The sequence below is a fragment of the Heterocephalus glaber genome, unplaced genomic scaffold (assembly GCF_053883595.1).
Source record: "Heterocephalus glaber isolate CG9 unplaced genomic scaffold, H.glaber_assembly_v1.0 deba00001532, whole genome shotgun sequence".
Taxonomy (NCBI): domain Eukaryota; kingdom Metazoa; phylum Chordata; class Mammalia; order Rodentia; family Bathyergidae; genus Heterocephalus; species Heterocephalus glaber.
The window spans coordinates 21,678,359-21,743,325 of NW_028258330.1; the positions used below are offsets into that span (position 1 = coordinate 21,678,359).

Consider the following 64,967-nt stretch of genomic DNA (forward strand, 5'->3'; position numbering starts at 1 on the left):
GACTAGAAGGCAGCTCAGAACCGAAGGACCAGGGCTCATGAACAGGAAGGGTGGAGAGAGTCCTTCATAGAGGAACAGTGTGTGCAAAGGCCTGGAGGGGAAGCTCCATGTCGGGGTACACGGCCCAGAATTTCCAAGGCTCCTAAGCTGCCAGATCCTGGACCACAGACTCAGCCCTACTCTCCCTACTGTCTCCCCTACTCCCCCTACAACCTCAAGCCTCACTCATAGCCCTGTCTGCCCATCCAACCTGCCACAAACAAGATGGGGAGACACGCACCTAACCTTTCAAGGAAGAAGGCATCTGGGCAGGGAACTCCTGTCTTGCTGCTTCTCAGCTCCAGCTATGAGTCTCCCAGTGCTGGCCCAGCGGAGTCACATCTCCCCTCCTTCTCTGGTCAGGATCCTGATCCTCAGAACACAGGAGCATGATTAAATAGGGAGGGCCAGCTAGATCAGGTCAGTCCTGACATCTCTCTCCTAGGGTGGAGGCCCCCAAGTGAGGTGTGTCAGAGCAGACAGAAGGGCCACAAGTCCCATCTTCACACCTAGCCAGCTATAAACTGTAGGGAAATCCTATACTTCTCTCAGTGTCACAGTTTTCAGTCTGTAAAAGGAAGAGTAAGAGTACCCTCAGGGTTTAGATATATAAATGCTCAATAGAAGTTTCTTTAATTACACATAGTTCATTTATTCATTCCACACACATTTTCTAAGCACAAAGACTGAGAAAGAAACTGTGTCAAGCATTTAACACCAAAAACTTAAATTCCTCCTTCTGTTGACCCCAGATGTAAGACAACATTTTCTTTTATCCTAGGACCTGAGTTTCCCCAGCTGATGTTTTTCTTTTTGACAGACAAGTATCTGCTAGATTTCTTGTCTGCATTTTCACTGTGTGGCTTCCCCCTCATGCGGCACAGCATGCAGGAACCTGGAGCCTGGGCCCACTGTCCTCTTCTGGGTCAGCCCATTTCAATCTGAGGTCCACACTGCCTGTGGGAGGTGTGGGGGCACTGGCCAGAAGTGGACTGTGCAGCACACCTGTACTGGGAAAGGAGAGACAGCTGCTAAAGGCAGCACAGGCCTAGTGGTGGCTGGCCAGGTGATAGTGGGGACATTTTCTGACCATGGAGCCTTGGTTGGCCTCATCCAGAGCACCTGTGGCCAGGATGGCCACCAAGAGGGCAAGCATGCCCAGTTGCCAGTACATCCTGTCCCCTCCTACAGCCCACACAGCATAGCTTGGCTTCCTCAGGACAGAACCTGGGGATCCCAGCTGCATGCTGCTGGCAGGTCCCCACCTCAGTCTCCAGCCACCTCCCCGTCTTCACCCTTTCCCCGCCTCCCTCCCTACAGCCCCCACTGAATGAAAAATATCTTAAAGTATCCGATATTCAAAAAAGATTTAATAGTTAAGTTTGAAGCCATGCAACTGATCTGGGTGTTCAACAACCAAGTTTGATATAGTACTCTGCAGCCATAGGTGTAACTGACAACCATAAGAAGATTTTTATTCCTAGTCCTACTAGCCCTTCTGAAAATGTGTCCTTCTGCCCCTCTTAGTATATTCCCATTCTGCTATTTGAGCGTACTTTCAAGTACCTCTTAGATAAATTGTACTGACTTCTGCTATTTTTGAAGCCATTATTCATCAATATTCTGTTAATTTCTGGCTCTGGCTTGTTTAACAAGTTCAGAAAATAAAGCATAAGCATCAGTGACTTGCTAATGCCTTTGTCCTCTTGTCCAGACTATAAAAAGATTATGGTTCATCAAACAACAAAACCCAGCTTCCTTTGTCTCCTTTTAGATCAGTCAGGGTGAGGCCTTTGATCCCTGGCTAGGAAAATCAGTGCCCCTCCTTGGTCTGAAACAAGTCACAAGAAGACAGGTCATCAGGCCTGCTGCACCTGCTTAAGAATAAGGCCTCAAATACTGGGTGCAGGGTGAGGCAGAATAGAAGAAATAAGACAGGTAGAAAGGAGACAAGGAAATCATAACTAAATTGTACTTTTAATAAGACTGCAAATTTTCACCTTCAGTCGAAGTTGCCCGAGGTGATTCATTTCAGCTTTCCCTTGATTAAATTTCCTTACAGATCCATCATATTCCCTTATTGGTGGGTGATTGATCCCAGCTTTTTGTGATTATAGTGGAAGGTCCTATAAAGGTTTGCATATAGGTTTTTTCTGAGTGCAATTTTTATTTCTTTTGGAAAGATATCTAAGAGTAGGAGAGCTGGATCATATGATAAATGTATGTTTAACATCATAAAAAATTGCTGGTCTTCTCAAATTCCTCACCAACACTGGGTTTATAGGTTATTTTAAACTTTAACATTTTAGTGTCTGAGTAATGGTCTCCCATGGTGGTTTTAATTTGCATTTCTCTGAAAACTAAGTGTAGAGAGTCTTTTCATGTGCTTACTCACTGTCGATATCTATTTTGGGTCTATTGTCTTTTTATATTCTTTGCCTTATTTTTAAAAATTGAATTATTTTTTCCTATTACTGACCTTTGAAAGCTCTATGTATACACTCTGGATACAAATCTTTCATTAGATATGGATTTTGCAAATATCTTCCCCCAATATGTAGCTTGTCTTTTCATTTGCCTAACAGTACCATTAGAAGAACAGAACTTCTAAACTTTGAGCCAAATTTTTAAATTTTTTTAAAAAATGGTTCATGCTTTTTGTCTTATTTATGAGTACACATTTGTAATACAGTGTTTAATTTCCCTATGGGAGGTGCTCCATGTACATAATACATCCTTTTTTCATTCTCTTTTTCTTCCTCGCCCCATCTCTTGATCTCTTTCCTCTTTGAGAAAAACCTATCTTTCTACTTACTATTATCTATCATAATTTGCTCTTTATTTACACTTTGGGTTTCTCATGAGAGAAACCATGAGATATTAAAAGTCATGTGTCTGATTTACAGTTCTCTTAACATTATGGTCTCAAGGTATATCCATTTGCCTATAAGAAACTCAAGTTTATCTTTCTTTCTTTATAGTTTTATTGTTGAATTGTTCTTTCTTTATTTATTTTTTTTGGTATCAGGGATTGAATTCAGGACCTTGCGCTTGCAAGGCAGGCACCAGAACCACTGCACCAAATCCCTGGCCCCTCAGTTTCTTTTTTATTTTCATTAAGTTTATTGGTATATTTTAGGTATAAAATACAGTTAAATTCATCTTGGGATCTCATCAACTGGAGACTGGATAAAGAAGATGTGGTTTTTTAATAAAATGGAGTACTACTCAGCCATAAAAAACAAGAAACTAGAGACATTTATACCTAAATGGATGCACACTGAGGCTATACTCCTAAGTGAAATAAATAGGACACACATGTGTAAATACCAAATAGTTTCTCTGGTGTGAAAAACTAAAAGTGTATATAAGGTTCACATGGTATAATTGATAATGTGAAATAGGAAGAAAAGGTCTAAAGGAGTTAGGGAAGTGGGAAGGGTAGGGGAAAGGAAAGAAAGGAAAAGAAAAAATATAAGAAATGGAAAAAATGGAAACAAAGTCTCTGTAAATAGGGAAGGGTGGAGGGGGTGAAGGGAGGGCAGGTAAATAGGAAAAAAATAAGAATCAAGTTTATCTTTCTTTATGGCAGAATAGTACTCCATGGTGTGTACATATCACCTTTTAATCCTTTCATCTGTTGATGGACATATAGGACATTTCCAAGATGTAGTTATGAATTATGCTGCTATAAACATGGGTATGCATATATCACTATCATGTGATGCCTTTAACTTACTTGGGAAGATACCCAGAAGAAGAATAGCTGGGTCAAATGGAATTTATCATTTTAGTTTGTTGAAGAATCTTCATACTAATTTCCATGGTGGTTGTACTAGTTTATATTCCCATCAAAATGTAGAAGGGTTCCTCTTTCTCTGCAGTTCTCAAACATTTATTCTTTGATTTCTTCATGCTGGCTATTCTTTCTGTGGTAAGATGGGGCCTCAGTGTTGTTATAATTTGCATTTCACTAATGGCTAGTGATGTTGAGCATTCTTCATGTATTTATTGGCCATTTATATTTTTTCTTCTATGTTGTTTCTATTCATTTAACTTGTCTACTTTTTAAACTAGGCATTTTATCTTGGGATCTAATTTGTTTGAATTCTTTACATATTCTAGACATGAGTCCTCTGTGGAATGCTTGTCAAAATTTTTTTCTCATTCTGCAGTTTGTGTTTTCTTTCTGTTGGCTGCTTCTTTTGATGTCCAAATGCTTTTGAATTTGATATGATTGCATTTGTTGATTCTCAGAATTATTTCCTGTGGAGCTATGGTTCTGTTCAGAAAGTTCTTGCCTATGCTTATGACTTCAAGAGTTTTGCCTATTTTGTCTTCCACCAGTTAAGTGTTTTTGTTCTAACATTTAGTTTTTTGAACCATTTTGATTTTAGTTTTGTACTGAACTAAAATCAAAATGGTTAGAGGTGTGGGTCTAGATTCAATCTTGTGCATGTGAACAGCCATTTTTCCCTACACCATTTATTAAAGAGGCTATCTTTTTCCCCAGTGTAAATTTTTGGCCCCTTTGTCAAAGATCAAGTGGTTGACTGTGCTGGGGCTTGTTTCTGCATCCTCTATTCTGTGCCATTGGTCCTCATGTCTGTTTGTGCCCGTACCATATTGTTTTTATCACAGTACTATAATTTCAGGTCCAGGATTGTGATGCCTCTTGCTTTGCTCTTTTTACCCAGTATTGCTTATGCTATTCTGGGTCTCTTATGGTTCTATATAAATTCTAGTTTATGAAGAATGCTGTTGAAAGTTTGATTGAGATTCTGTTAACTCTTTATATCAATTTTGGAAGTATGGCCATTTTGACTATGTTGGTTCTGCCTATCTAGGAACAGGGGATATATTTTCATTTTCTGATGTCCTCCTTGATTCCCTTTGTCAGAATACCGTAGTTTTCATTATAGAGGTCTTTCAGTTCCTTGGTTAATTCCAAAGCATTTAATTTTTCTTGCTATTATTGTGAATGTTATTTTTTCCTAATTTCTTTCTCAGAGGGTTTATTATCAGTGTATAGAAATGCTACTGATATTTGTGTGTTGATTTTGTATCCTGGTACATTACTGAATTGGGTTATTAATTCTGAGTCTTTTTGTAGATTTTTTGCATTTTGTGTATAGAGGATTATGTCATTTGTAAACAATCATAATTTGACCTCTTCTTTTCATATATATATATATATATATATATATATATATATATATATACCTTTTATTTCTTTTTCTTGCCTAATTGCCCTTGCTAATGTTTTGAGTACAGTGTTGAACAGGAGTGGTGATAGTTGATATCCTTGTCTTGCTCCTAATTTTAGAGGAAAAGCTTTCTATTTTCTCCCATTTAATATGATTTTGGCAGTAAGTTTGTCATAAATTGCTTTTATCATATTGAGATAAAGTCCTTCTGTACCTATGTTCTTCACTGCTTTTACCATGAAAGGTTGTAGGATTTTGTCAAAGGCTTTTTTTTTGCATCTATTGAGATGTTCCTATATTTTTTGTCCTTGCTTCTGTTTATAGGATGTATTACATTTATTAATTTGTGTATGTTGAACCATCCTTGCATCCCTGAGGTGAAGCCCCTTGGTCATACTGTTTGATCTTTTTGATGATTCTATGCATTGTTTACCAGTGTCTTATTGAGGACTTTTGCATCCATATTCATTAAAGAAATTGGTCTGTAATTTCCTTTTTTGGTTGGATCTTTGTTGTGTTTTGGAATCAGGGTAATGATAGCTTCCAGGAGTGACTTTTTGGGGTTTTTTTTTTTTGGTACCGGGGATCGAACTTGGGTCCTTGCACTTGCGAGGCAGGTGGCGGAACCACTGAGCTAAATCCCCGGCCCAACCAGGAGTGACTTTTTGAGTACTCCTTCCCTCTCAATTTCATTAAAAAACTTGAAGAGTGTTGGTATTACAACTTCTCTGAAGCTTTTGTAGAATTCAGTAGTAAACCATCCAGACTTGGGTTTTTCTTAGTTGGTAGGTTTTTTCATCACTGCTTTAATTTTGTTGCCTGTTATTGGATTGTTCAGGGTGTTTAAATCTTGGTTGTTTTGGTAATTCATATGTATATAGGAATCTATCCATTTCTTCTGAATTTTCCACTTTGCCATACAAGTTTGCAAAGTAGTTTTTAATAATCTTTTTTTTTTTCAGCAGGGTCCATTGTGATTTTCCATTTTCCATTTCTACTAGCAGGGATTTGGGGTTTTTCTCTACTTTTATTGGTAGATTGGTTAAAAGTTTGTCCATTTAATTTGTTCTTTTGAAGAACCAACTCTTCAATCCATTAGTTCATTGTATTTTTTTATCCCAATTTCATTGATTTCTGCTCCAAGTTTTACAATTTCCTGCATGTACTAGATTTGGATTTGGATTGTTCTTATTTTTCTAGAATCTTGAGGTGCATTGTTAGATTGTATAATTGGGCTCACTCTATTTTTGTCATGTGGGCATTCACAGCTACAAATATCTCTTAGGACAATATTTTATTGTGTCCCATAAGTTTCTTCCTTGATTTTTTCTGTAATCCATTGTTCATTGTTTAGGTTTAGGTAAGAGTATATTGTTTATTTTCTGTGAATTTACATAATTTCTATGTTTTCTTTCATTGTTGGTTTCTAACTTCATTGTGCTATGATCTGATAATATTCATGGTATAATTTCAATTCTTTTACCTTTACCTTTTTACCTTTTTTACATATTTTTTTACCTTGCTTTATTGGCAAGTATGTGTTTTATTTTTGATAAAGTTCTATGTGCTGCCGTGAAGAATGTTTATCTATTGTTAGTTGAAACACTCTGTAGATATCTATTTAGTCTGAAGGTTTTGTTAAGTCTGATTTTTTAATTGCTTTTTTTGTTTGTTGATGTATTTGTAACAGTGGATATTGAGGTCCCTACTATAATTGTGTTTATGTTTATTTCCTCCATTATGTGCAGTAATACTTGTTTTATGAAGGTGAGTCTGTCATTGTTCAGTGCATATATGTTAATCATTGTTATCTCTTCCTGTCGGATTGTTCCCTTATCCAATATGTAGTGATGATCTTTGTGTCTTTTTGATCAGTTTTTCTTGAGGTCCACTTTTTCTGAAGGTAGAACAACTACATCTAGTTTTGTGGTTCTTATGGCATGGAATATTGTTTGCCATCCTTTGATTTTTAGTTTATGAGTTTCATTTTGGCTGGGATGTGTTTCTCAAATACAGTATACTGTTGGATTTTGTTCCTTGACCCATTCTGCCAGTCTGTGTCTTTTGATTGGGGAATTCAGACTATTCAGATTGAGAGTTATTACTGACAGATATTGATTTACCCCTGTCATTGTCTTATTTTCCTGCTGATTCCCAATCTTTTACTTGTACTTTGTTGCTCACTCTACATATTTTGTGTGTTATCTAAAATAATTTTGCTTGACCCAGGGTCACAGATTTTCTCCTATGTTTTTGTTAGAAATTTTATAGTTTTAAAAAGAGTTTACATTGAGATCTATGTTCCATTTCATGTTAATTGATGTATATGGTGTGACATTGTTATTGTATGGGGTTTGACATTGCAATTTCACTTCTAGAAAATTATCTTCCATGTATCTTTCCACAAATGTCCAACGAGATATTCATTGCAACCTTACTAGTAAAAGAAAACATTGGAAACAATCCCTGCTCCTCACTTCAATACTATTTGAGTAAAAGTTGATACATTCTTACCACAAAAAAACTACATAAACAGATTTGGCACCTAGCCATCAGCCATGCACAAGTGCTGGGGTTGAGCACTGCTGGAAACCATTTGGTCAGTGTCCATACTGAACTGTAATGAGATGATTTGAAACCATCTTGTGAGACATAAAAGAGAATCCAACATCTCTGTGAGCAGTGCAGGACAGTCTCTCAAGGATGCTGTCATGTAGCAAGTGGAGTGCAATATGGGCTAGCCATCCTCGGGTAAACCTTTCCATGCAAATTTCCTTGCATATGTGTGAAGTTTGTCTGGTCAGGTTCACAGACACACACACACACACACACACACACACCCTGACACACGCACACACACACAATGATTATAGGTTTGTCTCAAGGAAGAAGGTTCAGGAGAGGATGAGTGAAGGGCAACTCGCTTTTCACTGTGCCCCCTTTTATAGCTTTGAGATTTTGTTCTATGGGTCCATGTTATGCATTCAGGAAATAAACACAAATAGAAAATTAGAACCAAAAATACTCAGTTTTCCCAGGAACAGTTGGTCTAGGAGATTCTATCCCCTGTGGATGGCACTCCACAGTTTGTGAAATTCTCTCATGTTCCTTCTTGGGTTTCCCAAGACATAACTTCTCTAGAGGCCCACTTGATAGAGTGTTTCTTTCTTGGATGGGTAAACTGAGGCTCTGGGAAAGGCTGTCATTCCCAGGGGTACCCAGCCTGAATCAAGGTACCATGATGTGTATCTACTAGACTAGAGAATCTGAGGCTATGAAAGAGGCCTCCAGGGACCCAGACTGTGTCATGTAAGGTACCCATCAGAATAATGGAAGACACTGCCTCCTCTACCTAAAGCAACCAAGGGGTCAGCCTGCTTGTCTTCCTCTTTAGGCCTAGGCTGTGGCCTGGGTGCCAGCCCTGGAAACCTCGTTTCCCAGCTAAGCCAGGACAGCCTCACCCCAGTCCCCCTCCACACTGCTCTGGGACATCAGCAGCCCATAGTCCATGTGGAGAGGCTGCCTGGGGAGCAGAGGCAGCCAAGCAACCAGACTTTTAACTCTCAGGGCTTTGTGTTCCCTCCTTCCAAGACTTAGATAAGGCCATCACACCAAACAATCAACAGCAATAGCTGTTATTATCTCCAGACACCATTCCTGGCCTCATTAGTATACTGCACGTACTCAAACAACAACCCCACCAGCTAATGTGCCTGGGGCCATTTTGAACACTAAGAATGCACTAACTCATGCACACTCCATAACAGCCATCCAAACTGGCTGATCCCACTAGCTGGGCTTTTCTGATGACCCAACTGAGGCTCAGAGACACTGAGTAGTTTGCACAAAGTTACACAGCTATAGGAACCTATCTCCAGAATTTCTACTTCAAAGCACTCCCTGCACTGCCTTTGTGCATCAGGTCTCCTCCCCATTGACCCTCAAGTCCTGTGGGTGCTGTGACAGTGTCCATTGAGAGGGAGATGAACACAGATCCCAACTTTTGTTGGTTGGCTAAGACCATGGGAGGCACCTCCACTTCTAGACACTTGGAACTGAGCAAGAAAGTAAGTGTCTGGGACCATGGGGATGGCCAGGGTGGAGGAGGAGAGGTGAGGGTGGAGAAGGGGAACCATAGGCACCTCAGACAGACACTGTACCACAGAATAGCCTGCTGGAAACAGGGGATTAAAACTCATATCCTAGCGGCTGCCCATGAGCAACAAGAAGCATGATCAGGGACTGTCCTCAAGACCACATTCCCAGAACACAGAACACCGCCAGGGTGCATGCACCTTGCATGCCCAGAGAGGCCACCTGGGCAGGGAGCTAACAACTTTGGGAAGCTGCCCAGGTGTGGGTGGATGGATGGTTATAACACTTTGCCACTTGCTTCATGGAGTCAGTAACTGTTATATCACAATAAGACAGAGACCAGGCCCACGGCAGGAGCCCAGGAAAATCTGAAGGTGATTCAAGTGCTTGTGGACCATGATGACACCCTAAGTGCCCAATCAACAGCTACTTTGAAGACAGTGGCAAGAGAGACCCGGAAAGCAGCGTGGCTGGGTACAGTATGAGATTTCCTGTGCTGCCTTACTGTGTGGATGATGAGGCCAAAACCCAGAGGGCTCACTCACTCACACCTAGACAGCAGTGTCAGCAGCAGAGCACGGCATCAACCATCAGCTCCCATTCTGCCACCAGGTGCTCAGGCCAGTCCTGATGTGGAGTGACTACTGGGCCATGACTCCCTCTACATGCAGACCTTCCTGCCCAGTCGGATCTGGGCCCAGAGTCTGAAGCCTGGCCTGAGGCCCACTGTGTCCACTGCTCCCTCATCCCTGAGGTCAGCCAGCAGCTGGTGGCCACTCAGTGAAGAAGGCTTGGAATGGTTAGGAACAAGGGAAGGGCTTTGGAGAGAGGTGCTTCTGCATTTTATTCAAGAGGGGCCCAAAGAGCCCAGATCAAAGCACTGCTGTCCAGTGGGGCAGGAGGCCTGCAGGGGAGAGCAGAGGGAGGCAGGTGATATGGGACAGGGAGCAGGAAGAGAGGGGACCCAGTCCTCCTGGTGGTAGCAGACAGGTTTGGGGCTGTTTCTCATTGCTGCTCATATCTTCCTCCTTCCAGGCTTTTGAAAAGTCTCTGCCCTCCTTGTCCTCCAGGCCCCGGGGACAGTTTCTGACCCTGGTGTCTCTTCCTGGTGGAATCCTTCTTTCTAGGGAGCTGAGCTTGGGTCCCTGCAGAGGAGTCCAGAGAAACTGGCAGGCAGAGCCAGAGGGGACAGGGTACATCTAGAGGAGGGAAAGTCCAGGCCTGTACCCACCTCCACTCCAGGCCAAGCCTCTGAGAGGTAGATGGATGCTGTCCCCCACACTGACCACTGAGCCAGGGAAGCCTGAACACCAGAAGGGACCTCGGAAGGGATCTGCAGGGCCAGTACTAATGGCACCCTCAGGAGGAGCGGTGTGATGATAGAGCAAGAGTTATGACCACTTGCTTCTCCTCACAGTTCCTCCTCACAGGACGGAACCAGAACCAGGCATCTGCAGCTCCCAGTTGAGGTACAGGGAGGTAAAGCAGTGTGCTTGATGACAGACAGCTGGAACACACTGTGCTAGCCCACTGCCTCCTCAGACAGAGGAGAAAGGGAGGCGCAGAGAGGGGCAGAGACCTCTCGCAGGTCCCACAGTGCATTAGATGCAGGGAGGACGCTGACTCTCAGGACTGTCCCTTTCTTGTGCTCAGAGCTCGTTGCATGCCCAGATCTGTGAGAGGGTGAGAGTGGTGCCCTGTGTTTCCAAGGGCCTGAACTCAAGCCTGAGCCTCATTCCCCAAAGGGATTCAGTCTCTACCTGCTGGGGAGGAGTGAAAGACTGAGACAGAGGACGAGAGAAAGGGAGGCAGAGGGGACCTGCTGAAGTCGGGTGGAGAGGGGAAGGTGAATTCAGGCTGACAGCCCTGTTCCTCTTCCTCCTTAGGTGGCCTCTGCCCACACCTCTGGACCCAGCACCCACATGAGGCCTTCCATGCAAGTCCTTCCACCACTGCGCACCGAGCCCCACTGCCTGTGTCCTTAGGTATGTGGCCCTGGATGTGGCACCAACTCCCCTTGTCATGGTCATCGCTATTGTTACCAAGCTTCTTCCTGGATTCCATTACTGATGCCCCTCATAGGCTGCCACAGAAAAGCCGGGGAGGAAGGCACAAGGCCGTCTGGTCTCAGCTACCCAGGGGCCACCACACCTCTCCCAGCTCTTCACATTCTTCCTTCCCCTGGGCTGTGCTCAAATGTGTGGCCTAACTCAGTGACATTTCCAGGGTGTGCAGCAGTGGCCATGGGGTAACACATGTGAAATGGAAGGCATAGGGCAGCCAGCATTCATGGTCCTCTTGTTTATCCACCCAGAGGCCAGTGTGGTATGCTGGAGGGCAGGCGGTGCTCAGCCAGTGACTTAGGGACTAAGATTATCCCCACACATGCCCTGACATGTACCCAAAGTCTCCTGAGGGCTGAGGCCTCAGGATTTAGAGCCAGTGAACGGGAAGTGACAAAAGGGCAAGAAAGAGCATTAGACACAGTTGCTCCTGACTGCAGGAGGCTGGGAACATCCAGGCATGTTCTCATGTCCATGCCCAGGGAACTGGTTAATTTCCGTCAGGTGGAAGAAAGTCCTACCTGGGATTGTCAGGGAGAGTGGCAAGGAAAGTGCTCTTGCCACAGTTGCTGGCCACATGCCACCAGGGCAAGTCCTTTGTCTGCCTTTCCCCTGCCAACATCCTCCCATGCTGCCATAGTGAGTCCCCTGTCCCTGTGGGAGAGTGCCAAGTGCAGAGGGTGCAGACATAAACCTCAAAGGCTGCCCACCTGCTACACCATGGAAGCCAGTGTGAACTTGGCTCTGAACTCTGTAGAACACTTCTAGGGGAGCAGAGATGGTTGTATGTGTGTCTGTGAGGGTGGTTTCTTGTCTGGTTTCAGGACAGCAAGCACTGAGATGCCTTGGGATGAATCTGAGGCCAGGCAGGGCCATGACTAGGCCTTCAGCACAGCAAGGACACTGTGCCTACTAGGGCCTGGTGCACTGTTTATGGCTCATTCTTGATTCCCAGGGAGGTCCCTGGCTGGACGGTTCCATGCAATTATCCTTCCTCTCATCCCAGCCCACATGAAAATGAGCATTACAATATCTCCATGTGCTAGGAAAATATGAAAGAATCATCAGGCAGAGTACAAATTATTTATGGTCCCCAGTAATCCAGGGCCATGGGGAGTGTGGCCACAATTCCCCTGCTCTGGTATGAGAGCCTCTACTTTGTGCTGGAGAGCATACATCCTCGATCACAGTGGTCAGTGGGCACTCTACATGTCTGAGGGATCCGGTAGCAAAGAAGAAATAAACCATAGGTATGCAGGAGACAAGGAAATCTTAACTAAAAGTTGCACTTTTTAAAAGACTGCAACTTTTGGGCCTCAGGTGAAGTTACTCAAGGCTATCCATATCAGAATTTTCTTGGTTAACATTTAGGCTCTTTTCCTTCCATTCCCATCATACCCAAAATTATCAGGAACACTGAAAGTCCACAAATTTGCCTAACTGAAAAAGTGATGAGCAAGGACTTGATCCTAATGTATAGGAGAGGACTGAGAGAATCCAAAGAATGTTTAAGTTTTCTAGTTAAATCAAAGAAACAAACAAAAAAGTCAAAACTAGGCCTATACCTGTAGAATGGGCCAGTACCCCTTGGTGCCACCTTTTCAGGGTGCCCACCCTTCAAGAGCAGCAGAAATGTTCCCTGCTACAGGAACTCAGTGCCTCTCTCTCTTGAGAGCCATCACTGTATTTTTTTGAGTGTGTTACTTTCACATTCTGCCTAATAAAACCCTCTGCACTTTCCTGACTAGCCTTGATAATTCTTTTCCCACTATGAGAGTCAGCCAACCTGAAAGCTTATTTTTAAAAAAGTTGGTGTTAGGTTGCTTGGCTCAGCTTCAGGAACCTCTTTGGATCCTGTCCAGTGACATTTTCTCTGGTGAGCCAGCCAGGAGGTTAAAAGAGATGTTGGGATGGCAACTTTGGTTCGTCAAAGCAGAGGCCTTAATTTCTTTTTGTTCCCCACTTCCCTAAACCCCTTGCTCTCTGAAGTGTACTTTCCTCCATCCTCTTTTCCTCTGAAGTGTACTCATCTCTTTTTCTCTCTCCTTTTCTTCCAACTTCTGCAGCTAGGGACTCAAACTGAGAGGGAGCTTACTGGTTTTCATTTTTTTCCTCCACTCTCCCCCAAGAAAGCACCAGTCTCCTTCTTGTCCATTTTCTCCCACTCTAGGGCTTTCCTCTGTCAGAAGACTCAAATCCTTTAACTTTTTCTGATATTGATTATCAGGAGGAGGCAGAGAGCTGGAGGACAGAGGAGGAGCAGTGAGAGCATGGAACTCAGGACAATTTCTGATAGCTCTGGGACAGTCCCCAGTGTGTCCCACCACAGGGAATGGGGAAGGAGAAGCACTTGGCCTCTGTATTTTCCTGCTGGTAGGAGAAGCTCACAGACCATGGGAAGGGCTCCATTTCAGCTCTTCACAGCTGTCCATCATGACCTTATGGTTACCTGGGTGGCCCTGCCTACAGGCATTTTTTCCTTGTTTCTGGAACCTTTAGGGCTTGCTTATCTAATGATAGATTGCCTCCTCCCTCCATGTTATTTGGTTCCAGCATTCTGATGATAATTTTGGCCTCAAGTTTATCTCCTATCTAAAATGGAATGAGACTTGTAGCAAGTGACATCTCCAGACTTTTTAAACCCTCTATGAGTTCCTTGTGTGTATTACATGTCACTAAATATAGAGATCTTTGGGGTAAGTCTTTGAGTAAAGCCCAGATCACCAATTTATTTTTCCTGGTCTCCTGATCTGTTGATGAAAGTTGCAGTAGCAGCTATGTGCTGGATCAAGGATGGTTGTTCTGGACAGGAGCAACAAGTTTCTTCATGACCAGCAGGGATGCCTGGACTAGTCAAGGTGAGCTGGTCCCCTGGGGAATTCTAACTGTGGGATAAGAGTAGAGATGCCCCTGGGCGATTCTGACTCTTGCTCACAGAGCAGAGCTGCTTTGTTGGGTGGTTCTGGCTCTGGGAACCAGGCAGGCTGCACACATATCATGACACTGGCATCAGGTGAGCTGTAGCCTGACCTTTGTTTTGGGGGGCTGCACATTGAGTGTGAGCTCAGGGTGAGGTGAGTGGCTCACACAGCCTCTCCTCAGGAACCTTAGGATCTCATTTTTGGTCTTTTTTTTTTTCTTCTTTTTCTCCATCTCTTTCCAGAAGTACACAAGGCAAATCTTAAGGCATATAGTACATCTTAAATTCTAATGTGTAGCTCAGTGTCTGTCCTCAAAATATTACCATTTGTTCATATTTTATAAATTTTTGACCAATTTAAGATAAAAGATTTTTAGAAGGTTAATTTTTCTCCAAATGTAAGTTAAAGAGTAAAGAGACAATGCCTCAAACTTGTTTTTTTTCCCAAAGATTGGGTATTACTTATCTATAAAGTACATCTATGAACAAGTACATTCCACTTAACCACTTTATTAAAAAATTAGCAAATCTAGATGAAAATATGGAATGTGCTATAATTGGATAAAGGTAAGCTATTGCTATTATATACTAACATGGGAATTTAATTGTATTTTTACAGATTAAATCCCTACTCTTTCTAGTATAATGCCATCATAATTTTTATGCTACAATGCAACATTTGCTGTTGATTTAGAATTCTTATAAAACTTTATAACTGTTATCTGAGAACATGCTTCAGAAACAGGCCTTTTAAAAGACAATTTAAGCAACATGATAAGTTTGTAGGGCATAATCCACAGTACAAATAAAATATGACACTGATTCACAATTAGGGAACCTTAATTAATAAAGAGGTAGCTGTTCTTTAGTCATTCTTTTTATTTTCAAAGTACCCAACATTCAAAGAAGATTATAATAGCTAAGATTAAAGCCTAGTGTTCTTACCTCAAGACTGTTACACTGATCTGGATGTTCAACAACCAAGGCATAAACATCAAAACTACAAATGGTAATGGGGCTAAGAGGAAAGCCAATACTTTGGCCCTTACTTGTCAAGGTCAGCCAAGACCCAGGACATGATGGGACTCCTCTAAAAAGGTTGTACCACTCCGGTGAGTCACCCAGCCTCCTGACCAGGGAGACTGTTGGACCCCAAGGGACAGGAGTCAGCCGACGTGCATTATGCTAAAAGGAGATTCATTACAATTGCCTTCTTCAGAGTGCTGTAATTTTTGTTGTAGAGGTTGTTATGGCTTTTATCTAGATGTCACCCAAAATCTCATGTCCTCATAGGTGGAGCTTTGCAGAGGTGGCTGATTCTAGTATGTGTGATACTGGGATTAAGAGTGTATGATAAATAAAGGGGTCTAGCACAATTATTCCTGTGCAAAATGAAAGCTCCCACCCTGGGTGTGGCTGGCACCAATCAAGGGGCTTATAGTTTAGATAAAATATAAAAAGAGAGAGGGAAGGCAGACTTGCTGCTGCCCCTTGCTCCTTCTGCCTCAGCCCTGCTCTGCCACGAACTGTTTCTCCTCTGGAATGTCCCCCTGCCACGCCATCCTGACTTGGAGGCAGCCAATTATGGACCGTAACCTCTACAAACTGTGAGCTAAAATAAACCTTTCATACTTTAAGTTGTAGGTATCAGGTATTTGGTCTCAGCAATGAGAAAGTAACTAAGGTAAGGTCATTCATTTCCTTAGGTTAATTCTTAAGTATCAGAAAAGGGATAGATGTCCCCTGTTCCTGTATAAGCAGTTCCAATATTGTCACAATGGTCATACTTCCAAAACTGATATATACCTTTAATGCAATCCTAATCAAAATTGCAAGAGCATCCTTCACAGAACTGGAGAAAAAAATCCTAAAATTCATATGGAGCCAGAAGAGACTCAGAATAGCAAAAGCAATCCGGGTAAAACAACAACAACAACAAAAAACAAAGAGCCATGGCAATCCCAGACTTGAAGTTATATTACAAAGGTACAGTGATTAAAACACCATGGTACTGGCACCTAAACAGACATGAGCATCAATGAAACAGAATAGAGGATGCAGAAACAACTTTGAGCTCACTGACCTCTTTGATCTTTGACAAAGGGACCAAAAGCACACACTGGAGGAACAACAGCCTCTTTAATAAATGGTGCTGGGAAAATTGGTTGTCTACATGCAGAAGATTGAATCTAGACTCATATCTTTCACCATGTCATAAACTAAAACCAAAGTGGATCAAAGAGCTAAATATTATAGCAGAATCACTAAACCCACGGAAAGGCAAAACAGGTAAACTCTTGAAGTCATAGGTTCGGAAAGACCTTTCTGAACAGAGCCCTGGTAACACAGAAAATAGTTTTTAGGACCAACAAATGGGAACATTTCGAATTACAAAGATTCTGCACATGTGAAGAAACAACCATTAGAGTGAAAAGACAATTTGTTAAATGAGAAAAACTTTTTCATCTATTCCTCAGATGGAGGACTAAAATGTAGAATATGTAAAGAACTCAAACAAATTAGATCCCCTACAATAAAAGACCAATAAAGAAATCAAAAAGGGAAATAAGCAGAAGCTTCACAGAAGAAATACAAAGGCCAATAAATAAAGGAAGAAATGTCCAACATCACTGGCCAGGGAGAACAACACTGAGATTCCAGCTTACCCCAGAAAAAATGATCATTCTCAGAAAATCAGACGCTGGTGAGACTGCAGGTAAAACAAGGAACACTTCTACATTGCTGGTGTGATCTAAACTAGTATAACCAATTTGGAAATCAGCATGGAGAATCATCAAAAAATTGAGAGATTCTATTTGACCCAGCTCTTCCCCTTCTAGGTATCCTCCCAAAAGTGTTAAGGACATCATATCATAGCTACACATGCATATCCATGTTTATATTTATAATAGCTAAATCTTGGAAACAGCCTACATGTCTGTCCACAGATGAATGGATAAAAAAGTGGTAATTTTTTATTCATTAAGTTTATTGGTACATTTTAGGTATATATTATGGTCACATTCATCATAGGGAATTTGTACCTGTACATGATGTATCTTTGTTGTTGCTTTTTCCCATCCCCCTTCCCTCTCTTCTACGCTTTTATCCCTTGGTATTTACAAAAGCTTTGATTTCATTTTTCCTTCTTTTCTCATTTTTTCTTTCCCTTCTTTCCTTTCCCCCAGTTCCCCTTCCCCTTTGAACATTTTCTTCCGATTTCACAATATCTATTATACATTTTGGTCCTCATTTATACTTTCAGTGTCTCACACCAGAGAAACAATTCGATATTTACATGTGTATGACCTATTTATTTCACTTAAGATTGTATTCTTAAGGTTCATCCATTTAGACATTATAAATATCTCTAGTTTATCTTTCTTTATGGCTGAGTGGTACTCCATTGTATAAAGAAACCATATGTTCTTTAACCAGTCACCAGTTGATGGGCATCAGGGCTGTTTCCAAGATTTAGCTATTACAAACTGTGCTGCTATAAACAAGCGTGTACATATATCACTGTGGTATGATGTTTTTAACTCTCTTGGGAACATACCCAGAAGGGAAATAGTTGGGTCAAGTGGAACCTCTAATCCTAGTAAAAATATGTGGTATTTGCACTCAATGGAGTACTGCTCTGCCATAAAAAAGATAAACTTGAGTCATTTGTAGGAAAATGGATACACCATACTATTAAGTGAGACCATAATATTAAATGAAATAAATCAGAAACACAAGCTTTAGTATGCTGTGGTTTCTCTTATATGAGAAATTTAAACTAAAAGAGCAGAAAGAAAAGTTAGATGATAGTGAGTGGGGAGACAGATCTTCATAAAAGGGAACAGAGATCAACAGAGGAAGAGGGAGGCAGGGCTGGGAATGGGGATGAAAAAAGGGGTTAAGATGTATTATGTGTATGTGCCAACTCTACACAAGAAATGTAAATATTGTGTACCATAGACACATAAAAAACAGAAAGGAGATTCAGTGATGGATGGAGGGGGAATGAGGGAAGGAAGGAAGAGAAAGGGAATGAAAGAAAGGAATTAAGATGTATTATATACATGTTCCAATTCCACATGAGGAATGTAAACATTAAATACCACAAGCATGCACTAATAAAATAAATAAATGGAGGTTCATTAAAGAGGGTGACATCCTCGTGCTTCTAAGGGAAACCACATGGGTGAGTAAAGGCTGTGGCCCATTCTGGCAAATGACAGAACTGGAGAGTGAAAGACTACAGAAGTGCTAAGAGCTTCCTCACATGGCCCTAAAATTAACCTCTTACAAGCCTTCTTTGACATTGACAAATATATGCACATGTGAAGAGATTAATTTTGATTAACACAGGTCTTAATTTGGTCTAAACACCCAATGGGAAGGTATAACCCCAAAAAGCTCTACATTGACCATCATAGTAATACTAAACAAAAAGCTCAGCTACATGCAACAAGGGGGCTCCAAACACTACTCTGGCCCTAATGGCCATCTCCACCTACACCTAAACCTTAGAGCCATAAGAAAACTTTGATTCCCGGTACCACTAGACCATTTAAAAAAGTGCCCTTCTGCCTCTCTTAGAATATTCCCATTATGTTATTTGAGTATACTTTCAAGTACCTCTCAGGTAGATTTAGCTTCATGTATAGGTGTACCTATATAATAAAAATAGCAATATATATATTCTTGCTATGGAGTTTTACTATCTTAATGGTATAAACTAAATTCCTATTATGTATTTGAGACTTTATAAATTTTTATTATCTAAAGGTAATGTTACAAAAGATCTTCAGGACTACAAAACAGAGCCCTATAACAAAAATTTCAATGCCCAATTTTAATGAAAAGGATAGTATATTTATTTAGTGTATTTATTCACTGAGTTATTATTAAAAATTAGGAGACATTCAAATTCTTATAGACAAAATAGGGAGGAATCTGTGTGTTTAAACCCTACCTATTATATTTGTGTAAGCCCCTCAAAACAGGTATAGTAGAGGTTAATATTAAAGATGAAAGGCTCATGCCAAATGTTACTGACTTCTGCCATTTTTTTCCTTTAAATTCTTTTATTGGTGCATTTTAGGCATACAACACAATTACATTTCTCATTGGGAACTTGTACCTGTAGGAGACTGGATAAAAAAAACGTAGGTTTTTTTATAAAATGGAGTACTACTCAGCCATAAAAAATGAGAAATTAGAGACATTTATAGCTAAGTGGATGCATATTGAAGTGATACTCTTAAGTGAAATAAATAGGACACACGTGTAAATACCGATTAGTTTCTCTGGTGTGAGAAACTGAAAGTGTAAATAAGGACTAAAATGTATAATAGGTAATGTGAAATAGGAAGAAAAGGGGCAAAGGGGAAGGAAGTGGGAGGAGTAGGGGAAAGGAAAGAAGGGAATGGAATTAATATGAGAAAATGGAAAAACAGGAACAAAATCTTTGTAAACAGGCTAAGACTTTTAATCCCTATCTAGGCAAGGTCAATGCCACTTCTCAGCCTTAAGGAGTTACAAGGTGAAGGTCCATCAGGACTTCTGCCTCCCCTTAAGAATAGGAGATCAAAGTCTCACAGGAGTTAATGGGGTGGAATAGAAGACAAAAGGATAGGAAAAAAGGAGATAAGAAAATTGTAACTAAAAATCTTATTTTTAAGAAGACTGGGTATTTGGGGACTCAAATTTGCCCAAGGAGATGCATGTCAGCATTCCCCAAGTTAAATTTAGGCTCCTTCCCTTCCATACACATCACACTGAAGAATATGAGGAGTAGCCAATCCTGGTGGTCCATACCTATAATCCCAGCACTTGGGAGGCTGAGGCAGGAGGATCACTCCAAATTCAAGGTGAGCCTAAAAACTACATACTGTAACCCTGTCACAAAAGATCAAAGCAAAAACCAAAATTATCATGAGTATTGAAAGTCCATTAAATTGGCTTAACTGAAAAAGTAAAGAGCAGGAATCCAATCCTAAAATGAAGGAACAGGTTGAGAGAATCCAAAGAATGTTTACCTATTCAAAAATAAAATTGTATGCTATTCTTTAATTAATTTATTATGAAATTTTGCTTTATTTTTTCATAGAAGTAAGAAGACTTTTTAAAATATATTTTTTAGTTCTTTTATTGGTACATTTTAGGTATACAATTCATTTACATTTATCATTGGGTGTTTGTACCTGTACATGACATATCTTGGTTCTTATTTTTTTCCCATTACTTGTGCGCCCTTAACCCCCTCCACCCTTCTCTATTTACATAGATTTCATTTCCATTTATTTTCTTTTCTCATAGTTTTTCCTTTCCCCCTTTTCCTTTCCCCTTCCCCTCCCTTCACTCCTTCATCTTTGGACCATTTTTCCTATATCAAATTATCAATTATTCATTTTAATTATTTTAACCCTTGTTTGCACTATCAGTTTCTCACACTAGACAAACTATTCAGTATTTACACGTGTGTCCTATTTATTTCATTTAAGAGTATGGCCTTGATATGCATCCATTTAGCTATAAATGACTCTAGTTTTGCATTCTTTATGGCTGAGTAGTACTCCATTTTATTTTTTAAAAACCCCACATTTTCTTTATCCCATTTCCAGTTGATGGGCACTTGGGCCGCTTCCAAGCTTTAGCTATTACAAACTGTGCCACTATGAACATGGGTGCACATATATCGCTGTGATATGATTCTTTTGGGGGGAAGATCCCCAGCAGGGGAATAGCTTGGTCAAATGGGACCTCTAGTCCTAGTTCTTTGAGGTATCTCCATACTGACTTCTACAGTGGTTGCACCAGTCTGCACTCCCACCAACAATGCAGAAGGGTTCCTTTCTCTCCACAACCCCGGCCGGAATTTGTTATTTGTTGATTTCTTGATAGCAGCCATTCTTTCTGGGGTGAGGTGGAATCTCAGTGTTGTTTTCATCTGCATCTCTCGAATGACGAATGATGTTGAACATTTTTTCATATATTTGTTTGCTGCTTTTACTTCTTTGTCTGAGAAATATCTGTTCATTTCAGATGCCCATTTTTGAATTGGGTCTTTCAATTTGGGGGGTCTGATTTTTAAAAATTCTTTATATATTCTAGATAGTAGACCTTTGTCTGAGGTACAGCTGGTAAAATTTTTTTCCCATACTGTAGGTTGCCTGTTAGCTCTGTTGGTGGTTTCTTTTGCAGTGCAGAAACTTTTTAATAAGATGAAATCCCAGTTGTTGGTTCTTTCTGCTAGTTCCCATGCTACTGAGGTTTTGTTCATACCGCATTTCCTATGCCAATGTCTTCAAGAGTTCTACCTAACTTATCTTCCAGCAAGTTAAGTGTTTCTATCTTAATATTTAGATCTTTAATCCACTTCAATCTTAGTTTAGTGTATGGTGATAGGTATGGGTCTAATTTTAATCTTTGCCAGGGTTGAACTCCAGTTTTTCCAACATCATTTATTTATTTTTGTATTAAATTCTTTTATTGGTACATTGTAGGTATGCAACACAATTACATTTCTCATTTGAAATTGTACCTTTATGTAATGCATCTTGGTTCTTATTTTTTCCCTATTCCTAGCTCTCCCTTCATGCCCTCCACTCTTCCCTATTTACAAAGACTTTATTTCCATTTTTTCCATTTCTCATCATTTTTCCTTTCCCTTCTTTCCTTTCCCCTGCCCCTCCCACTACCCCTACCCCTTTGGACCTTTTCTTCCTATTTTACATTATCGATTATTCATTCTAATCATTGGTACATTTTAGGTATACAATATAATGACATTCATCATTGGAAATTTGCACCTTTACATAGTCTCTCTTGGTTCTTATTTTTCACCCTTGCCCAGCTCTCCCTTCAACCCCTCCAGTTCTCCCTATTTACCAAGATTTTGTTCCTATTTTTCCATTTTCTCATATTAATCCTATTCTCTTCTATCCTTTCCCCTAGCCCTCCCACTTCCTTCCCATTTGCCCCTTTTCTTCCTATTTCACATTACCTATTATACATTTAGTCCTTATTTACACTTTCAGTTTCTCAGACTAGAGAAACTATTCAGTATTTACATGTGTGTCCTATTTATTTCACTTAAGAGTATCGCCTCAATGTGCATCCACTTAGCTATAAATGTCTCTAATTTCTCATTTTTTATGGCTGAGTAGTACTCCATTTTATTAAAAAAACTGCATTTTCTTTATCCAGTCTCCAGTTGATGGGCACTTGGGCTGTTTCCAAGTTTTAGTTTTAGTTTCCAATCTCTCTTTTCAGAGTGCCATAGTTTTCAGAGAAGAGGTCTTTGATTTCTTTCGTTAGGTTGATTCCTAGGTATTTCAGTTTTTTGGATGCTATTGTGAAAGGAATTATTCGCCCTATTTCTCTCTCAGTGAGTCAGTCATTGGTGTAGAGGAAAGCTATTGATTTTTGTGTGCTGACCTTGTAACCAGCTACTCTACTGAATGTGGTTATTAAGCCTAGAAGACTTTTGGTGGAGTTCTTGGGGTCTTCTATATAGAGTATCATGTCATCTGCAAATAATGACAATTTGACTTCTTCATTTCCTATCTTTATTCCTTTTATTTCTTTCTCTTGTCTAATTGCCATGGCTAATGTTTCCAGAACTATATTGAACAAGAGTGGTGATAGTGGACATTCTTGTCTTGCTCCTGATTTTAGTGTAAAGGATTTCAGTTTTTGACCATTTAGTATGATATCGGCTGTTGGTTTTTCATAGATGGCTTCTATCAGTTTGAGGTAGAGACCATCTATTCCAATTTTTTGTAGGGTTTTTATCATAAATGCATGTTGGGTTTTGTCAAATGCTTTTTCTGCATCTACAGAGATAATCATATGGTTTTTGTCCTTGGCTCTATTGATATAGTGTATTACATTGATTGATTTGCATATATTGAACCATCCCTGCATCCCTGGGATGAATCCCACTTGATCAGGGTGTATGATCTTCTTGATGATCTTCTTCATTCTGTTTGCCATTATCTTATTAAGGATTTTTGCATCTATGTTCATTAGTGAGATTGGCCTATAGTTCTCCTTTTTGGTTGGGTCCTTCTCTGCTTTGGGGATGAAGGTGATGCTTGCTTCCAGGAATGAATTTGGGAGTATTGCTTCCCTTTCAATTTCATTGAAGAGTTTAAACAGTAGTGGCAGCAGTTCCTCTCTAAATGTCTTGTAGAATTCAGCAGTGAAGCCATCAGGGCCCTGGCTTTTCTTAGTTGATAAGTTTTTAATTACATTTTCAATTTCAGTTGTTGATATTGGGTTGTTCAGAATTTTTAGGTCTTCTTCGTTCAACCTTGGTAATTCATATGTATCTAGGAATCTGTCCATTTCTTCTGTGTTTTCCATCTTACTGGTGTGTAGGTTCTGGAAGTAGGTATTGATGATCCTCTGGATTTCTGCTGGGTATGTTGTAATTTCACCCTTTTCATTCCTAATTGCATGGATTTGGGCCTTTTCTGTCCTTTTTCTGACAAGGTTGGCTAAGGGTTTGTCAATTTTGTTGATTCTTTTGAAGAACCAACTCTTGGCTTCATTGATTTTTTTGTATCATTCTCTTCATCTCCATTGCATTGATTTCTCCTCTGATCTTTATAATTTCCTCCCTTGAATGAGCTCTGGTGTTGTCCTGTTCTTCTTTTTCTAGAAGCTTGAAGTTCAGCATCAGGTTGTTTAATTGGGCTCATTCTGTTTTCCTAATATGCATATTCACTGCTATGAATTTCCCTCATAAGACTGCTTTCACTGTGTCCCATAGATTCCGATATGTTGTATTGTCATTGTCATTAATTGAAGGAACTGTCTGATTTCTTCTTTAATTTCCTCTGTGACCCATTGGTTATTCAGAAGTGTGTTGTTCCATTTCCACATGTTTATGAAATTTTTCCAGTTTCTTTTGCTATGGATCTCCAATTTCATTGCACTATGGCCTGATAACATACAAGGGATAACTTCAATTCCTTTACAATTACTTAAACATGTTCTATGTGTGAGTATGTGGTCTATTTTGGATAATGAACCATGTGCTATTGAGAAGAATGTGTATTCTGATTTGGTATTGTGGAAGACTCTGTAAACATCTGTTAAGTTCATTTGTTCAAGAGTTCGATTGAGTTCTAGTATTTCATTACTTATTTTTCGTCTAGTTGATCTATTTGTGACAGTGGGGTGTTGAGGTCCCCCACAAAATTGTATTATTGCATATATCACTTTTCATGTCCATTAATATTTGTTTCATATAGTTGCATGCACTAGTGTTTGGTGCATAGATATTTATGATTGTCATCTCTTCCTCTTGGATTGTTCCTTTTACAAGGATGTAGCATCCTTCTTCATCTCTCTTCATCAGTGTTGGTTTGAAATCTACTTGATCTGCAAAGAGGATAGCTACTCCTGCTTTTTTTGGGGTTCCTGTCACATGAAGTATTGTTTTCCACCCTTTAACTTTCAGTCTATGAGTTTCCTTTTGAATTAAGTGTGTTGCTTGTATGCAGCATATTGTTGGATTTTGCTTCTTGACCCATTCTGCCATTCTATTTCTTTTGATTGGTGAATTGAGACCATTAATGTTGACGGTTATAACTGAAAATTATTGACTTGTCATTGCCATGACTTTTTCTTTTTGCTGGATTCTCCCTGTTTACATTTAATTTCTAGTCATGTCAGATGGGTTCATCCTGCTTTGCTTCCTGGGATTGTGATCCTCAATGTCTATTCCTGGGATATTGTGTAAAATTCTTTGGAGTGCTGGTTTGGTATTCACGAAGTTCCTAAGGTGCTCTTTGTCATGAAAGTATCTTATTTCTCCATCAATTTTGAAAGATAGTTTTGCAGGGTACACCAATCTGGGTTGGAGACTGTTTTCTTTTAGGGCTTGGAATATGTTACTCCAAGCTCTTCTTGCCTTGAGGGTTTGTGTTGAGAAGTCTGCTGTGATTCTGATGAGCTTTCCTTTGTATGTGATTTGTTGCTTTTCTCTAAGTGCTTATAGAACTTTGTTCTTCTGTTGAGTTTCTGCAATCTTAACAATTATATGCCTATGTGTAGATTTTTTTTGATCAAGGCTATTTGGAGTGCTATATGCCTCACTTGTCCGTATGTCAAGCTCTGTTCCCCTGCTTGGGAAGTTTTCTGCCATTGTTTCTGTGAAGAGGTCTTTTATGTCATCTGCACTCTCTCCTGTTTCTTCATTGACTCTAATCAGTCTTATGTTATTCTTCTTTGGATCATCTAGCAGCTGCTGGATTGATTTCTCATGTTCCCTTATAATTTTGAAGCAATTTTTCTTTTCCTGGTCACTAATTGCAATCTTATCTTCTATGTCTGAAATTCTTTCCTCACACTGGCTCATTCTGCTGTGTAGACTTTCAGTGGAGTTTTTCATCTCCTGGAAATCTATTTGCATCTGTTTTATGGATTCCATTTGTTTCCTATGTTGGGATTCCATCATGTTCCTTAGCTCCTCTCTAGATTTATTAATCATGTCTTGCACTAGGGGCACAATTTCTCCTGTTCTCTGAGAAATTATTTCTGATTTCATTTTTTCCAGATCCCCTTTTGTTTCCAGTTCAGTGGGTCCAGGTGGTTGAGCATCAGAGTGTTCCATCTCATTTCCCTTTGGGGTTTCTGTAGGTGATCTGGGAGTCTGGTTTTGAGACTTATTTACGTGTTTTCTCATTTTGACTGGGGGAGGTGGGGGCTGTTGGTGCCTGCATGGATTACCTCCTCTGACCTGGGAGAGGTGGGACAGGAGCTGGGAGCAGCAGTAGGGATGGTGGCCCAAAAGTCCTTTCCTGTGGCTTGGGAGCAGTGGGAGGGATGGTGGCCGAGAAGCCCCTTCTTCTGGTCCAGGAGCAGTGGGATGGCAGCTCAGAAGCCCCTACCTCTGGGCCGGGAGTGGTGGGAGGGATGGTGGCCGGGAAGTCCCTTCCTCTGGGCCAGGAATGGCGGGACAGAAGGTGGCCCAAAAGCCCTTTCCTCTGGGCTGGGATCAGCGGGAGGGATTATGGCCAGGAAGCCCCTTCCTCTGGACCAGGAGCAGTGGGACGGCAGCTCAGAAGCCCCTACCTGTGGGCCGGGAGCACTGGGACTCAGTACTGTGGTCTGGTGGTTCGGTGTCCACTGCGTCTTTGTAGTGTGGAACCAGGTGGCTGTACAGAGGAGTGGGGGGTGCAGAGTCCAGTGGATTGTTGCCGGGGTGTGGGCTGATTTGGAGTCTTCTGTGTGACTTGGGACCTCGGCAGGGCATGTGCATATCTGCCTGTCTGCAGCGGGCTTGATCCTGTCTTCTATATCTGATATTCTATCTTCAGATTCCCTTAATCTGCTGTGGATACTTTCAATGGAGTTTTTGATCTCCTGAATATCGGTTTGAATCTATTTCATGGATTCCATTTCTTTCTTATGTTGGGTGATCATGGTTTCCATTTCTTTCTCATGCTGGGTATTCATGGCTTTCAGCATGTTTCTGAGCTCATCTATTTTTTTTTATCTGTTTCTGTTCTAGATCCTCTAATCATGTCTTTCACTCTGCTCACCATCTCTGTATATATCTAGGAGATTATTTCTGCTTTGAATTTTTCTAGAGCCTCATTCATCTGTTTTGTTACTTCCTGTGCTATCAGTTCAGGATATGCAGGTGTTTGGTTATGGGACTTTTCCACCTCATTTCCCCTAGGATTTACCCTTGGTGGGTGGAAGTCTGAGTTTGTGTCTTGCTTAAATGTTTTCTCATTTTTGTTTTTGGTACTGTCCTTGGTTTAACTCCTGGGTTGATAGTTTGAAATTGCTTATTGTAGGTATCTTTGTTTCTTGTAATTAGAACCCTTATGGAATGATTGCTTCTCAGAGGTGTCTTCCAGATATAGCTGGTCTTTAAGTTTTGAGTCTCTAATGGCTCTAAGGCTATCTCATTTTCCTTATATTAGGAAGGTTCATTGACTAGATCAATAACAACATCTTAGTCCAAGTGATACAATCAGCAACACCATTGCATCAAGTACATCTTCGAAAATGACATTTTGTATAGTTATTAATCTATCACCTTTAGCTGTGTGAATTAAATCAAGATAGAGGACCAACCCAACATATAATGAATAAACTCTTCAATATAACAACTTTACCCTTTGGGATGGGGAGTTAGAAGGGGTTGGGGAGCGAGGGACAGATGGGAAGAAGGATAGGGGAAGGTCAGTGGTGTGGCCAGAGGACACATGTGAGAAGGAAAAAGAGAATAATAGAAAAATAAAGAAGAACTCCTAATGAGGACCAAAACGAGAACAAAAAGGGAAGATGAACAATGTGGGAGAACAAGAGAGTGAGTGTGAGAGAGAGAGAAAGGAAAGAGAGAAAGGAAAGAGAGAAAAGAAAAGAAAAGAGAGAGAGAAAACAAATATTTGCAAAGAGTAGAAAAAAAATTAAAGAGGAGCAAAAGAAAAGAAAAGAGAAAAAAAAACCCAAACTAATAATACTAATTTTGGGAATAAAAAATAACCATGAAGATGAAGGGCCTCTTTCAGGGTATGTCTCTGCTGTCACAATAGACAACATGGGTAGCAGTGTGCAGATATAAGTCAATGAGTCTCAGCAAGCTAGTCACAGACCTGTGAGATTCAGGCAGATTTCTGGCTGCAAGTCCCAAGTTGAGCTCCCTGTCCTCCTGTAGGGTTGAACTCGGCAGAGTTGTATTGCTGGTTCCAGCTGCCCTTCCCCTGAAGATAGACCTGGTCCTGTTGGGAGGTGAAGATGGCTCCAACTTACCCAGTACAGTGGTCTGGTGGTCCGGTGCCCTCTGTGTCTTTGTAGTGTGGAACCAGGTGGCTGTACAGAGAAGAGGCCAGAGGAGCGGGGCAGGGCGGCAGGGAGTGTCCAGTGGATTGCTGATTCGGCGTGTTCCGCTGGACTCGCGACCTTGGTGCAGCGTCCGCAGACCTGCCTGTCTGCAGTGGGCTGAAAAATATTTTCTTTATTAATATCTACTTGGATTATATTGAAATAAAAGAATAAAATTGTTTCTATACCTGTAGAATGGGATACTACACTTCTGGAGAATGGGCTGGCTACCTTTTCCCAGGATTTCTACCCCCTCAAGAGAAGCAGAAATGTTCCCTGTTCCAGGAACTAAGTGTTTCCCTGTCTTGAGAGCCCACACTACTTCTTCCAGTGAGTACATTTTAATAGTTGCCTGCTAAAACCCTTCCTATGCTTCTAAGTGACTAGTCCTGAAAATTATTTTTCCATGACAGAAGTAAGTGAAAACACTGACTTTGTATTTATTCCCTGAAAAAGGTGGGCTGGTTTCCTTATATCAGCTTTAGGAACCTCTTCAGACCCTGTCCAGTGACTATGGCCTCCACAGTCCATTCCAGAGCAGGACCATGTCCAAAAGAGGGGACAGAGGGACAGTAATAGCAAGGGGAGGTTAGCATGAGAAAGATTGGCCACTGCAGCTGATAAGGTGCCTTCCTAGGACCTGTGGGACTGGGGACAGAGGCGCAGTACACAGGAGTGTGATCAGCTACAAGGATAGGGAACTGAATGCATAGCCTGAACAGAGGAGTTTATTTTTCTCTTAGGAAAGAGTCTGAAATCAGAGGTCCAGCAACTTAGCATTGTCAGGGCTAATGTCCTGATGGATTTTTTTTTTTTTTTGCCTTTTCCCTCTTGGTTACAAGACAGTGCCTGGACCCAATGTTGAGCTTGGCTGCTAGGCAGCACTGGGCACATCTGCCTGCACGGTCAGAACAGCACAAACTCCCCTGCCCCTGACTTCACCTTATGTCTCATTGACCAGAGCTCCTCCTGTGACCACCAGGCTGTAGGAAACTCTGGAAGAGAAACACTTGGTTGCACAGCCTTAGTATTTGGAGGAGACTAATGGAAATGAGCTCTGAATTAGGCAACTGCAAGGTCTATTGTGAGACATTCTTTTCCCCTCAGGTCTTGGTTCATTTGGAGGAGGAGAGAAATAGGAGGACTGGCATTGCAGACACCCCTAGGACTCCAGTGTCCATCTGAGAATGGGTCCATTGCTGCTGAGGTTTAGAGAGACAATAAATCCAGCCAGACCTGGGGGCTGCACTTTTGGCTATCCACTAGACCCTCGAGTTACGATCAACCTGACATACAAACAACTTGGGTTATGACCAGAATTTTAGTATTAATTTATGAGTTGTGACCTGAGTGCCACTTGTGCTTCCAGATGGTCTTAGATACAGATTTAATCTGTAAAGAGTTGTGGAAAGAAAATTACAACATCCTTTCCTGTGTGAGGTTAATTGAGAAATTCTGGGCCAGTGTCTCTCCAAGAACAATAAGATCTGCCTGGAAGAAAGTATGGTGAGGAAGGAGACTTCAAAGGCTGTGTAGTGGAGCATGAACCTTCAATCAGCCAACTTGAGTTACAAACCAGCCCTTGCAAATTAATTGAGTTCATAAGTCACGGTTCCACTGTATCTGTTATAAGAGCACCACAATAATAATAATAATAACAATAACATACATGGGTTTTCTTTTCTTGAGCCCATTAAGCTGGATTTGATCTCTGCTTTGCAAGAGAGGCCTTATGGAAAAGAAGACTGCACTCAAAATTGCGAAGCATGGCACCCAGGTTCCAACCCTGGTTCTGCAGTGAGTTTGCTTTTGACCAAGTTATTTCACATCTCTGAGTTCCCAATGCTTCATCCATAACATGCACTGTAGTTGGAGAGAGCCAGGGTAGCTTGTGAAATGTCCTGCCCCAGATCAGCCCACAGTCATGGCCTTTCTCTTCGCTCACGTCCCCTCATGTGAACATTGATAGACATTGGAGATAATTTATTTCACTTTTTCCTTTAGAACAAGTGTTCTCAAGGCCAAAGACCCTGTCTGAGAATTTCTGTGTCCACAGAGCCTGGTGCATAATAGGTGTTTTGGAAATGCTTGAGTTAGAAAAAGTAATATTTCATCCATCCATTTAATCAGCATTTACTGGGTACTTATTGTATCCCAGGTATGTCGTAGACAACAGGGATGTGGACCAATGGTCTCAGACACAGCACTGTGCTCCAGAGTTCATGATCCCATGGGGAGTCCTACAGCCTGAATGTGTGATCAAATTCATGCACTGGCTCCTGTCCCTAGGGTGATGAGCAACTTTGGATTATGATTGAGGTCATAATAGTGAGTCATGATGAGTACAAAAAGCCCCCTTGGGAAAGAGCCCTGGGAGAATCCCTGCCCCTTTCCACCACATGAGGACACAAGCAAAAGGCTTCATCTCTGTCAGAGAGTAGGTCCTCACTGTACACCAAGTCTACACACACCTTGCTCTTGGGCTCCCAGCCCTAGAGGTGTGAGGCATAAGTTGCTGCTGTTCATCAGCCACTGGTTTATGGTCATTTGGTACAGCAACCTGAACACACTAAGGCAGGGAGACCATCAACAAGGAGAAGAGCAGAAGCAGAAGATCTTGTCAGATGGTCAGAGTGAGATGGGGAAGTAAGGAAAGGTGTATTTTTACAGGGTGCCCAGGGAGACCTCTGAGAAGGCAGGTGTGCAACCTCTGAGAAGGCAGGTGTGCCACCAGGGGACAATGAGCCAGGCAGAAGAAATAGCCAATGCAAAGAGGCCAAGTGTGGATTTAAATGACCCGGATGTGGAACACATCCAGATGAATGAATGAACTCATGCACTTAGAATTTCAGTGAACCACAGAACTTCATCCTAACCGTAGCCTTAATCCTAACCCTAAGGAAAGACAGTATAGTGTATATTCCTTTGTGAGTTTTGCTAGAAGCCCCCCAGCAAGAAAAACCCCACATATGCATCTATATGTAGGGGGAAATGATTGAGGGAAAAACCCTCCAAAATATTAGCTGTGCTTTTGCCTCTGGTTGGCGAATGCACAAGCAATATTTATCTTCTTCTCCTTGCCAATATGTACTTTCTGACTTTTGTGTGAAGAACATGCTGTGCCTGTTTAATACAAATGAACAAAACACAGAGAGGCCTCTTTGTTCTCTGGGTCACAGGCTCCTCTGGCCTTTATGGGATTTCAAGTTCCAATGGACCTGCCCTCCAGCACAGCAGGCTCATTCTTCAGGGCCAGAGTGAGTGGCAGACTCAGGCTGTAGGCTACAGAGCTCCCCAGCTCTGAGAAGGAATGGATGTGAAAAGTGGCCCAGGCAGGGCACGGCAGAGTGTGCCCGTCTTTCACCTTGGTCCCCTTGTCCTCTGAGAAAGCACAGCCAGGACAATCCCATTTTTTAGAGGGGAAACTGAGGCCAGAGAGGAAAGACCAGGGAGAGACAGTGTTGCTGATAACTCAGGCAGCTGCATGTGAGGCCTGGCTGGTGTGGACTGGGCACTGATACGCTAGTGACTGTGAACAAATCCAAGTGTGTTTCTGAGCTGATTTACTGGCAGCCCCAACAGAAATAATTCCCTTCCTGCTGCACCTTCAGCTGTCTCAAGACTTGAAGGACATTTTGGCCAAAGAGATGCTGGGTGTTTCTAATAACAGCAGAGATGACAATAACAGCTCCCACCTAGGGAGCCCTAAGTGGCTCTTTCTCACTCTCCTTCCTGTAGTCAGTTCTATTTTCCAAAAATAGCCAGAACAATATCTCCCATGCCCCACCCTCCTCTGGCACTTTTACCTGCCCCATGAAAGGCACAGTCTCTTCCCCTCCCCTTAAAAGTGGTGTGACTTCGTGGCTACCTCTAGGAAAAAAGCACAGAGAACTTGAACTTGAGAGTTTTGTAGTACCCACTATGTGATGCTCTCCCTGGAGATGTTCACCCTTGGGAGATGCCCACAATGCTTTAAGGTGGTCCACTGTAAGGAGAAGTCCTGGTCAACAACTCGGCCAAGGCCTTAGATCCGTGGAGAGGAGGTTCCCAGTGACACCAGACACAGCCTTCCAGGGGCTGATTCTGACCCCAGGCAGGGCAGAATTATGTTCTTGCCACTCAACCTGGCCCAAGTTGCAGATTTTTAAGTAACAAGTGTTGCCACTGTTTTAGCCACTAAGTGCCAGAACACTTTGTGACAGCACTGGTCACCAGAAGGCCCCAGTACAGCCTCTGCCAGTATGGAGTTGTTCTCCCCATTTTACAGATAAAGAAACTGAGTCTGCTCTGCTAAAGTGGAATCAAGATGCAACTCTGAGAATGCAGGGCTTCTAGGCTCTGATCATGGGTCACAGGGGACTTCCAAAGCCCAGCCTCAGTGTCCTCTCCTCTATCACCTGTGCCACAGCTCTGGGTTTGGGGTGGGAAGCTGAGGCAGGGAACAATGACAAAAACTGAAGTCTTGTGCGGAATGACTCACAGTGCTGTCATCACTGGCACAGCTCCCTACAGGGCCTCATCTGTGTCCATTAGTGCCTCTGAAGGTGTCTGGCCACTGTTATCAGGAATAAGAAGGACTGCACCCTCCAGTGACCAGCCTGTGCTGGGAATGGAGGATCCTCAAAGGGACAAGTGAGGAGGTACTGGAGTAGGGAACTGACAGCTGGTAAGGGGGACTTACACTGGGCATGGTCTTCTTCTACATCCAGATACTTGAGAAGCCCAAATCGGCAAGTGGCCCTCCAGGAATGGTCCACTTTCCTATCTTTCCTCCCCAGGGGATGGAAGATTAGTTCTTCCAGGAAAGTAGGTGCCAGTGGCCATGTGCTCTGGGCAGGTTCCCTGGGAGATCACCATGAGTTAAGTTCACATTGGCCCAACCAGGGGAAGTGTGTTCACTTGGCAAGTGGCCAGGGTGGGAGGCAATGGGAAGCAACAGATATCTTGTGCCCAGCAACCTCCATCCCCCCAGCTGCCTCCCCAAGGTCCCCATGAGCATCTCCCTGGTGCACACTCAGACCCTTTGGGTCCCACGAGGCTGACTCTACTCCACAGCTGTTGGCCTAGACACACGACCCAGCCTGACTAACCAGAGCTCCTTATCCCTGGGGCTGCGGTGTTGATTCAGGAATGGCCATGGGATCCTAGCTGGAATTTCCCCCAGCTATCAGGAAAGAGGCAGTAAGCAAAAGGTGCACAGAGAGAAGCATGGGAAAGGTCACCAGGAAGAACAGATCTGATGAGATGCCAGACCAGGGACAGAGAGCAGGACAGGGAGGCTCATCTGCTGCCTAATCATATCATCTCAGATCCCAAGATGGCAGCCAGGCGTGGTGGTGCTCACCTATAACACTAGTATTCAGGAGGCAGAGGCAGGAGGATCTCTGAGAGTTGGAGGCCAGCCTGGAATAGATAGTGAGACCTTGGTCAAAAACACCACAATATAATGGAAGAGTGAATAGACACTTCATGATAGAAGAAGTACAAATAGGCAATAAATACATCAAGAAATGCTTAACCTCACTGGACATTTGAGAAAAGCACAGAAATTTCATCTTATGCCAGAATCTCCATATTCAATAAATTGAATAATAACAAATGCTGGCAAGGCTGCAGGGAAAAAAGAACCTTGTACATTGTTGGTGGGAATGTAAACTAGTACAACCACTAAGGAAATCAGCATGGAGAGTTCTCAAAAAACTAAAGCTAGAAATTCCATTTGATTCAGCTATATCTCTTCTTGAAATAGAGAGGTCATATTACAATGATACATTTTATAGCAGCATAATTCCTAATAGCTAAATCATGGAAGCAGGCTGCACTTCCATCAACAGATGAATAGATAAAGAAAATGTGGTATTTATACACAATGGAGTACTACTTTGCCATAAAGAAAGATAAACTTGCTGGGTGTGATGGCGCACACCTGTAATCTCAGCACTCAGGAGGCTGAGTCAGGAGGATCAATATGAGTTGGAGATTAGCCTGGGCTACATAATGAGTTCAGGGCCAACCTGAATTACATAGTGAGACTCTGACTCAAAAGACAGACAGACAGACAGACAGAAAGAGAGTTTTGAGTCATTTGTAGGAAAGTGGATGCACCTGGAGATCATAATGTTTAGTGAAAAAAACCCAAAACACAAGCTTAAATATCACATGGTTTCTCTTATATGAGAAACTCACAGTATAAATACAGAGCAAAATAAAAGTTAGATAATAAAAAGTTGAAAGACAGATCTTTCTCATGGGGGAAGGAAATCAAGAGAGAAAGGGGGAGGGAGGCAAAGGAAAAGGGGATGAAAAAAGGGAATTAAGGTGTGTTATGTATATGCACCAACTCCACACAAGGAATCCAAACATGATGTACAGAAAACATGTAGTGATAAAAATTTTAGGTTCCACCACTCCCAGCCCAGAGGAAGGGGCTTCTGGGCTGCCACTCCACTGCTCCCAGCCCAGAGGAGGTGAGCCGCATGGGCACCAACAGCACCCCCACTCCCCATCAAAATGAGAAGATGTGTAAACAAGTCTCAGAATCAGATTTCCAGATCACCTACAGCAACCCCAAAAGGAAATGAGATGGAACACTCTGATACTCAACCACCTGGACTCCCTGAACTGGCAACAAAAGAGGATCTGGAAAAAATGAAATCAGAAATAATTTCTCTGATAACAGCAGAGATTGTGCCCATAGTATAAGACATGATTAATAAATCGAGAGAGGACACAGATAAAAAATTAGAGGAGCTGAGCTAAGGAACATGATGGAATCCCACCACAGGAAACAAATGGAATCCTTAAAACAGATACAAACAGATTTCCAGGAGATTAAAAACTCCATTGATAGTCTACACAGCAGAATGAACCAATGTGAGGACAGAATTTCAGATATAGAAGATAAGATTGCAATTAGTGACCAGGAAAAGAAAAATTGCTTCAAAATTGTAAGGGACCATGAGAAATCAATCCAGTAGCTGCTGGACAATGCAAAGAAGAATAACATAAGACTGATAGGAGTCAATGAAGAAAGAGGAGAGAGTGCAGATGACATAAAAAAAAACTGTTCACAGAAGTGATGGCAGAAAACTTCCCAAGCAGGGGAAAAGAGCTTGACATACAGATAAGGAAGGCATATAGGACTCCAACTAGTCTTGATCAAAAAATCTACACATAGGCATATTATAGTTAAGATTTCAGAAACCCAAATGAAGAACAAAGTTCTGCAAGCAGTTAAGAGAAAAGAAACAAATCACATACAAAGGAAAGCCCATCAGAATCACAGCAGACTTCTTAATGCAAACCCTCAAGGCAAGAAGAGCTTGGAGTGATGTAGTTCAAGCCCTAAAGGAAAACAGCCTCCAACCCAGATTGGTGTACCCTGCAAAACTATCTTTCAAAATTGATGGAGAAATAAGATACTTTCATGACAAAGAGCATCTTAGAAACTTCATGAATACCCAGCCAGCACTCCTAAAAATTTTAGATAATATCCTAGGAACAAACAATGAGTATCACAACCCCAGGAAGCACAGAAAAATGAATCCATCGAGCATGATAAGAAATTAAATCTAAAGGGGGAGAAGCCAACAAAATGAAAAAGTCAGGACAATGAAAATGTCAAGTCAATACGTATCAGTTATAGCCATCAATGTTAATGGTCTCAATTTGCCCTTCGAAAGAAAGAGACTGGCACAATGGGTCAAGAAGCAAGATCCAACAATATGTTGCGTACAAGAAAAACACTTCATTCAAAAAGAAACTCATAGGGCCAGGGATTTACCTCAGTGGTTTTGCCGCTTGCTGCACAAGCGCAAGGACCCGAGTTTGATCCCTGGTACCAAAAAAAAAAAAAGAAAGAAAGAAAGAAAGAAAGAAAGAAAGAAAGAAAGAAAGAAAGAAAGAAAGAAAGAAAGAAAGAAACTCATAGACTGAAAGGTAAAGGGTGGAAAACAATACTCCACTCAACGGGAACCCCCCAAAAAACCAGGAGTAGCTATCCTCTTTGCAGGTAAAGTGGATTTCAAATCAACACTGATTAAGAAAGACAAAGAAGGACACTACATCCTTATGAAGGGAACAATCCAAGAGGAAGAGATGACAATCATAAATATCTATGCACCAAACACTAGTGCATGCAATTATATGAAACAAATACTAATGGACATTAAAAGTCATATATGCACTAAAACAATAGTAGTGGGGGACCACAATACCCCACTGTCACAGATAGGTCAGCTAGACAAAAAATAAGTAATGAAATACTAGAACTCAATCAAACTCTTGAACAAATGAACTTAACAGATGTTTACAGAGTCTTCCACCCCACAAAATCAAAATACACACACTTTTCAGCTACACACGGGTCATTCTCCAAAATAGACCACATACTCACACATAGAACATGTTTAAGTAAGTGCAAAGGAATTGAAGTTATCCCCTGTATATTATCAGACCATAGTGTGATGAAATTGGAGATCAACAGCAAAAGAAACCGCAAGAATTTCATAAACCCATGGAAATGGAACAACACACTTCTGAATAACCAATGGGTCACAGAGGAAATTAAAGAAGAAATCAGACAGTTCCTACAATCAAATGACAATGACAATACAACATATCGAAATCTATGGGACACAATGAAAGCAGTTTTACTAGGGAAATTCATAGCAGTGAATACGCATATTAGGAAAACAGAACGAGCCCAATTAAACAACCTGATGCTGAACTTCAAGCTTCTAGAAAAAGAAGAGCAGGACAAACCCAAAGCTCATACAAGGGAGGAAATTATAAAGATTGGGGCAGAAATCAATGCAATGGAGACTAAGAGAATGATACAAAAAAATCAATGAAGCCAAGAGTTGGTTCTTCAAAAGAATCAACAAAATTGACAAACCCTTAGCTAACCTTATCAGAAAAAGGAAAGAAAAGGCCCAAATCCATGCAATTAGGAATGAAAAGGGTGAAATTACAACAGACCCAGCAGAAATCCAGAGGATCATCAATACCTACTTCCAGAACCTACACACCAATAAGATGGAAAACACAGAAGAAATGGACAGATTCCTAGATACGTATGAATTACTAAAGTTGAACAAAAAAGACCTAAAAGTTCTAAACAACCCAATATCAACCAATGAAATTGAAAACGTAATTAAAAACTTACCAACTAAGAAAAGCCCAGGTCCTGATGGCTTCACTGCCTGCTGAATTCTACAAGACATTTAGAGAGGAACTGCTGCCACTACTGTTTAAACTCTTCAATGAAATTGAAAGGGAAGCAATATTCCTGAATTCATTCCTGGAAGCAAGCATCACCTTGATCTCCAAAGCAGAGAAGGACCCAACCAAAAAGGAGAACTATAGACCAATCTTACTAATGAACATAGATGCAAAAATCCTTAATAGGATACTGCCAAATAGAATGCAGAAGATCATCAAGAAGATCATACACCCTGACCAAGTGGGATTCATCCCAGGGATGCAGGGATGGTTCAACACATGCAAATCAATGTAATACACTGTATCAATGGACCCAAGGACAAAAACCATGTGATTATCTCCATAGATGCAGAAAAAGCATTTGACAAAATCCAACATGCATTTTTTCCAACATGCATTTATGATAGAATCCCTACAAAAAATTGGAATAGATGGTCTCTATCTCAATCTGATAAAAGCCATCTATGAAAAACCAACAGCCAATATCATACTAAATGGTCAAAAACTGAAATCCTTTACACTAAAATCAGGAACAAGACAAGGATGTCCACTATCACCACTCCTATTCAATATAGTTTTGGAAACATTAGCCACAGCAATTAGACAAGAGAAAGAAATAAAAGGAATAAAGATAGGAAATGAAGAAGTCAAATTGTCATTATTTGCAGATAACATGATACTCTATACAGAAGACTCCAAAAACTCCACCAAAAGTCTTCTAGACTTAATAACCAAATTTAGTAGAGTAGCTGGATACAAAGTCAACACACAAAAATCAATAGCTTTCCTCTACATGAACAACAAACTCACTGAGACAGAAATAGGGCAAACAATTCCTTTTATAATATCATCCAAAAAACTGAAATACCTAGGAATCAACCTAATGAAAGAAATCAAAGACTTTTACTCTGAAAACTATAGCACTCTGAAAAGAGAGATTGAAGATGATATCAGAAAATGGACAGACATCCCCTGCTCATGGGTAGGAAGGATCAACATAGTGAAAATGGCCATACTTCCAAAACTGCTATATAGATTCAATGCAATCCCATTTGAAATCCCAGCAGCATACTTCACAGACCTTGAGAAAACAAACCAAAAATTCATTTGGAACAAGAAGAGACCCAGAATAGCAAAAGCAATTCTAGGCAACAGAGACATGGCAGAGGGTAACACAATCCCCAACTTGAAACTATACAACAAAGTTACTGTGATAAAAAGAGCATTGTACTGACCAAAAAACAGACCAGAGGACCCGTGAAACAGATTAGAAGATGCATAAACAACTCCAGACACACTCAGCTGCCTCATCTTCGGCAAGGGAGCCAAACACCCTCACTGGAGAAAAGATAGCCTCCTTAATGAATGATGATGGAAAACTTGGGTTTCAATTTGCCAAAGATTAAAACCAGACCTGTATCTCTCACCATGTACTAAACTAAAATTGAAATGGATTAATGATCTAAATATTAAAATAGAAACGCTGAACCGGCTGGAAGAGAGGTTAGGTAGATTTCTTGAAGACATTGGTGTAGGAAAAGATTTTATGAACAAAACCTCAGTTGCCTGTGAACTAGCACAAACAATCAACAACTGGGATCTCTTCTTATTAAAAAGCTTCTGCACAGCAAGAGAAACCACCAGCAGTGTGAAGAAACAACCCACAATGTGGGAAAATATCTTCACCTGCTCTTCCTCAGACAAAGCTCTACTATCTAGAATGTATAAAGAACTTAAAAATCATCAGACCTCCCAAATTTAAAGACCCAGTCCAAAATGGGCATATGAAATGAACAGACATTTCTCAAAGAAGTAGAAATAGCAAATAATCATATGAAAAAATGTTCAACATCACTGGTCATTGGAGAGATGCAAATGAAAACAAAGCTGAGATTCTACCTCACCCCAGAAAGAATGGCTGCTATCATGAAATCAACCAATAACAAATGCTGGCGGGGCTGTGGGGAAAGAGGAACCCTGCTCCACTGCTAGTGGGAGTGTAGACTGGTGCAACCACTGTGGAAATCAGTACGGAGATACCTCAAAGAACTAGGACTGGAAGTTCCATTTGAGCCCGCTATTCCCCTGATGGGGATCTTCCCCAAAGAATCAAAAGAGTCATACCACAGTGATATGTGTGTACCCATGTGCATAGCAGCACAGTTTGTAACAGCTAAAACTTGGAAACAGCCCAAATGCCCATCAACTCGAGACTGGATAAAGAAAATGTGGGTTTTTAAATAAAATGGAGTACTAGTAAGCCATAAAAAATGAGAAATTAGAGACATTTATAGCTAAATGGATGCATATTGAGGCCATACTCTTAAGTGAAATAAATAGGACACACATGCGTAAATACTGAATAGTTTCTCTGGTGTGAGAAACTGAAAGTGTAAATAAGGAGTAAAACATATATTAGGTAATGTGACATAGGAAGAAAAGGGGCAAAGGGGAAGGAAAGGAAAGAAGGGAATGGAATTAATATGAGAAAATGAAAAGAAGTCTTTGTAAATAGGGAGGGATGGAGGTGTTGAAGGGAGGGCAGGGGAAGGGAGAAAAATAAGAACCAAGAGAGACTATGTAAAGGTGCAAATTTCCAATGATGAATGTCATTATATTGTATACCTAAAATGTACCAATAAAATAATATTTTAAAAAAATTTAGAAAAAGAAAAAGACAAAGGGTGAAAATAAATAAGTAAATAGTTAGAAATTAAGATGGTGATGGAACCTAGACCAGGCCATGTGAAACACTTGGACTATTTTCCAAAGATTGGTCTTGAAAAGCACTGAGGCTTCCACCTACCATCCTGGGGACTTACACCTTTTTGGCCCTGAGTGGCCCTGGGAGAAGCCTGGCTTTCTGAAGACACCATGGTGGAGACGCTGACTGAAGACCCCAGGGATGCTGAGGTGTGATAGGGGAGGGGAGAAGCCTTTGAGATGACCCCGGCTTGCTTTCTACCTGACACCAACATCATAAGCGGTCCAGGCAAAGCTGCCCAGCTGGGGTGCTCTAAACTCCTGGCCCTCAGAAACCCCAACTATTTTGTTTGGAAACAGTTTAGTGTTGGGAAACCGGTCGGCAGTCATAGTAACTGGAGCGAGGAGGGAAGGAGAGCCAGGGTTTGTGGACAGCAGTGTTCTGTACAGAGAGCAGCATGTGCAAAGGCCCAGAGATCAGAGTGGTGCTGAGATGAAGGTGCAGGGACAACTTGGGGGGCTTTCCAGCCCAGTGCACCCACTGGGCACAGAACTCTGCTTTTGGTCTGGCCCTTCCTCCCTCCTGTGGATGAGAGTCCATCTCTGTGCAGAGAGCAATTTGTGCAATTCTGGACCTCACGCTTTAATTTGACAATGCCTGTGCTAGGAAGAAAGTCACATTTCATTCATTCATTCATTCATTCATTCACCATTTAGCAAGTTCGAATGCATCACCTGTACTGGGATCTTCCCACTGTCTCCTGGGCACCACACCAAGACCCCAAGCGCACCCCAAGGTATGAGCTCTATCTCCAGTGCACAGACACAGAGACAAGGCTGAGAAGGCTGGCCCTTCACTCACTGCCAGGACAGGGAGTAGGAGGCAGTGAGGCACCCAAAGTGGCTGAGCCTCCCTCTTTCCCAGTTCCTGGTCAGTTCCTCCCAGGCTGTGTGACCTTGGGCAAATTGCTCAACTGCTCTGGGAAAGACTCAATTTTCTGCTTGGTAAAAGAAGGAGAATAAATTTCGGGCCAGGGGCCTCAGTTCACAAAACATTAAGGTCAGTGCTTCCTCCTCACCTCTCAGGGTCCCATCTGCCCAAGGAGAACTGAGCAAGGATGGGAGCTCAGTGTGACCCAGGAAAATGGCAATTGGGACCATGGAAGTCTGCTTTCTCTGACAGAGCCCTGCACGTGGCACAGTGTTTTCTGTCCCCTGATGAGTACCTGCCTCCCCAGTGCCCTCAAGCAGTGGGGCCCATTTAAAACTTCAGCAGGATTCAGGAGAACAAAAGGAAAAAGATAATACTGAGCAGTGGTTGGCCTGTGCCTGGGAAAACCAGCAGGGAGGAAGGCGAGGCCAACAGCGGACAGAGTCCAAAGGCCACACTTCAACCCCTGGACATCTTCCTGTGCAGCCACCAAGATCAGAAAGAGAAACACCTGCTCTCATGGGGTTTGGATTCTGTGGGGTGAAGGAGTCACAATCATAGAACAGAGAATATTCACTCCCTGTTCACCTGGTGCTGACACTGCCCTATCTCAAGTAACTCTCCTGCCCTATAAAGTGGGAGGGGTTATTTTCTCACTGAAGAAGCCAAGGCCTAGTGAAGGGACATGAGTTGCCCAAAGTCATGCAGCTGGTAGGACCCAGATGTTGAAGAGAAAACTGGAAATCCCTCAGTCCCCATGCTGAGGATGCCTGAGTCCTCAGGCAAGAGATGAGGCTCTCCAGGTTTATAGATTACAAGTGGAGGCCCAGAGAGGTGTAGCAACCTACTGAGGCCTCCTGGCCCTTCCTCTGCATCCTACCCCCAAGTAGTCACTCCTAGTGGGGATCAGGATTTAGGACCAGTGTATCTGATTGTGGGGGACAGAGTTTGACCAAGATTCTGCTGCAGCCCAAGCTCTCCTCCCCATGACCCATCACCCTAGTCCAGCTTGCAAACAACCTACCCCAGGACATGACAACTTTTCATCACTGTCACAGCAACATGGCCAGGTCCACCCCAGGGCACAAGGCACTCCTAGACCCTCAGGGAGAAGTGGGGATAGGAGCCAGTTCCCCACTGGTGCACCCAGTTCTCTGAATCTCTGGAAAAACAGCCTCCGCCCACCTTCCCATGCTCTCCAGTGGTCGCCTGCCCCTGTCCCAAGGTAGCAGGGAACCCCCACTGGAAGGTGGAGAGGCCGAAAGGGGGGATCCTGTTAGCTGACACTTTAGAACCTTGCCTTTGAGGGCAGGGCTGGGAGGAGAGACAGAGAGACAGTGACAGGAAGGGAGCACAGATGCCCCGGGTTTGAAGCTGTGGGACTTTCGAGTGTGCTGTGTGCGTGACCCACATAATTTCCTCCCGCCGCTCTGGGGGAGGCCAGGCCCCCACTGGACAGTTACAAGCCTCAGAGAAGCTCAAGTGACTGCTTGGGGGCAGAACAGAGAAGGAAGGGACCAGGGCCTAGAGGTCAGGGGCAGCCTCAGGGTGGAGCAGAGGCCATGAGTCCCCGCAGGTGAGGGACTTTCAGTATAAATGGCCACAGATGGAGCTGGCCACACAAGAGTTTGTAACACAGAGGCTCTGAGGACCTATCTGCCTGGGAACACAGCAGTGTGGAAACTGAGCAGACTCATTGTTCCTTTGCCACGTGTCTGGATACTGCCCTGGCCAGCCATGCTGCTAGGCTGCCTTCTCCTCCTGGTAGCCACCATGACTGTAGCCCAAGGAAGTAGACAGCAAGTGGACAGTGAGCAGAGGAACCCGCCACCCAGGGAGCATGTGAGGCAATTGGATGGCAATTGGATGGAACAGCTGAAGAGTGAGCTGAAGAACAGTACACTGAGGCAGCAGAAGGTATGGCTGGCCTGTGAAGTACGGGAAGCTTCAGGGCTGTCACCATCAGCAGATGGAGTATATGCACCAGAGGCCTCATTGGGCACAGAGTGCTGGGCTTCAAGGTGTAAAAATCGTAATATGAGGCCCGAGAGAGGCAGGAATGAACCTGGTACCACACAGCAAGACTGGGAAGCATTGGAACAGGGAAGCTGGCTCTTCACAGCCATCCACTTAGACTGAACATGGGGCAGGCTCATCCTAGGGGAGCAGACAGCAGAGAGAGAACAATTCATCCCTTCTGGATGAAGGTGAGAGAGAGGTCATGAAGACGTTTCCACTATGTCAGAGGGTGACCCAGGGGAAGAAGGCAAGGAGTGGGGCTGTGGCCGGGCCGTCTGTCTGCAGTCAGATCATTTGTAAGGATGCCACAGAGGAGGTGGCCTCTCAGCCCAGGGGACAAGTGACATAGGCATCTGTGTCAGGTTTTCACTGAGGGAAAGTCCCAGGGCTACCAGGACAGAATCCAGTCACATTTGTGGGGACAGAGAGGTGGCCAGCAAGCTGGAGCAGAGGGAGAGGGGCGTGGGCCGAATTCTAGAGGTGAGAGCAAGGCTTCGTGGGCCACAGTGAGGACTTTGACTTTTGCTCCGAGTGTCATAACAGCCACAAAAGAGTTTTGAGTGGGTAGCAACAGCACTGCTTTGGATTTAACAGCATGGGGTGGAGGGGACAGGTGGACCCTAGGAGCCCAGGAGGAAGCCCTGTAGCCACTGCAGTCACCAGGCGTGTGGAGAGGGAGGCCTGAGCAGCTTGGGTCTGGAGAGGGCAAAGGGAGTGATTCTGCAGGGAGTGAATCACCTGTGCTGATGAATCAGACACAGGGAGGTAGAGAACAGCAGTTGAGGGTCACAGCAGTCTGAGGCAAGGCCAGGGGCAGTGAAGGATCCTGTCATTGTCTCTGTCCTTGAGCCAATGCTGAGCACCTGCTCCATGCCCCAGGGAGGCAGAGTCATGGGAGGCAGGCTCTGCTCTGGAGCAGTGTGGGCACAGAGATGGCCACTGGGGTTCAGGTAACAGATAGCCAGGGCCTCTAAGTAGGAGCTACCAAGGGAAGAGGAAGGGGCCCAGTACAGTCTGGGCAGCAACTGCAGGGTCCAGGATGAGGACTGAATGTTTTAAGCAGCAGACACACAGGGCAGCCCAGCAGAGGGGAGGTGAGAGTGTTCTCTATGGGAAGTGGGAGGCCACTCGTGCACTGTAGTTTCTGGGTTGTTTAAATCCAGGCTAAACTTGTACCAGCCCATTTACTCAGTAACGGGCTTATGTTCTTCATAGTACTTGTCACTATTGAAATCTAAGTGATTTATTTAGTAGAAGGATTCTGGAATCAGAAAATTTTGCCAGTTTTTAAAAAAATTCCTGGCTCTGTAATACAGAGCCTTGCATATGGTGAGTGCTCAAGAAATAATTCCTGAATTGATACACAAAGAAAACCATGGTAAGGGCACTAGTTTAAGGAAACATGTTTTATGTTATAGCATATTTGTTTATGAGAAATTTTCTAGACTTCTGAGTGGTTGGTCTTTTCATTTCTTGAGGTATATTCCACTCTGGCTAAAATCACCCTTTTCACCTACAGTTCTATGAGTTTGGGCAAACATTTACAGTGCTGTAACCACCACACGCATGATATAGGACATTGCCAACATTGCCTGTGTCCCTTTACAATCATTCCCACTACTAGACCTCAGTAACTGGCAATCACAGATAAGTCATAGAAAGGCAATCTTGCAGGATGTAGCCCTCTGAGTCTGGCTTATTTCACTCAATGTGATGTAGCTGAGATTTGTCCATGTTGCTGTGTGAGCAAATGGCGCCTTCCTGCTCATTGCTGAGTCACAGCAACTGGATGGCCAGGACCCAGGTGTTTATCCATTCAGAAAAGTTAATTTTGTACAAATAATGCCAGAGAAACCAGGTTTGAGCAGAACTCCTCAAGTGCAGAGGTTGCTCTTTCAGAGATCAGCATCTTTGAGCACCAACATCCTTCCTTGTAGTTCCTGTCTGTCCTAACTTCTTTCCTTTCTTTAAGGCCCTTTTCAAATGCCCTGTCCCAACAAAGAGAAGGTTTACTGTCCCATGCCACTGATTTGTAAAGTGAGGCTCAGAGACAAAGAAGATCCTCCAAAAGTGATTGCTAGAGGATAGCAGAGGCAGAACTCAACCCCAGGGCCAAGGACATAGTAGTCCAGGAGCCAAAGCTGAGCATCTCTGCTGACTGGAGGGGAGATGGGAGGCTGTGGCCCATTCCATTTATTGGGGGTGAGAATGTGCCAGGCTAAGGGTGATAGAGAAGGGGCTGCTCCAATCCTGGTATGGGGTGGGATGGGGCCTGGAGAAGAGTAGTCCCCCACCTGGGTCCATTCCTCCAAAGAAATCCTTCTCCTTTCTTCTGCCCATGTCTGAGACCCAGGCCACCCCCCCAGTCCCTATGATACAGACCTCCAGAGCCCAGTGCAGCTCACTTGTGCCCATCTGGCCTGCCAGATTATCCCTGCCAGGACCCGTGCTGATTGGGTGGCCATGGCAGATTGTGTGACAGGATCCAGTTGTGCATGGCCTATGTCTCCCCTGGCTGCTTGCAGCCTCAGGACCAGTGGGAGTCCCACAAGATGTTCAGGGAACTCCAGTCCCTCAAGATGATGTCCAGTTACACTGAGTCCCAGCCCAGCTCTGCAGACCTGGGGAAAGTAAGAATTGTTGGACCCTAGCCTTGAAAGTCTCAACTCAGGGATGAACTTCCTATTTGACATCCTTGAATAAAGCTCAGGGGCTAGGAGTCTGCATTTCAATCCAGGTTCAGGTAGGTTCCTGACTCATGGAAAAGCCAGAACCCATCCTCAGCAGAGCTCTGTTTACCCTGCCCAGGCTCAAGGCCCCAGCCAGTGTACATTAGGATCTCTGAGGACTATGTTAGAGGGGAGAGTATGACAAGAGGCAGTCTGAGGGAGTTAGTGAACACCTCAACATTCATACTGCGACCACAGCAAGCAAAATCAACAGTGAGTTGAGTGTGGCAAGTGAGAAAATGTGGTGTTAGAGTTAAAGCCGAAGTTGGGGCTTCAGAACTGGTTGGGCCCATTGACTGAGATGGGAAAGTGGCTGGAAGCTTCATGGACAAGGCCGTGGGAGTGGAGGGATCAGAGGTCTGTGCTGTGTGCTTGAGAATACTTATTGGAAATCTTTCCGGACAGGGCATGGTGGTGGAACATCCAGGGGAGAAGTCCAGAAGGGCAATGGTGATGGCACAGTTAGCACAGGGGTGGAACATGGAAGTCCCAGGAGCTGCTTGAGCCTTGGGTCCTTGGATACTTTGACATCTGGTACTTGGAGAAGCTTATGGATCCATCTAAGAAATGCATAAAACAAAGACATAAGAAAGCAAAATGATATTGCACATGAAATCAAAATATGAAAAGGCCAATCTATGATGAAGCTGTGGCATTGTCTAGTGGTGGATTTAAAAATGTTCATAATTCCAAAGTTATAGTGAGTAAAAAACCATATTTGAAAACATTGTGAACCACTGTGTTGAGTATGAAAATATTTGTGCTCTCTATTGGCCATGAAGTCACAGAGGCAGTAGGACAGCTCTGGTTTGTATGCCAAACTCATAATTGAAGGAAATGACAGTTTTTATTATACATTCACTGAAGTTCATGAACCCACTGAATGCTCCCTACAGACCCACATTGAGGACCCTGGCCCAGGGAGAGAAGGTAGAGAAAGAGGAGGGCCCAGGACTGGGCCACCAAAGCCCCCAGCATGTAGGAGCCTGATAGAGCAGAGGGGTGGCCAGGGACAGGAGGAATGCAGGACAGAGGCCTCTGGGAGTGCTTCCACTGGCCACACTGCTGGCAGGCCCAGTCTCATGGGACAAGAAGTATCCCCTGAATGTGGCATCAAACAGGCCCTTGACAAGGTGAGTGGAAGAATGAGGGGGATTCCTGGGGCTGGAAAGATATGAAGAGGGTTAGAAAGGATTTAACATAAAGAATAGTGTTTAAAGTTTTTGTGTATGTGTGAAATGTACCATAATTATATATTAATTTATTTAAGAGTAGGGTGGGCATGGAGGTGGCAAAATAGAGTTTGGTGCTGCAGGAAGCAGGGAAACTGGAGAGACAGCTGGTGGGGCTGTGGGTCATTTTCAGGTGGGAGCTGGGAGAGTGCATCTGTGCATTGGGAGGGACTGGTAGGGCATGAGGAAGGAGCTGGGATCTGAAGGCCAAAGGCCTGGAGAAGCTCTGGTCCCTGAAGTCTCTATGCCCAGGGGTCTCACACTGAAGCCAGCGTCAGACTGAGCCAGAGGCTGCTGAAGGGCAGACTGCTGGGCTGCCTGAGCCCCTGAGTCATAGAGCTGGGTGGGCCTGGAAACTTGCATTTCTAACCAGCTCCTAGGTGGTGCTGATCTTGGAGGATCTTGGAGGAAAGCCCTGCTCTAACAACCCTAGCACCGCCAGGTGCACTCTGGGGTGCACAAGGATATGTGACCTGCAAAGGCACTGTCAGAAGAGGCAGGGGAGGGAGCGCCAAGAGACCAAGGAGAGGAGGAGAGGAAGGAGGCAGCAGCCAAAGCCTGGACCCCAGCCCAGCTCACCACCTCTCCCTGAGGAGCCCTGGTTTTCCCAAGGAACCTGGGAGCCACCCTGTGGGACCTCCCTGAAGACTGAGTGAGAGGGTGAGGGAGGAAGCCAGGGACAGGGTGGGGAGGGTGGCCTGAGCCAGTGAGAGCAGAAGCCAGGAGACCATGGAGTGAGGACGGAGGGAAGGAGGGAGAGCTCCTCTCTGCCTGCAGGCTCTGAGCCTGAGGACACACTGTTCACCTTTATAACCTGAGCCTCCAGGCCAGCCCTGCTTCCTGGCTCACAGGAAAGAGCAGCTCTGTCAGTGAAATGCAGGGTGATCCCAGGGCCCTTGGGGACCAGGATCCAACCGTGCTTCTCAGACAGACAAGGCCAGAAGTTAGAAAGCACAGCCTGGCAGATGGACCTGCAAACTGTACCAGGGAAAGGTGGGTGCCCACCTGCTGGCTGCTTTCCCCTGGGAAGCCAGGAAAAAGGGATGTGAGAAAGGTAGTCTTTTCTCTGAAAGGAGATATTTAGGATAAGTCCATTTTATGAAATCTGGTTTTCCTTAAAATCCAATTTTTGTAAAATGTACACATGCTTTTGTAACCATTCCTTAGAAAGACAAGACAAAGGGCCAGTCAACCTGTCATAAATTTTGTGTGTAACAAAGAGATTCCTAAGTTACAGGATCTGACCAGCAGCTATGACACCTTAAGAACTAGTCAATTGGGTTGGACTATAAGGCCAAGAGGGCATGGCATACAGAGAACAGTGTGTCAGGGAATAAAAATCCAACAGACTGCTTGCTGTGAGTGTTGGCTAGCTTTGCTTAGCTTAGCCATGCACCCATCTGCAGAAGTAAAGCCTGGAGAAAAACTTTTCAAAAGTCTGATTTATTGTCCTGTTTGTGACACCAAAAAATTTACGCCCAAAGTGCCTGACATGGGGCTTGTGCTCTGAGACTTACTGCTCTTCTTTTTCTACCCATTCATTGAGCTCATATTTCTTCCTTTTTTCCTAGCCCTCCCTTCACCCCCTCCACCCTTCCCTATTTACAAAGACTTTATTTCTATTTTTTCCATTTCTCAGCATTTTTCCTTTCCCTTCTTTCCTTTCCTCTTCCCCTCCCACTACCTCTACCCCTTTGGACGTTTTCTTCCTATTTTGCATTATTGGTTATTCATTCTAATCATTGGTACATTTTAGGTATACAATATAATGTCATTTGTCATTGGAAATTTGCACCTTCACATAATCTCTCTTGGTTCTTATTTTTCACCCTTGCCTAGCCCTCCCTTCAACCCCTCCATTCCTCCCTATTTACAAAGACTTTGTTCCTATTTTTCCATTTTCTCATATTAATTCCATTCTCTTCTTTCCTTTCCCCTACCCCTCCCACTTCCTTCCCCTTTGCCCCTTTTCTTCCTATTTTACATGATCTATTATACGTTTTAGTCCTTATTCACACTTTCAGTTCCTCACACCAGAGAAACTACTTGGTATTTACACATGTGTGTCTTATTTATTTCACTTAAGAGTATTGTCTCAATGTGCATCCATTTAGCTATAAATGTCTTTATTTTCTCATTTTTTTATGGTTGACTAGTACTCCATTTTATAAAAAATCCCCACATTTTCTTTATCCAGTCTCGAGTTGATGGGCATTTGGGCTGTTTCCAGTTGTAGCTATCACAAACTGTGGTGCTATGAACATGGGTGCACATATATCATTGTGGTGTGGTTCTTTTAATTCTTTGGGGAAGATCCCCAGCAGTGGAATAGCAGGGTCAAATGGGACTTCCAGTCCTAGTTCTTTGAGTTGTCACCATACTGATTTCCACAGTGGTTGCACCAGTCTACACTCCCACCAGCAGTGGAGCAGGGTTCCTCTTTCCCCACAACCCCATCAGCATTGGTTATTGGTTGATTTCATGATAAAGCTCATATTTCTTAAAAATCTCTGAAGCCATCAGGACCCAGGCTTTTCTTTTTTCCTAAGTTTTTAATTTTATGTTTCCAATTTTGTTGACTGATATTGGGTTTAGAACTTTTAGGTCTTCTTTGTTCAATTCTGGTAATTCATACATATCTAGGATTCTGTCTCTTTCTTCTGTGTTTTCCTTCTTATTGGCATGTAGGTTCTTGAAGTAGGTATCGATGATCCTCCGGATTTCCACTGGGTCCACTGTAATTTCATCCTTTTCATTCCTAATTACATGGATTTGGGTCTTTTCTTTCCTTTTCTTGATAAGGTTGGCTAAGGATATATCAATTTTGTTTATTCTTTCGAAGAACCAACTCTTTGCTTCATTGACTTTGTATCATTCTCTTAATCACCATTGCATTGACTTTTGTTCTGATCTTTATAATTTCCTCCCTGCATGAGATTTGGGTTTGTCCTGCTCTTCTTTTTCTGGAAGCCTGAGGTTCATCATCAGGTTGTATATTTGAGCTCGCTCCATTTTCCTAATATGCATATTTACTGCTATGAATTTCCTCATAAGACTCTTTCATTATGTCCCATAAATTCTGAAATGTTGTATTAACATTGTCATTTAATTGTAGGAACTGTCTGATTTCTTCTTTAATTTGCTCTGTGACCTATTGGTTATTCAGAAATGTGTTGTTCAATTTCCATGTGTTTATGAAATTCTTGTGGTTTCTTTTGCTATTGTTCTCCAATTCCATAACACTATGGTCTGATAATATACAGGGGATAATTTCAATTCCTTTGTACATACTTAAACATGTTTTATTCTACAAGACATTTAGAGGAGAATCATTGCCACCACTTTTTAAACTCTTCAATGAAATTGAAAAGGGAGCAATACTCCCAAATTCATTCCAGGAAGCAAATATCACCTTGATCCCAAAAGCAGAGAAAGACTCAACTGAAAAAGAGAACTGTATGCCAATCTCACTAATGAACATAGATGCAAAAATCCTTAATAAGATACTGGCAAATAGAATGTAGAAGATCAAAAAGAAGATCATAACACCCTGACCAAGTGGTATTCATTCCAGGGATGCAGGGATGGTTCAACACACACAAATGAATAAATATAATACACGATATTAATAGAGCTAAGGACAAAAACCATATGATCATCTCAATAGATGTAGAAAAAGCATTCAACAAAATCCAACACACACTCATGACAAAAATCCTATGGAAAATTGAAACAGACAGTCTCTATCTCAACCTATTAAAAGCCGTCAAGGAAAAACCAATAGCTAATATCATACTAAATGGTCAAAAACCGAATCTTTCGCACTAAGAGGAACAAGACAAGGATGCCCACTATCTCTACTCCTGTTTAATATCATTTTCTAAACATTAACCAAGCAGATAGACAAGAGAAAGAAATAAAAGCAATAAAGATAGGAAACAAAGAAGTTAAATTGTCATTATTTGCAGATGACACGATATTCTATATAGAAGACCCCAAGAACTCCATCAAAAGTCTTCTAGACTTAATAACCAAATTCAGTAGAGTAGCTGGATACAAGATCAACACACAAAAATCAATAGCTTTCTAGTACATGAACAACAGAGTCACTGAAAGAGGACCTGGAGAAACAACTCCTTTCACAATAGCATCCAAAAAAAATGAAATACCTAGGAATCAACCTAATGAAAGAAATGAAAGAACTCTCCTCTGAAAACTATAGCACTCTGAAAGTAGAGATTGAAGATGATATCTGAAAATGGAAAGGCATCCATCCCTTGCTCCTGGGTAGGAAGGATCAAAATACTGAAAATGGTCATGCTTCCAAAACTATTACATAGATTCAATGCACTCCCAATTGAAATTCCAAGAGTATACTTCAGAGACACTGAGAAAGCAATCCAAAAATTTGTTTGGAACAAGAAGAGACTTAGAATAAAAAAGCAATTCTAGGCAAGGACAAGATAGGGGGTATAACAATCCCCAACTTGAAACTATACTACAAAGGTACTGTGATAAAAACAGCATGGTACTGGTCAAGAAACAGACTTGAGAATCGGTGGAACCAATTAAAAGAAGGAGAAACAACTCCAGACACACTCAGCCACCTCATCTTCAACAAAGGAGGCAAACACCCTCACTGGAGGCAAGATAGCCTCTTTAATAAATGGTGTTGGAAAGATTAGGTTTCAAGTTGTCAAAGATAAAATTAGAACTATGAAAAAAAAACCAGAACTATGTATCTCACCATGCACTAAACTAAAATTGAAATAGATTAAAAATCTAAATATTAAAATAGAAACACTAACCTGCCTGGAAGAGAGGTTCAGTAGAACTCTTGAAGACATTGGCATAGGAAAAGATTTTATGAACAAAACCTCAGGTGCCTGTGAACTAGTACAAACAATCAATAAATGGGATCTTTTCTTACTAAAATGCTTCTGCACAGCAAGAGAAACCACCAACGGTATGAAGAGACAACCCACAATGTGTGAAAAAAAATTTTTACCAGCTGTTCCTCAGACAAAGGTCTACTATCTAGAATAAAGAACTTAAAAAAATCAGACCTCCTAAATTTAAAGACCCAATTCAAAAATGGGCAGCTGAAGTATATGTGCTGCCGAAGTGAGCACGATGGGCATCTGAAGTGAACAGACATTACTCAGACAAAGAAGTAGAAATAGCAAATGAACATATGAAAAAAATGCTCCACATCACAGGTTATTTGAGAGATGCAAATGAAAACAATGCTGAGATTCCACCTCACCCCAGAAGGAAAGGCTGCTATCAAGAAATCAACCACCAATAATAGATGCTGGTGGGGCTGTGGGGAAAAAGGAACCCTTCTCCACTGTTGCTGGCTGTGTGGACTAGTGCAAGCACTGTGGAAATCAATATGGAGATAGCTCAGGGAACTAGGAGTGGAGGTCCCATTTGACCCAGCTATTCCTCTGCTGGGTATCTTCCCAATAGAATCATACCACAGATATATATGTGCACCCATATTCACAGCAGCACAGTTTATTTTTATTTTTTATATTTAAAAAAATATTTTATTTTATTGGTAGAATTTCAGTATACAATATAATGACATTCATCATTGGGAATTTGTACCTTTACATAATCTCTCTTCATTCTTATTTTTCCCCCTTCCCCTACCCTCCCTTCAACCCCTCCATCCCTCCCTATTTACAAAGACTTTTTCCATTTTCTCATATTAATTCCATTCCCTTCTTTCCTTTCCCCTATACCTCCCACTTACCGATCCCCTTTGCCCCTTCTCTTCCTATTTCACATTATCTATTATACCTTTTAGTCCTTATTTACACTTTCAGTTTCTCACACTAGAGAAACTATTCAGTATTTATACTTGTGTGTCCTATTTATTTCACTTAAGAGTATGCATCCATTTAGCTACAAATGTCTCTAATTTCTCATTTTTTATGGCTGTCTAGTACTCTATTTTATTTTAAAACCCACATTTTCTTTATCCAGTCTCCAGTTGATGGGCATTTGGGCTGTTTCCAAGTTTTAGCTATTACAAACTGTGCTGCTATGAACATGGATGCACATATATCGCTGTGGTATGATTCTTTTAATTCTTTGGGGAAGATACCCAGCAGGGGAATAGCTGGGTCAAATGGGACCTCTAGTCCTAGTTCTTTGAGGTATCTCCACACTGATTTCCACAGTGGTTTCACCAGTCTGCACTCCCACCAACAATGGAGCAGTGTTTCTCTTTCCCCACAGCCCCACCAGCATTTGTTATTGGTTGATTTCATGACAGTAGCCATTCTTTCTGGAGTGAAGTGGAATCTCAGCATTGTTTTCATTTGCATCTCTCGAATGACCAGTGATATTGAACATTTTTCCATATGTTTATTTGCTATTTCTACTTCTTTGTCTGAGAAATGTCTGTTCATTTCAGATGCCCATTTTTAGATTGGAGCTTCAAATTTTAGAGGTCTGATGTTTTTTAAATTCTTTATAGATTCAAGATAGTAGACCTTTGTCTGAGGAAAAGCAGGTGAAGATTTTTGTCCCATATTGTGGATTCTCTCTTCACACTGTTGGTGGTTTCTCTTGCTGTGCAGAAGCTTTTTAATGAGAAGAGATCCCACTTGTTGATTGTTTGTGCTAGTTCACGGGCAACTGAGGTTTTGTTCATAAAATCTTTTCCTACACCAATATATTCAAGAGTTCTACCTTAGCTCTGTTCCAGCTGATTCAGCGTTTCTATTTTAAAATTTAGATCTTTAATCCATTTTAATCCATTTAATTTAGTGTATGGTGAGAGAAATAGGTCTAGTTTTAATCTTTGGCAAGTTGAAACCCAATTTTTCCCACACATTTATTAAAGAGGCTATCTTTCCTCCAGTGAGGGTGTTTGGTTCCTTTATTGAAGATACAATGGCGGAGTGTGTCTGGAGTTGTTTATGCATCTTCTAATCTGTTTCACGGGTCCTCTTGTCTCTTTCTTGGCCAGTACCATGCTGTTTTTATCACACTAGCTTTGTAGAATAGTTTCAAGTTGGGGACTGTGATACCCCCTGCCATGTCTCTGTTGCCTAGAATTGTGTTTGCTATTCTGGGTCTCTTCTTGTTCCAAATGAATTTTTGAATTGTTTTCTCAAGGTCTGTGAAGTATGCTGCTGGGATTTCAATTGGGATTGCATTGAATCTATATAGCAGTTTTGGAAGTGTGGCCATTTTCACTATATTGATCCTTCCTACCCACAAGCAGGGGATGTCTGTCCATTTTCTGATATCATCTTCAATCTCTCTTTTCAGAGTGTTATAGTTTTCAGAGAACAGGTCTTTGAATTCTTTCATTAGGTTGATTCCTAAATATTTCAGTTTTTTGGATGCTATTGTGAAAGGAATTGTTTGGCCTATTTCTGTCCCAGTGAGTCTGTTTTTCACGTAGAGGCAAGCTATTGATTTTTGTGTGTTGACCTTGTATTGAGCTGCTCTACTGAATTTGATTATTAAGTCTAGAAGACTTTTGGTGGAGTTTTTGGAGTCTTCTGTATAGAGTATCATGTCCTCTGCAAATAATGACAATTTGACTTCTTCATTTCCTATCTTTATTCCTTTTATTTCTTTCTCTTGTCTAATTGCTGTGGCTAATGTTTCCAAAACTATATTGAATAGGAGTGGTGATAGTGGACATCCTTGTCTTCTTCCTGATTTTAGTGTGAAGGATTTCAGTTTTTGACCATTTAGTATGATATTGGCTGTTGCTTTTTCATAGACGGCTTTTATCAGATTGAGATACAGACCATCTGTTAAAATTTTTTGTAGAGTTTTCATCATAAATGCATTTTAGAAAAAAATGCATGTTGGATTTTGTCAAATGCTTTTTCTGCATCTATGGAGATAATCATATGGTTTTTGTCCTTGGGTCCATTGATACAGTGTATTACATTGATTTGCATGTGTTGAACCATCCCTGCATCCCTGGGATGAATCCCACTTGGTCAGGGTGTATGATCTTCTTGATGATCTTCTGAATTTTATTTGCCAGTATCTTATTAAGGATTTTTGCATCTATGTTCATTAGTGAGATTCGCCTATAGTTCTCTTTTTCGGTTGGGTCCTTCTCTGCTTTGGAGATCAAGGTGATGCTTGCTTCCAGGAATGAATTTGGTAGTATTGCTTCCCTTTCAATTTCATTGAACAATTTAAACAGTAGTGGCAGTAGTTCCTCTATAAAAGTCTTGTAGAATTTAGCAGGCAGTGAAGCCATCAGGACCTGGGTTTTTCTTAGTTGGTAAGTTTTTAATTACGTTTTCAATTTCATTAATTGATATTGGATTGTTTAGAATTTTTAGGTCTTCTTCATTCAACTTTGGTAATTCATATGTATCTAGGAATCTGTCCATTTCTTCTGTGTTTTCCATCTTATTCGTGTATAGGTTCTGGAAGTAGGTAGTGATGATCCTCTGGATTTCATGGCAGCATAGTTTACAGTAGCTGAAACTTGGAATCAGCCCAATTGCCCATCAACTGGAGACTGGATAAAGAAAATGTTCCTTTCTTTTTAATAAAAGGGAGTACTACTCAGCCTTAAAGAATGAGAAATCAGAGGCATTTATAGCTAAATGGATGCATACTGAGACAATACTCTTGAGTGAAATAAATAGGACACACACGTGTAAATACTGAATAGTTTCTCTAGTGTGAGAAAGTGAAAGTGTAAATAAGGACTAAAACATATAATAGATAATGTGAAATAGGAAGAAAAGGGGAAAAGGGGAAGGAAGTGGGAGGGGTAGGGGAAAGGAAAGAAGGGAATGGAATTACTATGAGAAAAAGAAAAACTGGAAACAAAAATCTTTGTAGATATGGAGGGATGGAGTGGTTGAAGGGATGGTAGGGGAATGGGGAAAAATAAGAACCAAGAGAGATTATGTAAAGTTGCAAATTTCCAATGATATAAGTATATTGTATACCTAAAATTTATCAATAAAATTTATAGATTGACAAAATTCTGCTGTGTACCAAGTATTGTGGTAGAGAGAAAGTCGTCATTGAAGTCAAGTCCCCAGTTTCATACTCTTGACATTCTAGAGAGACAACAGACAGATATTTGGTATAAATTCAGGGAGTGGTAATTGGACAAAAAGATGTGAAATGACAAGAAGGACTAAACCATCTGGATGGGGCTAAGGTGTTGAGGGGAAGGTTCTAGAGGAAACAGCATGTATAAAGGTCCTGAGGTGAGCACAGGGTTTCTGTGTGGTGTGCTAGAGGTGTTGTACATGGAAAGGAGGGAATGAGTGTGGTAGTAGGAGGCCCAGGCATGGAGGAGGCTGCTATCATGTGGAGAATTTGGCTTTTCCTCTGAGTGAGATAGGAACTCTGGGATGATTTTGAGCAAGGAGGGTGTGGCTTCATTTAGGCTTAACAGGATCCTTCTAGCTGTGCAAGGGAGGATGGTAGAAGTCCAGAGATCAGGAGAAAGCTGCGGGGATGGTCCAGGCCAGGGGTGGCAGTGGCCTGACCTGGTACATTCGGAGCCCCTGGCTGCTCTGTGGGTCCACATGGAGACACTTGAGAGGGACAGAGGCTGCCCCAATCCCTGTCTGTGACCCAGTCCTTTGTGCCCCTGCAGCTGGAGGAGTACATCCAGGCCATCATGGGATTGGAGCTGCAGCAGGCCCAGAAAAACATAGTCCAGAAGCACATGGCCCCCATGCTGGAGCTGGGCACCAGCCTCCTGAACCAGACCACAAACCAGACCCTCAAGCTGACCGACATGGAGGCTCAGGTAATGGGGAGCATGTGGTGGGTGGCCAGGCTCGTGTCTTGCCTTGACCTCAGTCCCTGGCTTAGGTCAAGGCCTCTTCTGGGCCACAGGACCTTGGCATCCCTCCCTGAGGACCCAATCCCATCACTACTGCTCTCTGGGCTGTGGGTCCTGTGGGGTTGGGCTGTCATGGGCCCCACCTGGCTTCTTGTCCTGTGTGTGTGCAGTGCCTGGGCTGTACTGGGTACTAGAGACAGAGACCACACATTCCTTCTTCTGGGGTTTTAGGTGCATGGGGAAGGTGGGTGATGAAGAATCCTTTAGGCCTCAAGGCCAAGGACTCCCTGAGTGGTAGGAGAGAGGGAACGGGGGAGTGAATGAACGCACAGGTGAGTGACAAGTGGGCACAGGTTTGTTGAACCCCACTGTGTGCCAGGCCTCATTCCAGATACCTGGTCCCACTTCCAAGCAGGAAACAGGACAGACACATAATTGTAACCCATGGAGCTTACCAAGAAAGCAAACAGGATAAGAATCACATAGCTCACCTGGTGACTGTATTGAGAGAAGAGAGCAGGATGGCGATGTGCTAGATGGGGTGGGTGGGACAAAGCTGCCAGTGCTGCTGCAAGGCCAGGAGGGACTACCTAGGAGCAGCACTGGAGCCTGGCTCAGTGGGCAGTGTGCAATGTGTGCCCACTGGAGAAGAGCGCATACAAAGGCAGGAGGTGGGAGGATGGGGGCAGCTCCATGAATGTAAGGACAGTATCGTGCTGGATGAGAAGAGAGCAGCAGGTGGGGTCAGAGAGGTGACAGAGGCAGAATGAGTCTTGGGCCTGGCAAGCTATGGTGAGGACAGAAGGACAGGGGGAGCAACAGGGGGACTGTAAGAAGAGGGGACACATTTGGAAAGGCTGCCTCAGATTGGTGAGAAGGAAGGGACTAGAGGGGATAAGAGTAGGCCAGGGAGTCCTGTGAGGAGGCCAGTGTAGGACACTGGGCAAGAGATGACAGAGGCAGGAGCCATAGAGGGGGCCATGGAGGCAAGAGGTCAGGGACTGTTTGGAAGGGGTGGGTGACAGCACTAGCTGATACAGAGCATGTGGAGTCAAGGATGATCCTACTGGGGCCTGAGAGCAGGAGGACTGGAACTGTCCCGGGGAGTGACGGGGGAGGGCCAATTCAGGAAGCAGATCATGTGCTCAGGCAGGACCTGTGTGTGAGTAAGTGCATGAGTGACCACAGGGAGAAAGGACTTGAAGGGTGGCTCTTGGTCAGCAAATGTCAGTGTCAGGAGTGGCAGGCCTGTTGGCAGGCTGATGGCAGCTGATAGGTTTCTGAAAGGCTCATGAAGCCTCCACCCTCCTGTTCCCTGGTACAGGTCCTGAGCCAGATGTCACACATAAAGTTCCAGATGCTGGAGGCTTTGCTGACCACTGACAAGCTGGAGAAGCAGCTGCAGAAACAGAGCCATGAGCCGCACCTACTGCATGGCCACAACAGGTGGGCTCTGGCACGTGGTCCCTGAGCAAAAGGGGATGAGCCACCAGGAGTTGAGTTTGTAACCCAAACTCCAGCTGTGCATGGGGATGGGAGTGGCAGCTGGACCTGGGCTAGTGTCTAGGATGGGACTTGGGCCTGGATTAGGACCGGGGCAAGGGACCACTGTGGGGGCTGGTGTTGAAGCTGGGCCTGGGCCAGGACTTGTGAGAACTGGAACCAGGTTTGGAGTCCAGAAGATCTGGGAGAAGAATAGAGAAGGAGACTGGGCTGGGGCTGAGCTGGGGGGCAGGCAGGGCCACCACATGCTCCCCAGCCTTGAGTGGGGGCAGAGAAGGGGCATGTTCTTAGGGTTTAGGATACCTTGATTCTCTCTTTCTCTTTTGTCCCCTCTTCCTCTCTTTATGTTTTAAACTTTAACTGCTTTATTGAGATATAATTAACACACCATACAATTCACCTTGTAGATTTTATTTGGCCTCACTGGTTTGCAAATAAATAAACCTGATCCAGTCCACCTGTTCCCCTTCCCTGAGGACACCTCAGTGACCAGTTTCTAGTCTGCAAAGTCAGTGGCCCTTCATTATATACAAATCTGCATCAGGAAACACTCTTTAAGTTACGAAGAAAAAATGGCCATGAGATATAAGTAAGTAGAGAAATCTGACACCCCAGGCAGATTTTATCTTATATTCCAGCTGAATGGAGAACAAACTGCCAAGGCCAGGATTCTGGTAGGCAAATCCTACTCAGTGAACAACCCTGTCAATAGTCAACAGGGCAAGATGTTATTGCTTCTGTGTGGAAAAAAACCCCTTCATCTTTGATTGTGCACAAGGGACAGATCAGAGTGAGGAGTGGGAGCAATAAAAGTGAGAGTTTTTAATATTTGATCTTTCAAGAACGAGGTGCCAGCTCATTCTGACATATACTGACATGATCAGAGTGGTCACAAAAAATGGTGTAAACCTTAATGTGTAGTTCCCTTTCTTGTTCCTCATTGTCTAAGCACTTGGAGTTTATACTCTACTGGGTAGGTACCTAACTCTGCTTTTATCCTGCTTCCTTGGTAAATAGTTTGTGGGGTTTTGAGAGCAAATGAAAGAGGGTAATTTTTTAACTGCCAGTGCATTTCCAGAATTACATAGTGAATTCCATACTTAACTATTTACCCCTTGCCACGCCCCATTAGTTTAGAGACCTTCTCAGATGCACAATTTAAGTCATTGGTGGCCCTATGGAATGTGTGCACAGCAGGCTCTTTGTATCATTGAAAGTGCTGAAAGGTTTGACATCACTGACCTAAGTCAGTGAAGGCCAAAAATCATCCTGAAAATATACCACCTTTTTTGTTTCTTAAAAATTCCCTCCTCTTGAGCACCCGGAAGGAAGCTCCCCCACCACCATCCCAGGCTCCTAGGGCAGGGAAGCTGAGCTGGTCCCAACACCCAGAAGGAAGCTCCCCCACTGCCATCCCAGGCTCCTAGGGCAGAGAAGCTGAGCCAGTCCCAGCACCTGGAAGGAAGCTCCCCCACCACCATCCCAGGCTCCTATGGCAGGGAAGCTGAGCTGGTCCCAGCACCTGGAAGGAAGCTCCCTGCCACCATCCCAGGCTCCTAGAGCACAGAAGGTGAGCTGGACCCAGCACCCAGAAGGAAGCTCCCCACCGCCATCCCAAGCTCCTAGGGCAGGGAAGCTGAGCCGGTCACAGCACCCGGAAGGAAGCTCCCCCACTGCCATCCCAGGCTCCTAGGGCAGAGAAGGTGAGCCACACAGGCTCCAGAGGTCCCCCCTGCCCCGAGGAAATGAGAAGACACATAAACAAGCCTCAAAAACAGACTTCCAGATCACCTATAGCAACCCCAAGGGGAAATGAGATGGAACAATCTGATACTCAACCACCTGGACTCTCTGAACTGGCAACAAAAGAGGACCTGGGAAAAATGAAATTAAAAATAATTACTCAGAAAACAGCAAAGATTTTGCTCATGGTGCAAGACATGATTAATAAATCTAGAGAGGACACAGATTAAAAAATAGAGGATCTGAGGAACATGATGGAATCCCAACATAGGAAACAAATGGAATCCATAAAACAGATGCAAACAGATTTCCAAGAGATTAAAAACTCCATCAAAAGTCTGCACAGCAGAATGAACCAATGTGAGGACAGAATTTCACATATAGAAGATAAGATTGAAATTAGTGAGGAGGAAAAGAAAAATTTCTTTAAAATTGTAAGGGAACACGAGAAATCAATCCAGCAGCTGCTAGATGATGCAAGGAGGAATAACATAAGACTGACTGGAGTCAATGAAGAAAGAGGAGAGAGTGCAGATGACATAAAAAAAACTGTTCACAGAAGTGATTGCAGAAAACTTCCCAAGGAGGGGAAAAGAACTTGACAGACAAGTGAGGCATATAGAACTCCAGCTAGCCTTAATCAAAAAAAATCTACACATAGACATATAATAGTTAGGATTCCAGAAATCCAACAGAAGAACAAAATTCTACAAGCAGTGAGAGAAAAGAAACAAATCACATACAAAGGAAAGCCCATCAGAATCACAGCAGACTTCTCAATGCAGACCCTCAGGGCAAGAAGAGTTTGGAGTGATGTATTTCAAGCCCTAAAGGAAAACAGCCTCCAACCCAGATTGATGTACCCTGCAAAACTATCTTTCAAAATTGCTGGAGAAATAAGATACTTTCATGATAAAGAGCACCTCAGGAACTTCATGAATACCAAACCGGCACTCCAAAAAATTTTAGACAATACCCTAGGAGAAGACAATGAGGATCACAGCCCCAGGAAGCCCAGCAGAATGAATCGATTGGGTGTGACAAATTAAACGCAAAGGGGAGAATCCAACAAAAAGAAAAAGTCATGACAAGGGTTTTAAAACTTTTAACTTCATGTCCCTAATGATAATATAATTCAATCTTATTATTGTATCGATTAGTATTTTTCTGATTCTAGAGTTGCACACCATTCCTTGTGCTATACTGGCTATTTATCATCATCTTATATCTACGTTTTAATTGGGTTGTCTATTAATGAGCTGTAAGAATTCTTTATATATTCTGGTCATAGGTTATATGCATTGGAAATATGGTCTGTTTAAGGACTACTTTTCATTTTAATGATGTCATTTAAAGTTCTAAATTTTGATGGAATCTCATTTATCAATTTTTTTCTTTTATACATCATGTCTTTTGTATCCTAGGTAGTTCTTGCCTACCCTGAATTCATAAATATTTTCCCTTATAATTTCTTCTTAAAGTTTTATACTTTTAGGCTTTCCTACTTAGGTTCATAGATCCCTTCAAGTTATTTTCATGTTTGGAAAAAAAAGGTTGAGGTTAATTTTTTATATATGGACACCAGGTGTTCTGGTACCATTTGCTGAAAACACTATCTCTTCCTCGGCTCTTGAATTGAGTTTATATCCTATAAAATGCTAATGTTAAATAATCTTCCAAAACTCAGTGGACCATATATGTGTGGTTCTATTTCTAGATCCTCTGTTTTATTCCAATGATCTATATGTCTTTCCTTACACCAACACTGCCTTGATTACTGTAGCTTTAGAAGAAGTCTTAAAATTAGGTACTAAACGTCTTACAACACTGTTTTTGTTTTTGTTTTTACCTTTTCTAGGTCTTTTGTACTTCTACATAACTTTTAAATTTCAATATCCAATTCTTCATTTATAGCAAGTATACATAGACCTGAATTTTTATATATACCTTGTGTTTTCTAATCCTGCTAAATTCAAGTACAAGTTCTAGGGGCTCCTAGAGATTTCTTAGTATTTTCTCTGTAGATGATCATTTCATCTACATATAAAGATTTTGCTTCTCCCATGCCAATCCTATCCTAGTTGTGTCATTTTATTGCCAGACTATTTTGGTGGGGCCTAGGTTTCAAAGTTTAATGGACAGATAAAGAGTAAGCATATCTGCCCTTGTTCCCCACCTTAAGGAGAAAGCATTGTATCTTCTCCATTCATATAAGGCGTTTTTGCTGGGAGTATGGAGTACATGTGTTTGATCTGTTGAGAAAGTTCTCTTCTTTTTTTTTATTAAATTCTTTTATTGGTACATTGTAGGTATACAACACACTTACATTTCTCATTGGGAATTGTACCTTTACATAATGCATCTTGGTGCTTATTTTTTCCCCATTCCTAGCCCTCCCTTCACGCCCTCCACCCTTCCCTATTTACAAAGACTTTATTTCCATTTTTTCCATTTCTCAGCATTTTTCCTTTCGCTTCTTTCCTTTCCCCTGCCCCTCCCACTACCCCTACCCCTTTGGACCTTTTCTTCCTATTTTGCATTATCCATTATTCATTCTAATCATTGGTACATTTTAGGTATACAATATAATGACATTCATCATTGGAAACTTGCACCTTTACATAGTCTCTCTTGGTTCTTATTTTTCACCCTTGCCCAGCCCTCCCTTCAACCCCTCCAGTCCTCCCTATTTACAAAGATTTTGTTCCTATTTTTCCATTTTCTCATATTAATCCCATTTCTTTCTTTCCTTTCCCCTAGCCCTCCCACTTCCCCATCCCCTTTGCCCCTTCTCTTTCTATTTCACATTACCTATTATACATTTAGTCCTTATTTACACTTTCAGTTTCTCACACCAGAGAAACTATTAGGTATTTACACATCTGTGTCCTATTTATTTCACTTAAGAGTATTGCCTCAATGTGCATCCACTTAGCTATAAATGTCTCTAATTTCTCATTTTTTATGGCTGAGGAGTACTCCATTTTATTAAAAAAACACATTTTCTTGATCCAGTCTCCAGTTGATGGGCATTTGGGCTGTTTCCAAGTTTTAGCTATTACAAGCTGTGCTGCTATGAACATGGGTGCACATATATCACTGTGGTATGATTCTTTTAATTCTTTGGGGAAGATCCCCAGCAGTGGAATAGTGGGGTCAAATGGGACTTCCAGTTCTAGTTCTTTGAGGTATCCCCATACTGATTTCCACAGTGGTTGTACCAGTCTACACTCCCACCAGCAGTGGAGCAGGGTTCCTCTTTCCCCACAGCCCCACCAGCATTTGTTATTGGTTGATTTCATAACAGCAGCCATTCTTTCTGGAGTGAAGTGGAATCTCAGCATTGTTTTCATTTGCATCTCTTGAATGACCAGTGATGTTGAACATTTTTTCATGTATTTATTTGCTATTTCTTCTTTGTCTGAGAAATGTCTGTTCATTTAGATGTATTTTTGCACTGGGTCTTTAAATTTGGGAGGTCTGATCTTTTTAAGTTCTTTATAGATTGGAGATAGTAGACCTTTGTCTGAGGAAGAGCAGGTGAAGATTTTTTCCCACATTGTGGGTTGTCTCTTCACACTGCTGGTGATTTCTTTTGCTGTGCAGAAGCCTTTTAATAAGAAGAGATCCCATTTGTTGATTGTTTGTGCTAGTTCACGGGCAACTGAGGTTTTGTTCATAAAATCTTTTCCTACACCGATGTCTTCAAGGGTTTTACCTAACCTCTGTTCCAACTGGTTCAGAGTTTCTATTTTAATATTTAGAGCTTTAATCCATTTTGATTTTAGTTTAGTGCATGGTGAGAGATACAGGTCTAGTTTTAATCTTTGGCAAGTTGAAGCCCAATTTTTCCAGCACCATTTATTCAAGAGGCTATCTTTCCTCCAGTGAGGGTGTTTGGCTCCTTTATCGAAGATGAGATGGCTTGAGTGTGTCTGGCATTGTTTCTGCATCTTCTAATCTGTTCCATTGGTCCTCAAGTCTGTTCCTTTGCCAGTACCATTGCTGTTTTTCTCACAGTAGCTTTGTAGTAGAGTTGCAGGTTGGGGATTGTGATACCCCCTGCCATGGCTCTGTTACCTAGAATTGCTTTTGCTATTCTGGGTCTCTTCTTGTTCCAAATGAAGTTTTGGATTGTTTTCTCGAGGTCTATGAAGTATGCTGCTGGGATCTCAATTGGAATTGCATTAAATCTATATAGCAGTTTTGGAAGTATGGCCATTTTCACTGTATTAATCCTTCCCACCCAGGAGCAGGGGATGTCTGTCCATTTTCTGATATCATCTTCAATCTCTCTTTTCAGAGTGCCATAGTTTTCAGAGAAGAGGTCTTTGATTTCTTTCATTAGGTTGATTCCTAAGTATTTCAGTTTTTTGGATACTATTGTGAAAGAAATTATTTGCCCTATTTCTCTCTCAGTGAGTCTGTCATTGGTGTAGAGGAAAGCTATTGATTTTTGTGTGTTGACCTTGTAACCAGCTACTTGACTGAATTTGGTCATTAAGCCTAGAAGACTTTTGGTGGAGTTCTTGGGGTCTTCTATATAGAGTATCATGTCATCTGCAAATAATGACAATTTGACTTCTTCAGGACCTATCTTTATTCCTTTTATTTCTTTCTCTTGTCTAATTGCTGTGGCTAATGTTTCCAGAACTATATTGAACAAGAGTGGTGATAGTGGACGTCTTTGTCTCGTTCCTGATTTGAGTGTGAAGGATTTCAGTTTTTGACCATTTAGTATGATATTGGCTGTTGGTTTTTCATAGATGGCTTCTATCAGTTTGAGGTAGAGACCATCTATTCCAATTTTTTGTAGGGTTTTTATGAGAAGTTTCTCTTCTACTTCTAGTCTCCTGATAGCTTTTACCATGAACAGCTGTAGAATTTAGTCCAATACTTTTTCTCCAACTA

General features: G+C 42.4%; 1 protein-coding gene across 1 annotated transcript; it reads left to right on the forward strand.

Moving 5' to 3' along the window:
* The first annotated feature begins 29,868 nt into the window (after positions 1 to 29,868).
* LOC147824691 (angiopoietin-4-like) lies at positions 29,869 to 58,493 on the forward strand. The gene is made up of 3 exons (XM_087188767.1): positions 29,869 to 29,963; positions 56,619 to 56,774; positions 58,135 to 58,493. Exons 2-3 carry the CDS (start codon positions 56,643 to 56,645, stop codon positions 58,279 to 58,281), a joined length of 279 nt encoding a protein of 92 aa, XP_087044893.1. The 5' UTR covers positions 29,869 to 29,963; positions 56,619 to 56,642; the 3' UTR covers positions 58,282 to 58,493.
* Positions 58,494 to 64,967: the final 6,474 nt, after the last annotated feature.

Excerpts from the sequence above, each read along its gene's own strand:
- LOC147824691 (XM_087188767.1), top strand. The coding sequence starts at position 56,643 with ATGGGATTGGAGCTGCAGCAGGCCCAGAAAAACATAGTCCAGAAGCAC. Across the intron at positions 56,775-58,134 it reads TGACCGACATGGAGGCTCAG|GTCCTGAGCCAGATGTCACA; the intron begins GTAATGGGGAGC and ends TCCCTGGTACAG.